Genomic DNA, 72089 nt, shown 5'->3' with positions numbered 1-72089 from the left:
CTGTGGCTTGTAGTGTTATGAGAAAGAAGGAGAACTACAATTCCCATCATCCCTGACCTTTGGCCACGCTGACTGGGCTGCTGTCAGTTGGAGTCCAATGTTATCTGGAAGGCCACAGGTTCCCTATCCCTGCTCTAGGAGAAATGCTCTATCTAGTAGGAACACCCATTGAGAACACATAGCTCCATGCTGCTAGCTAAGTAGTAGTTGTAGTAATTGTAGTCGTTACAGTGGCTATATTGATCCATCTAGACACCACACATGTTCTCCATTTCTAGGAAGGTTGTACCTGCCATTTACTGGGCAGACATGCTCAAGAAATGGCACTTTTCAGTGTATTGCCTTCTAGCTATTCTAAGACACTATGGTACCTCGTGCCAAACAGCTAAGATAAAATGTTCTCAGAGCAAGGTAGACACATGTTTTGGGATCAAATGCATACATCTGGAAACAGGTATAGTGGGAAGATTGTAGTGGCCTGGCAGGAAGCAGGGAGGATGGGATCATAAGGGCAGCCTGCCCTTTTTTTATGCAAAAGATGTCCCATTTTGTTCAAGACAGCTGCCTTCAGTTGAGCAATATTAGAAGTGGCTCCAGTTTTGAGTAGAAGATCAGCAGTGGTTGTAGTCCTTGTTGATGTCATCACCAACATCTTATGAAGTGTTTGGGAATGCAGGAAATTCTCAAGGTCAGCCCCATATCTAGTGTGAGACATCATCCGTATGATTAAATCAAGGCCTGTTGACTGTAGTTGATCTATAAACATGAATTACTGAAGGACTGACTTTGCTCCTTACACTGAAGCAGGAAATCTGGTGGAATTTCATGTGGAATTTCTTTGAACTGAGCAAGTGAATTTTTATGCTATGAACTCTTAAAACGTAGCTTATAAATCATTGCAGGAGCTTTGCTCACTTCAGGAAGCATGAGATCTGTCCATTGCTAACATAACTGCTCTCTAATCCTGTAAAATCATGCTTTGAGGGGCAGCTAATAAAACACTTGACCATAAGCTGCAAATTCTCATGTTGCAGAGCACCATTGAAATCAACAGTTACTAAGTAGACTGGGGACTGTGTGCTTGAGCTCAGTGGGACATATTTAGGTGTAATGAGGTGCAGAATTATAGCCTTGCTTTCAGGATAGTTTTCATATCCACTAATCATTCTTTTGCACATGTAATGAAAGTGACTAAGGATAGACAATTGTTTGGATTTTTACTCATTATTCAATATATCTAATCTATGTTGCTTATCCAAAGCACAGAAGCATTAGGTATTGATTATTCTATATTACTTAGTTCAGAATAAATTGTAGTAACGTACATATTTCAGGTACACCATACATTTAAAGCACACAACTTTCTCCAAAGAATCCTGGCAACTATAGTTTACTCTTGACAGAGCTGCAATTAAAATCATAGCATCATAGAGTTGGAAGGGAACCAGACGGTCATTAGCCCAACCCCCGCAGTGCAAGAATCTTGGCCACAGCTGTCCAGCACTCATAGCAAACCTCAGTTCCCAGGATTCTTAGAGGAAAGCCATGTGCTCTAAATGCAGGGTGCATCTATGAAGCATTAAAGAGTGCAGTCCACAAATCCTATACACATGTCACATGTCAACTCAGAATTCAATGGGACGTACTCCCAGGTAGGTGTATGTAGCGTTGTAGCTCAGTTAAGGCTATGATTCCCTAGCACGGCAGCAATGCATTACCTTTACCTTACTAGAAAACATGCATGCTTAAACACAAAGATCATGATGTAATTTTTATCAGTGTCTCATATGAAAACATAGTATTAGATTTGTCCCACAAAAGTGATTTGGTAACTGCTTTGCCCTGGTCATTCTCATTCTCTCTCTCTCTCTCTCTCTCTCTCTCTCTCTCTCTCACACACACACACACACACACACACACACAGTTCTTGCCTTTCTCTGGTCTTTATTCCTTTCCACTATATAATGCTTTTTCCTTCAGACTTTTATTCCAATCCACTACTCAGACCTAACTTTATCTCTCATCATTCTTTTACACTGGAAATGATTCTGATAAGAAGAAGAAAGTTGTCAAGAAAAAATGGAGAAAAGAAAATAATATAAGAAAGATCTGACTGTCCAAATGTAGTAATGAGAAGGATTTTCCTAACCTAAAGCAATGATGATGATGATGATGATGATGAAAATGTAGGGGAGAAAGTGGATTTGCCTATATTTATTCCTTTGGGATCTAGCCTCTTAGTATACCTTTTCTGGAATACCTGCACCTTCAACATTTTTTTTTAAAAATTGCCATCTAATTATTCATAAAGCCCTGTCTGCAGCTTCAGAACAACCACCTATCCTTCAGAAAAATCTATAGAGAACCATAGCATTATGAGGTAGGGGAGGTCAGCCTAGATCAGGCATCCCCAAACTCGGCCCTCCAGATGTTTTGGGACTACAGTTCCCATCATCCCTGACCACTGATCTTGTTAGCTAGGGATGATGGGAGTTGTAGTCCCAAAACATCTGGAGGGCCGAGTTTGGGGATGCCTGGCCTAGATGATACCCTATGCATAAGAATGCCTAAGAGCAAGCTTGCCAAACCAGTTCCTTTGTCTAGGTAATGGCTTTGGATAGCTAGTTAAGCACCACTATTAGCATATGCAAAGAAGTTGCTCTGTGCCACAGAAGTAAATGGGTGGACCTTCCCTGCCACCAACTGGTTGGTACCTAGGAGAACAATTGCCAGAGTAGGGTGTGTATGAGAGCTGGAAAGGGATGGATGCTGACAGCTGGAGAGGGGAGGGGGCAGGAACCTGTTTTGCTCTGGGATAGATCTAAAGTTGTGGATAATGGATGAGCAAGATATTTTGGGGTGCTAAAGCTATGTGAGCGCTTCCATCCTATGCTCAGATTGTACATATGTGTAAATAAAAGTCATATATCCTAAAGATACCACAGGGTGACCTTCATTCCAAGGAAACCATACCCTGGGAAAGCACAAGAACTGCTGGAGTCTCTCTTGGCATCTGGAGATTGGAGTGGTGTGTAACACTAGTAATTGAGTGTTTTAAAAGAAGAGAAGAAGAGTTTGCATTTGATATCCCGCTTTATCACTATCCTAAGGAGTCTCAAAGCGGCTAACAATCTCCTTTCCCTTCCTCCCCCACAACAAACACCATGTGAGGTGAGTGGGGCTGAGAGACTTCAGCGAAGTGTGACTGGCCCAAGGTCACTCAGCAGCTGCATGTGGAGGAGCAGGGAATCGAACCCGGTTCACCAGATTACGAGCCTACCGCTCTTAACCACTACACCACACTGTCTCTAGAGGAGACTGGAGGAGCGCTGTGTTTCCCCCGTAGGAAGCCCAGACTCAATCAGATGCCACCCTCCTAGTGCCCAGTAAAAATGCCAGCACAATACATTTTGCTACCTTAAAATAAATACCGTATTTTTCGTCCCATAGGACGCTCCGTCCCATAGGACGCACCTACTTTTTTGGGGGGGAAATAAAGGGGAAAAAAATTTCCTTTATTTTCTCCCCCAAAACCAGGTCGGGGAACAGTGGGATGGCGGTGCTGCGCCTCCCCGCTGTCCCCCAAGCTTGTGGGGCTGGCCCATGTCTGCCTGGCGCGAGGGGCGCTCTGCTTCAGGGCGCCCCGCGCGTCGGGCGGCAGGCTACAGTCCGCAGCATGGGGAACCCTCTGTTTCAGGGCGCCCCACGCGCCCCCGGGTGCGCAAGGCTTGCCAACACCAGCACGGAGCACGGGGCGTCCGCCGAAAGGCGCCCCGTGCTCCGCGCTGCCAGCTGCCGCCCGCAAGCCTTGCGCTCTCGGGGGGAGATCCCCCGGGTGCGCAAGGCTTGCTGACACCAGCGCAGAGCACGGGGCGTCCTCCGGAGGGCGCCCCGTGCTCCGCGCTGCCAGCTGCCGCCCGCAAGCCTTGCGCTCTCGGGGGGAGATCCCCCGGGTGCGCAAGGCTGGCCAACACCAGTGCAGAGCACGGGGCCGCCTCCGAAGGGCGCCCTGTGCTCCGTGCTGCCGGCTTCCACCCACAAGCCTTGCGCTCCCGGGGGGGAGATCCCCCGGGTGTGCAAGGCTGGCCAACACCAGCGCGGAGCACGGGGCGGCCTCCAAAGGGCACCCCGTGCTCCGTGCTGCCGCCCGCGAGCCTTCGGCTCCCGGGGGAGATCCCCCAGGTGCGCAAGGCTAGCGGACACCTGCGCGAAGCACTGGGCGTCCTCCGGAGGGCGCCCCGTGCTCCGCACTGCAGGCTGCCGCCCGCAAGCCTTGCGCGCCCGGGGGAACTCCCTCCGGGCGTGCAAGGCTTGCGGATAGCTTCCTGGAGCCTGGAGAGCGAGAGACGTCGGTGCGCACCGACGCCTCTCGCTCTCCAGGCTTCACCCAAAGCCTGCATTCGCCCCATAGGACGCACACACATTTCCCCTTCATTTTTGGAGGGGGAAAAGTGCGTCTTATAGGGTGAAAAATATGGTAACAGTATGCCGCCTTCACACACACACACACACACACACACACACTGTATATGAGATTGTAATAAGATTGGCAATCAAATCATCCTTCAGCATGGTCAGTGAGATAGTATCCTTCACCATCACCATGTGCAGCAAGCAAGCTGGTGGGATGCAGGACAAACCTATTGATGCACACAGCTCCATCCTCTGACATCTCACTGCCACTCCCCAGCACCTGAGCTGGCTGCCTCACTGTGTCTAATAATAGGATCAACCATAAACACAGGAAAACGTCGGCTGAACATTCTCATTAAAAGAAGTTTAATTATTTTCCAATTCTGGGAGGTGCAGCAACTGAAACCCTTGAATTGTGACTTGGCCTGCGACTCTTCTTTGACCCCCCAAAATTATTTTCCTGGAACTTTTTTTCTTGAATTAAAAATTCCGTAGAGAGGAGGTCCAGTCCCAGGTTCTTGACTGCTTCTAGTCTAGACAGACATTTTTACATTTTAAAACTTATGTTAATTCCTTTTCCAAGTGTATGTCAGATCCACCAGGGGAATCTGCTGAGTTTTGTCCAACTGCTGTGCATAAGAGAAAAATCCTAATCATTGCTGCAGATACAGTATATTTATTTGAGAAAGGACCATAGCTCAGTGGTGGAGCAGCCAGGTTCAATCCTGGGCTGGCATCTCCAGGCAGAGTTGGGAGATAACGCTGCCTGAAATCCTGGATAGCCATTGCCAGTTAATGTGGGCTGTACTGCATTAAATGAACCAGTGATGAGACTCGGTGACCCGGTTCACCCATAACACTCAGCCAAACCATGGCTACATGTGAACAAACAACTGTGTAGGTACACAAACTGAAAACTGTGGCTGCTTCAGTCCTCACCCAATTCTGCTGCTGCTGGGCTACCCACAACAAAGCCATGGTTTGACTTGGTGATAAGTACAAATATTGATAATTCAATAAATTGTGATGCCCACGCACAGAACTTCCAGGGCCACGCCTCCCAGGTAGCGTTACCAATTCATAAGCCTGTGTTCAGTATCCCATAGGAGCATCACAACTGAATGAGGTTTCTTTTCAGGTGTGATGCTGCCACCTGTGCATACATGGGCATCCTTTTCAAATGCTGCTGTTTTAAAAGCATAAAACATCTGTCCATTGAAAATATAGCAATTATACGAATTATCAATAGTATATGCACATCAAAGAACATGTGGATTTTTATTACTAGTAAATAAAAAAGGAATTCTGAAAAGTTGCTGAAGCACACTTCTGTTTTCATGGCCTGCAGAGCGAAACCTGCCTTTTATTGATATTTTGCCAAGAGTTGAACATTGGTTGGGAAGGATGGGTTTGGTTATTTTTTATTTTTTTTAAAAAAACCCACTATTTAATACTAGGTGCTTTATCAATGATAAAGCAACCACATGGAACTCAACTTCTTGCCCTGAAATTGTCCCATTGACCTCAGTGCTGCTGCTCTGGAGTAAATGTAAGGGAATTGCCTCCTAGAAAGGTCTGTTGGAATTGTTTAATTTTGATAGGGATGATATATAGCTTGGGAAGTAAGTAGAGTCAAACAATTATGCTGCCTTTGACAAGTAAGGTTACTTAAATATAGATTAACCAATGAAACTGAAGTAGTAGCTGTCAAATTATCAGGAAGCAATTAAACAAACAGAAATTCTCCCTTTCTACTGGCTGTTTCTGGAATGCATAGGGATTATGAAGAGAGACAAGAAAAATGACAGAGGAGGCTAAGCAGCCCATCAAATGCTCAGTGGATCAGTTTTCCTGCTCCAAAATAGCTAAGAGCCATTCTGCAGAAGTTTGTGGGTGGAAGTCTGAGAGCCCATGAGTAGATTTGGGATACAATAAAATGAAATCTGCATCTCCCTAAAGGATTGTCTCTTGTTCCTTTGCAGTATTTATTTGAACCTGGCCTGGTCGGCTGCCATCTGGCATTCTGCCTTCCATTTCAGGCATAAGACCTCCAATTGTTTCTACAGCTGTTGTCAGTGCTATGCACCACTCTGCAGACCCAGAACCCTATGATGGTCTTTGATTTGCTCACAAAATCCAGCTAGACCACTGAAACATAGCATAGCACAGTCCAGATTGTGGGCCAGTTCATAACAATCACTGTTGGGGCTCATTTCAGTACTATATACACATGGCGAGTTAGTTCTACGCATCAGCCTGTTCCAGGCACAAGACACTGGTGGGATCCCACACACCTCATTACAGACAGATTTTGTGACCAGACCAATGCACACAATCAAATACCACATGCCATTTAGTTCAATAAAGTAAGATTGCAATGATTAGAAAAAATATGCTTTAAATGAATTATAGCCTCCTGTAGGAAATAACCAGCACTTTGAACTGTCCTTGGAAACAAACTGATACAATAGATGCAGATTGAGCAATATTTTAGTGCCATGAGTTCTTCAGTGCATAGGTCTCCGATGTAATGCAAACTCTGGAATTCACAGAATCATAGAATTGTAGAGTCGGAAGGGACCCTAAGGATCATCTAGTCCAACCCCCTGTAATGCAGGAGTATGCAGCTTTCCCTTATGGGGATCGAACCTGTGACATCATCACCAGCACCATGCTCTACCTAACTGAGCTATCTAGTACTACTACTACTACTACTAATAATAATAATAATAATAATATTTCATAAAATTTAAACACCACTTGATGGTAAAAAAACTCAAAATGGTTTACGAAAAGATAAAACATACAAGAAGTTAAATTACTAAAACTGATTAAAATTCACACCAGCTTTTCTAAGCATTTAGGTAGGCTTGACTAACAAAGAATGCTTTTAGCAGGTGCTGAAAAGAAATCTGTGAGGATTGCCTTCTTTCTCAACATTAGTCTTAATCTGTCTCACACACAACCATGTTTTTCTTTGTCTCCTCACTCTGGCAGAAAAAGAAGATTAGAAGAGGAAAGAAAGAAAGAAAGAAAGAAAGAAAGAAAGAAAGAAAGAAAGAAAGAAAGAAAGAAAAGATCCCTCCAATAGGACGCTTCTTTCACTTGGAGGTTTTTATTTAGCAGAAGTTATTATGGCTCAGTGAACACATTCATTTCAAGCTGCAACAATATTTCAAGTAGCACCCACAATATTTCAAATCAATTTTATATAAAAAAGCTGAATGTTTGAGATTTCAAAAGTCTGAGAAAAGAGAAGGACTCTCACCTGGCGTCAAAAAGATCACCAATGACTGTAGTTCAGTATCTGCACTGCATGCAGAAGGTACCAGGTAAGGCTGAGAATGGCATTATGATATGGGCAGTTTTATTTTCAGTTCCTTTCCTAATTATCCCTAGCATGAAATTTGTCTTTTTCACAGCTGCTGCACACTGGGTCAACATCAACAGTTCCCAGGTTTCTATGGGAGAAGTCAAGTGTTTTAAATGTGTGTTGAATATGCTTTAAATGTCTAGTATGGATCTACCCTAAAAGACGAGTTGTACAGGACCTAGGAGAGCTCCCAGATAGCATAGACATTGCTTCTGCAAGAGCCAGAGTTCAGCTAAGACATCTGAGCTCCACAACAGGTCTAATCGGTGTCTGAATGTCTGTAAATACCCTCCAAAGTATTTGCTGCCTAATTCACAACACCAGAGAAGCTATAGGTGTATACTAATTGCCCCCACTGAACCCCACTTTGATTGTCTCAAAGCCAGAGTAAATAAATAACCTAGTGCAGTGCACTTTTTGAAATCACCTTTGAACCCTTTAAAATCCAGCTCAGCTCCTAAAATTGTCCATGGATCCCATATTCCCTGGCAGTAGAAAGAAGATGCTAAACTCTCAGTGGCAGGGAAACTGAAAGTGCACTGCTTGGGTATATCTCTGTGTGTCTCTGTGAATGGACTCATTGTGTGCCATGATATAGCTCCACAAAGAACCCCAGTGTCCTATAAACTAGCACTTACATTCAGAGAAAAGAAATTACTGTTCAAACTTGTCCACCGAGGCCAGAACAAGAACTGAGGGTAACGTTAAAAATCAGATCAACTTCCTGACTAGGAAAACAGTCAAGCAGTGGAACTGGCTTCCGAGGAAGTTAGGAAATCTCTTTCTCTGGATGTTTTCAAGGGAAAGTTGGGAAAGTATTTCCAGGGCTACTTTTGGGATCAGATCTTGGGCTAAATAAGAGGTGGGAAACCCTCTGGCTGGGTGCAATTTGATCAATATAGTCATTTCCCCTGCCCAAAACTAGACTGCTGGTTGAAGAGATAAAAGAAAACTTCAGGCTTATTATTCATGGCAGACAAATCCATTCTTAGTACAATCGCACCTCTGTTTACATAACCCTCTCATTACGCAAATTTCAGAATGTGCACATGGCAAACCCGGAAGTATTTTACCGGGTTTCGCTGTGCGGCGTGCACAGAAGTGGTCCTCAGGTTGCAGAAACCTCAGGATCTGACCAGACCTCCGGAATGGATCCCATCCACAATGGAGGTACCACTGTACAAGCTTTGCATGTGGGCAAGATGGAGCCAAGAAGTTAACACTAACACATGCTAACTCATAATGATACTGACTGAAACTGGAGTAAAAGCAGGAAGCCTGAGTGGAAGCGATCTACATTTCCAACCAATAGTTACTGGAATAATAGGTTGCCTTTCTGCCTGTTCTCCATCCCCATCTGCTTCAGGTAATTTACTGCAAGCCTTGTTGCATTACTCCTAAAAACAGAGGTGTGTGTGTATGCGCAAAAAACATATGTTGCTCTTCCCACTTTTGCCTCTGGCCTCACCCACCAGAAAGCTGCCCAGAAGAGAATGTGACCTAGAGCTGAACATCGTTCCTCATTTCTGATCTATGCACTAATCATCTAGATCCCCCATACCTGCCCTAGTATTTCTCAAAAGAGGACCCCTCCCCACAGATACCTCACTCGGCCATTGGGAAATCAATCCCGGGCATAACAGTACTGTCTGAACATACCCTCAAATGTCAAAATTTGGAAAAGCGTAAGCCAGCATCAGGATAATTATTCATGGTACCTCAGTCACTGACGGAAATGTTGTTGTGGCTTCTCTCATGACAGTGCTTCAATGTGTGAGGAAAAGCAGGGCTGGTTCCTTCCCTTTGAACAGGCCGAGTCCATCCCAGCTGGCCAAGCCAGCTTTCCAATGCGCCGCCCAGACATCCCATAGCTACACATGTGCCTACGGACCGCCAGTTGTCTCGTGTCATTGGGTTCTGTTTTTCCTCCGTCTGAAGCACTATTTATACAAACAGCTTTCTTCTTCCTTTCAATTAGGTACTGAAGATTTATTTACTTTTGTGGTTCTATCATCCACGCACAGCATTTTAAGCTGCAGCTCATGTCAGTCTGCGGTCATGTTTGTTATTTATTTTTATTTCTGATGAAGCAAGCTTTAAATCAAATGTCAGTGTCAGGACGCAGGGGCGCTCACCCTGCAGCCTAACCAGACAGTGCCAGAAGGGTGTCAGGCTGAACATGGGGGAACTTGGAGGACCTCTGCAAAGGGGTGAGTCTTTCCTTTTGAACCAAGCAAGCCACCAATGGCTCTACAGAAAAGTGATATCCTTATAATAGAATGGCTGGGGAAACCCAGCCAGATGGGCGATGTATAAATAATAAATTATAATATTGTTATTATTATTATTAGCCATGCTGTTGACTGCTAGGGTGTTTTTTTTTAATCAAATGCTTTCAAAGAGTATTACAAGTAAATGTCTAAGCAGTCATTATACTGCAGTTGCCTAGCAAATATATAAAGATGTTTTGAAAGAACTCTCTAGATCTCCGTACTGTCTATTAAGAGTCACATCAAAATGGATGGTTACAATGGACAGATCATCAGTGATCCCATTTACAATCTATGGTCTCCTAGCGTATCATAAGATTTAAGTCTACATTCTACCTTACCTGAGAGTAAACCACAAGAAGCTCAGTGGGACTTTCTCATCACTAAACAGTATTAGATTGCACTATTCATCCAGGAACTGTGAGCAGGACAGTCCCAGGCTAAGTTTTTCTTTTACCCATGAACTTTTCAAGTGGCCTCTGCACACTCCTTTCAGCCTCAGCCCCACCTCCAGCCATCTGCAGCAGGAAAAGATTGATACTGGCCTACCGTACAAGACTGTTGTGTAAGGATCACAGAGAGAGAGATATGCGGAGCACTTTCATAATCTGTAAAGGCACTATGCCAAGTATTACTATACTAGGCAATTAATTATGTTTATAATAATAAAATTCCCTGGGTCAGTCACAATACCTCATGAGTCTGTGAGGATAAAGAGGGGTTATCCCATGTTCACACACGTGGGTAAAGAGTGAAATGATGATGGTAATACAATGTCAAAGCATGTCATTTGTAAGTATACTGTAGATCTTTAGAGGGAGGTGTTTTATCTTGTAACCCCAACCACTGGTTTTTGTTTTTTTAGAATGGACATCAGAAATTATTATTAATTTTTTTAATAAAAAAAATCAAGGATTCTTTCCAAGTACATATTGCTTACAGCCTCAGCTAGTATCTGTGGGTGATGTTCTGGTATCATTCAGTGGTTGAGTTATTTTTGACTTGAAATAGTACAACATATCTGCTGTTTCCAAAAGGTATTAGAAAACTTTTCCTGATTCAAGGAACGTGAAGATTGTGAAGGAAGTGACCTGTTACCTAGACTGACCTGTCCATTCAAAGGGGTCACTTGGACTAAGAATCCACATATTGTCTGAAACTGGAAAAAATAATTACCTATCAACTGAAACCCTTGGCCATACAGAAAAGTACTCCATTGCTAAAGCATTTTAATGACCTGTATTCTTTTGGGCACAGCCTCCTCCCTTTCAGAAATTAAATTAAAGCTCTACCAGTTTAAAATATGTGACCAACCAGCAACTATATTCCTGATCAGTAACCATACACTTGATTAGTAACCTTAGCCTAGCATGGAAAGTCTAAAATCTCAATCCTTTGGGCACAAAAGAAAAGCTTAAAAGCACCACTTGTTTTCTTTGTCTATTATGGCATAGAAAAGGGGGCGTAACAGATTCAATTTAAGCTAAAGTTACTTGAATTTGTGACTAGATACCATTGAAACAGGCTAACAATCCGTTCTGCAGCCCGGTTCTAGCCTGATGCCTTGGAAAGCAAACGTGGCTTCCATCCTCATTGCCCTGCCCTTACAGTGGGTGTAAGTCCCATTGAGTTGGATGGGCTGCAATTCTATACCCAGTTAGAATTATTGAACTCAATGGGCTTTACTTCTCAACAGATGTGTATAAGACAGTGCTGTTGGTCACAACTAACTTGAACCAGGTCTTGGCGCTCTCTCTCTCTCTCTCTCTCTCTCTCTCTCTCTCTCTCTCTCTCTCTCCCCCCTTCTTTTGAGAGGGAAAAGTAATAACCTTAACTTGGTGCAGTCAAGAATCCTAGAAACTCTCGTTCAATCAGAATCAGTTCTACCCTCGATGAAATGGCTTGCTTGGCACTTGTTAAAGAGCTGCTTTCGAGCCCATTATTGCCCACAGCTTCAGAGAGTTTTTGTTTTTTGTTTTGCAGGCGGTGGGGGCTTGTTCCGCTTGTCTTTTCCTTCTTTTGCCTGACATGTATATTGGGCTGATCCCTTGCGTGAGATTGCCCTAATCCAAAGCAGCAAAGAGCCCTCTCTCCCCGCTGCAACACCAGCCTTCACATAAACCCAGTTTTAAGTGACTAACAAGGAAAGCATCCGGGTTCCGCAGCGTTGCAACTGGCATGATGTCATGGAGGCAGCCAGATCCAAACCTGACCGCCGCTTGTTGACGAGCTCGAGTTTTGATCTTCAGAAGGAGGAATGATTGCCAGACTCCGGAGTTGCTTGCGCTGCCGTGTTGATCTTGGCAACACATCCATACCCGCTCTCCCCATCGCTCAATAAAATAAAATAAAATAAAACTAAGGAGGGGGGGTGGTCAGCGTTCTTCTTCCACCCCATCGTTTCCCACTACCAAGCCACAAAACCCCCAAGGTGGCCAGAAGGAAGGCGTAGAATGAGGAGAGAAGGAGAAGAGAGGCAGTCAAGGAATGGGAGCTGGATTCCCCACCCCTGCAAACATCCTTTTGTTTGATCTTGGAGTTTTGGCAAGTGGACAGGGAGGAAAGGAATCCATTCATTCGCCCTGACGTTTACAAGCAGGGCTGTTTCTTTGTGCCACGAAGGAAGGCGAAGCTCTACCCTTGTTAATATAACCACGAACAGCAACCTGTCCCTCTTGACTGTGCAGCAGGGTCTTGAAAGCCAAGAGAGCTTAGTAAACCTAGACTTTCCGCGCGCTCCCCGCTGCGTCCTGGAGACCAGGGAAGGCCACGGTCGAAGCTGACACTCTCTTGACCTCCCGCCTCTCTTTTGCCAGCCAATGACCCGTTTGTTTGGATTAAGAACTCCAGGCCGGTCCATTTCCTTTCGCCCCACCTGCGATGAGAGCTGGATGGCCACCGATTGGCGCTATGCCAGCCATTATAACTCCATCGAGGCGGTGCCTCTCCAGAGGGAACAGCGCAGCAACGGAGGCTTGGGCAGAGGCAGCCTGCAGCTGCGCTGCGCGCTGACAAGTCGCTTCCCAGTTAAAGGCGCTCTCAAAGCGGCTTACAAAAAAGAATCTAAGTATCGTGGCCTAGTGGTTGGGGTATTGGTCTTCGAGGAGAAGACCGCGGTTCGAATTCCTGCCCGGCAACAAAAATGCACGTGGTGACGACTTTCTTTGTAATTCCGGTCTCCCCGCCTAGACTACTGCTTTTGAGTTTTGGCCATTGCAAAGAGAAAGATGTAGACCGCCCGGAGCGCTTTGGAAAGCGGGGCAGGATAAATTGGTGGGGGGGATTTGCTCAAGTCAAAAAAAAAGAACGCTATTGTCCTCGTAGAAAGGCACAGAAACGCTTTTGAGCAGCGGTCCTTTCCGCTGAACATGGTGGAACTAAGGTTGCACTTCAGGCGTTTATAATTGGGATGGAGAAAACGCAGTGCCCAAGGACGGTTTTTGACGTAAGGAGGTCGGTTTGGAGCCTGAGCGAGTGCTTAACTTGCGCACAAATGGTCCACTGGCATGGGCTGCTGAATACACCAAGCTTAGCTTTCTTCCTAAATGTCTCCATGGGATGGATGGATGGATGGATGGATGGATGAATGAGTGTTTATTATTACGGCTAAACAACCAGCATACAAAACCCAAAATTGTTACATAAACATTAAAACGGCCCATGTGGAATTTAACAATCAATACACCAATTAAATAGACTTAGGATATGTATTCAATGAAATATAAACACAATTAAAAGTTTTTTTTTAATGAAAGAATTTGACTGTGAGCTGTGTATGACTGCCCCCTCCCCCTACACCAATGATAAATTTAGCAGAGCAAAAGATTAGCGACAACCCAGTTAACTGCTGTTGTGAATGGTCACTGGCCATATCTCGTACACTTTTGAGCTGAAATATCACAGCCCTTTTTGCCCTCCTCGTTTCCGATTTTCCCGCTGAAGTTTTGAGTCCAAATTCATCCACCTGCCAACGAAGCTTTACAGCTCATAGAATGGTAGAGGTGGAAGGGATCGCCAGGGTCATCTAGTCCAACCTCTGCAATGCGAAAATCATTTTGCCCAACGTGGAGCTCGAACCACGACCCTGAGATTAAGAATCTCATGCTCAACCCACTGAGCAGCAGGCTCAGCTCTGCGGAGGCTGATGCCACAATTAACAGGCCGACCTCAGGAGTACTAACACGGAGCGCAACTCCGTGTCCGCATACTCAGAAGTCAGTCTTGCTGGGTTCAAAGGGAATCTACCCCCAGGGAAGGGTGGCAAACCTTCAATGTCAAATTCCGGTGCGTTCAATGGTAAAGCTTTTGCTACCTCCATCTAAAACAAGACGACCTTTTACTGTGTGCTTGCTGTCGCAGATTGACAGATTTAGCTCTCCAGCACGTACAGTGGTACCTCGGGTTACATACGCTTCAGGTTACATACGCTTCAGGTTACAGACTCCGCTAACCCAGAAATATTACCTCGGGTTAAGAACTTTGCTTCAGGATGAGAACAGAAATCGTGCTCCGGGGGCACGGCAGCAGCAGGAGGCCCATTAGCTAAAGTGGTGTTTCAGATTAAGTACAGTTTCAGGTTAAGTACGGACCTCCGGAACGAATTAAGTACTTAACCCGAGGTACCACTGTACAAGGTTGTGAGACAAAAAAGAGCGAAGCTGTTGATATATCAGACAATATCGCCCGCGAGAAATGGGGCCGTTTTTTTGTTTTCTAATGCTTAAAGGGCATCACTAACAGCGCAATGACATGCATGCCTACTCAGAAAAAAGCCTCACCGAGTTCAACAGAACCGACTCCCAAAAGATTGTAGCCTTACTTCTTTTATGAACTGAGGGACCCGCTAATACTCGAAAGAGCAGAATGAGCTTCTGTTCAATTTCCTAAGATTGGGGGTGGGTGAGAACTTGTCTGCAGGCCGGATTCTACGTATATTTACTCGAGAGTAAATTCAAATTTGTTTTGAGACGTTTACTTCTAAATAAGGAGCCTAAATTCCAAACACACGAATTATTAAAGAATGCCCCCTGCAGAAACAATACAACTGTAGCCTCCTGTTCAGAAATCAGCTCAGATGAAGATGGAATTAAACCTCGGAAGTTACGCCAGGATTTTTTTCGATAGCCTAAAGTTACCTTTTCTCTGACTTGCACAACGTTATACCGCTTCTTTCTCAGCTCGGTCCACAAACCATTCATAAGAAATCTTGGAATTAACAGAATCGTGTCAGGGTTTCACTCTTGTCAATTTCCACTCGAATGCTTCACACGGGTGTCAATCACTGCGGGATTTTATCCCGGGAGTGGTAGATTATTCCATTCACGCGAACGATGAAGCACAGAAGAATTTACCAAGCAAACCTAATTCGCTCTTCCCTCTGCCTTTTCACCTAAGAGGTATCAAAACAGATGAAAACAAACAAAAACCCTGCGTTTTAACTTTTGGATATACGGGGGATTTATTTTTAGGGGAAGGGGGTTTGATACTGGAAGAGTTTGTTTGTTTGTTTGTTTGCAAAGCGAGGGTGTAATTTTATTTTGAGACTGCTAAAAGCTCGCACGCACTTTGCACTCTCACGCACAAACTGTCAATCGTTTTCCAGACTTCACATTTATGTGCCCAGACTATTGCCGTAACGTGACCTTTCTGTTTTCAAGGGTGTCTTCCTGTAATCGTTTATTTGTCTCAGAGAACAATGCAGAAAGAGAGGAAAAACTGGAGGGGGGGAGATTTCCCCATAGACCGTTTATCATTATTTTTAATCCACTATCCCCACCCCTAACTGGAACAAAAAGAGTATGTTCGCTTTCCAACAACAGTAGCTAGTTCTCCGTGTTCCCAATCTCTCGTGCAAAGCAGTCCTTATTGTTAAAAAATACCTTTAGATTCGAACCGATTTAAAATAAAATTAAATCGCAGATCCCAGGCCCGTTTACAGCCCGATCCTAAGGAAATCTGCAGGCCCACTTATGTGCCGGTTAACTCCAATTGAACTCTATAGGACTTACTCCCGAGTAACCTGCGTAATCAAGCTGTTTGTTTTATCCGGAGTTTGGCTACGGAGTCAAGCTGTTTCACTTATCTTTGAAGTCTGAGTGATGGACTGCAGGTTTTTGTGTGTAAGCAAGGAGCAAGTCTTAACGGGAATGGTGAAGAGTAGTTTACAGTATGCATGTTTACTCGGAAGTAAGCCCCACTACAGTCTATATGGGTCTAACTCCCAGTCTTATCAATATGGGCATATGATAGTAGCCTGAGATACCAATCCTATGCATGCTTACTTAGGAGTGAGACCCATTGAACCTAGTAGAGTCTGCTTCTGCGTAAAGATACAACAGGGTTGCCCTGCGCGGGTAATGGATTTGCCGGGTACCATCCGTTTAAACAAAATTGGCAACAAATTGTTCAGAAGACTTCCAGCTATCTTGTTTCTCTAAGACTGTGAATACTTTGCTGCTTCCTCACTGTCGTGTGTCTGCAAAGATACTGATACATTTCAGAGAAAGAGAGAGAAAAGGTCTTGACTACATATTTGAAATATGGCTAGCTGGAAATTAATAGAACCTCTCTCCCCTTCCCCCAATTGGATGTGTAAATATTTATATCCTTATAATCCAAAATAATTCTTGAAATCCAAACCCTTAGTCAACTTCAAAGCAGTTAAGAATGTAGAATTATTCCTGGACAGGATACCCCCTCTGAAATGAGCATTTAATCTTCTGGTGTTTTGTTTTGAAATACTGAAACAGATTCATTTACTCAAGAGGTTGAAATGCTATAAAAGCTAACATGTTCTGCACACATGAGCTGAACTTAAAATCAGAGACAACAGCCTTTGTTTCAGCCACAGCAGAATCAGAACTTCCCTCCTAGTGATCATTCTTCATTATTTAATGGGGGTTAATAGGTACAAGAACAGATTCCAATCTACATTACAGTGTTGATTATATTGTGTGTAGGAGCAGAGAAGTATGGGGAGCGTTTTTGATTATTTGCTTTGGACTACCATGACTTAGGGGACGCAGGTGGCGCTGTGGGTTAAAGCCTCAGCGCCTAGGACTTGCCGATCGAAAGGTCGGCGGTTCGAATCCCTGTGGCGGGGTGCGCTCCCGCTGCTCGGTCCCAGCGCCTGCCAACCTAGCAGTTCGAAAGCACCTCCGGGTGCAAGTAGATAAATAGGGACCGCTTACCAGCGGGAAGGTAAACAGCGTTTCCATGTGCGGCTCTGGCTCGCCAGAGCAGCGATGTCACGCTGGCCACGTGACCCGGAAGTGTCTCCGGACAGCGCTGGCCCCCGGCCTCTTAAGTGAGATGGGCGCACAACCCCAGAGTCTGTCAAGACTGGCCCGTACGGGCAGGAGTACCTTTACCTTTACCTTTACCTTTACCTTTACCTTTACCTTTACCTTTACCTTTACCTTACCATGACTTAGGGGGATGTGGGTGGCGCTGTGGGTAAAACCTCAGCGCCTAGAACTTGCCGATCGCATGGTTGGCGGTTCAAATCCCCATGGCGGGGTGCGCTCCCATCGTTCGGTCCCAGCGCCTGCCAACCTAGCAGTTCGAAAGCACCCCCGGGTGCAAGTAGATAAATTGGGACCGCTCACCAGCGGGAAGGTAAACGGCATTCCGTGTGCTGCGCTGGCTCGCCAGAGCAGCGATGTCACGCTGGCCACGTGACCCGGAAGTGTCTGCGGACAGTGCTGGCTCCCGGCCTATAAAGTGAGATGAGCGCACAACCCTAGAGTCCGTCAAGACTGGCCCGTACGGGCAGGGGTACCTTTACCTTTACCTTACCATGACTTCAAGTTGACTGCAATGCAACTTGAACACAATTACTTAGGGAGAAAGCACCAGTGAGCAAAATGGGATTTTTATCTGAGTTAATATGGAGGCATCTGTATGGTAAGAGTATGTGGCACAAACCACCTAACAGCACAATCCTATACATGACTTCTTCAGAAGTAAGTTCCATTGAGTTCAGTGAGCTTACTCCCAAACAAGGGTATAGGGCTAAAGCCTAAATTGCACATATAAACAGGGATGGATCAGGTAGGGGAGTGGAGAATATGTTTTTGACTGCTATGAGGACATCATCCTGACAAAACAAAATTCAGAAGGCTTGATAAAGATACGTATGGCATGGATAGAAGATCCACTCTTCCCTCCTCCTGAATTCAACATTAATCAAAGGATTTGATTGGCAGTAGGTTAGTGAAAATAAAAGAAAGTATTCTTCCCTCCCCAAATAAGATGTAGAATTTGAACTGGGTAGCCTGTTTTGTTGTTGTTATTGTTGTTTAGTCATTTCCTATTCTTCATGACCCCATGGACCAGAGCCCACCAGGCACTCCTGTCTTCCACTGCCTCCCGCAGTTTGGTCAAACTCATGCTGGTAGCTTCGAGAACACTGTCCAACCCTCTTGTCCTCTGTCGTCCCCTTCTCCTTGTGCCCTCCATCTTTCCCGACATCAGGGTCTTTTCCAGGGAGTCTTCTCTTCTCATGAGGTGGCCAGGTGGCCAAAGTACTGGAGCCTCAGCTTCATGATCTGTCCTTCCAGTGAGCACTCAGGGCTGATTTCCTTAAGAATGGAGAGGTTTGATCTTCTTGCAGTCCATGGGACTCTCAAGAATCTCCTCCAGCACCAGCCTGTTTTAGTAAGAACATAAGAAGAGCCTGATGGATCAAGCCGATGGCTCATCTGGTCCAGCATCCTGTTCTCACAGTGGCAAGTAGTCAGATGCCTATGGGAAAGCCAAGAGCACAATTCAAGCACAAAAGCCCTCTCCCCTCCTATGGTTTTTAGCAACTGGTATTCAGAAGCACTGCTTCCTCCAACTATGGAGGAAGAGCATAGCCAAAATAGCTAGTAGCCATCAATAGCCCTTTCCTCCACGGGAAGCCTGTAGTAGCAGGAACAGCAAAGGGTTTAATGGTACCTTAAAGATTTGTGGGTATAACACAGTGTGAGCTTTTGCAGAGTCATTGGCTAGAGCCCACTTCATTAGATGCATGGAATATTATGTTGTTAACACAAATAAGGAGACAGCAGAGATGGATTTAGGTGGGCATGACACCTGGTGGGGAACCTCAGGGGTGCTGCTGCGGATGCAACAACTATTCTATAGACTGGAGTAGAAGAAGCAGGGGTGCTAATTTTGGTGTCACAGAGGGTGCTGCTGGAATTTGAGACCCCAGATTCTGCCACTGGAGACAGGGAGGGCCATGGAGAAGATCTCGCCACAAAGTGTCATTCTGGAGCATAAAAAAGCTACAATGTAAGATCCGAGTGGCCAGTCATCATGATAATACTGCCTTTCTAGCAATGTTTTGCTAACATAACATAGCTTTAATGAGACCCACGGTTCTGATTAAATCCAAACTGAATAGAATCAAATTTTGGTCAGCAAATCCGGTTCTACTCAACTCGGACTTAACGGGAACCTTAGGATTATTTCTCACTACAGATGCTGAATTAATATGGCATAGCCAGAAAAAATAGCATTATCAGCATGATTCCTGATGGGAATGGGTAATCTTGTTGCATAGAATTTGATATTCCAAGATGGTGATGACCACCTGCTCCAACGAGAACCAGTCTTTAGAGATTAGCTACCATTACAAATGGAAACCTGGTCACTAAATGGAATTCTCAGGATTATGGAGAGTATACCCAAATACCACGCATGAGGATAATTTTTTTATTATTATTGTGATCTGGCCACTGATGGAGACAGAATTCTGGCCTAGGGAGAACTTGCTCTGAGCCAATTGGGCAATTCTTAAACAGAACACTCTTTGTCCCAGTTTCTCAGACAATGCAAAAAACCTACAAGCATTCACTTTTTCACAAGGCCAAGCATAAATGTGCCTGCTACAGCACTTCACTCTGCACTGTTGTGTGGTTAACACCTTGAGTACCAAAGTACTCTGTTTAGCAAACCCTGCCTGATGCAACAGAACGTGGATGTCAGAGGCAAAGATTTATATGGAATGCTCTGTCAATAGAGATTCAACAGGCGCCTTCTGTTTTAACCTTTAAACGCCTGCTGAAAACTTTTCTTTGCTGCCAGGCTTATGCAGACTACTTAGGAGGACACCTTTCTGTAACAGTTAAGTTGATGATTTCTAATTTTATGTGGGGGTTTTTAAAATAAAAAAAAATGTATGTGGAAATCACTGTAAACTGCTTTAAAAAATAATAATATAGCAGCATATATATATTTAAAAATAAATGATTGCTAATCTGTGGAAATCTAAGGGTGTCTTTAAGGCTGTGTTATACCCTTCTCATAACAGGGAGATTATTTTAAATAAATCTTAATCAGATCATTATTGCCTACATCATAATGTTAAGCAACGCATAAAATCAGCAACACAAAAGGGCTGAATAACTGGTAATTGTTTCTTTTTCAAAAGTAGTTCTCATAAACTGAGACAATGGATGTGAAGTACTTTGAAACAGTTCCCACCATCAGAAATGGCAAACTGCCATTCCTAGAAATTGCACGATCAGTGGCAAAACAGCTCTTGTATCTATGCAAAGAAGAGGGAATTTCACAAGGTGCAACTTTTCTTATCACAACTATCACTTTACACAAACAACTGAACTTTACACAATGTCATCTTCTACACTAGAAGTGAGGTAGAAGGTAGATCAAGACCTACTGGTAGATATTTGTGTGATTTGCAGTAGATCACCATGGATTTCTAACTTTAACAACTACTCCCCTCCCCCACAAAAAGCAAGCTTGTTGAAAGAGAATGTTTTGTGGGAAACCAGAAGTGGATTTTTGTATCAATGGGTTTATGACCTTGGTTCAGATCCCAAAATTTATGGACTAAATACAAATACTTGTTAATTAGGATAGAAAGTGATTCAATGTAAATTCAAGCCAATGTATGCCTCATATCTGAATGACAAGGCAATGGAAATACAAAAACTAATTTAAGGCTGCAGTGTCATCCTTTTAGGAACAAGTCCCACTGAACCCAGTCATGTGACTTCAGGTTCATACCACCTTTTTGCAATTCCTGCACTTGAAAGGAGTAAACGTATTAATGATCTGACTGTGGCATGCAATGAAAAACCCCTCCGATTAGAATAATACACCATTACTTGGGATCCTGGTGATTGCTTGTAATAATTGCATGCATTGGGCTGGTACCTTCTGTAAATATTATTCTGTGAAGCACTATGTACACTGAAGGCACTATAAATAGTGAGCTGAACTTATGCACTTACTACCACTTTCATGTTCTGGAATCTCTTAGGATCTTATGCATTCTTTAAGTGTGGATCCTTATCTAGTCAAGATGGCACTATGCATGGTCCAGAGGGAGAGATATTAGCTGGTCCCAAGAGGGGGAGAACCCCTAAGGGAAGCATTTGCTCCCCGCTTCTCATTATTTTTCTCTTTGTGCTTCCTGGAACAAGCAAAGTAGCCATGCTACTACCATGGCTCCCTGAAAGTGAACTGAATTTCTCTAAAAAGATATTTTAAAGCCTGTACTTTTCCTAACCCAAATATTGCACAATCCTTTTTGAAAGGAAACCAAGTACTTTTCTTTTTATAAGTCATTAGGAACATTTTTTCATCTTTGTTTTACTGCCAACTGACGGAGACTTGTTTGCTGTAACTTGTGAAAACTCAGTGAGTAAAATATTCACTTATTTGTGACGCCAAGAGTGTGTGATTTATTCTAGCCTAAGTATTTTTATGGGGAATGTTTGTTTAAAGGTGGATGGGGGCAGATGCAAGTCAAACTCAGTTTTAATGTGCTTGGAGCAATCTCCATTCTGCTAACCCTGCTACTGGAGAGTAGGAATCTTTTTTCTAACCTTCTCTAACACAGCCCTCTATAATGCAACCTTTTGTTTCAGGGCCCACTTAATCTACCACCTGTGTGCAGACTGGTTCATGTATGCCACAGTCTGGGAGCCAATGCACCCAGCTCAGATTTCTTGTGGCTACAAAGTATGTGAAGGGTTGTGTGAATAATTCCTAATTGTGCTTAGGATCAGAATCTTAGGATCAAACTGGGCACTTTTAGACTGCAGCTAAAAAATGAAATGGACCTCTTCACCAGTGAGTTGCTTAACTGGAAAGGCCCTTCCCAGGCTCAGAGTCTAAGCAAGGACAGGATGATTAATTTTTCCCAGGGCAGAGTTGCAATCCCTGGAGGCTGCTTTGCTTAACCCTGCTTTATAGCAGCTGCTCATGCCCTTGATGCTACTACAGATAACCAGCAGGCGCTCTGCAAAGGGGAAGCAGACAGACCTCTCCCCTTGATTGGAGACGTCAGGGGGAAAGATTTGCTGTAATATCTCCAAATACCTTGCAAGAAGTCAAATGACAAGAGAAAGCGTAAGACAGAGAAAAAGGGGGCCAGAAAGCCAGAAAAAAACCTAGGACAGATAGTTTAATCACCACCCTCTGGCTAACCTTGGCAGATATAATAAAATGTCACAGAAAACAGATTTAGGTGTGTGTGTCTTTCACAACTGCCTAACATGAATAACTTCAACAAGTAAAGCCCTATGATGCTAGCTCTACACCAGAATCGCTCATTTTCCATTGTGGCAAAGCATCTGGGAGGTGAATAGGTGCATGCACACAAATTCAGGGGAGGGAAGGAACAACACAATTCAAGGAAGAAGGTTCTTTGTTGCCTGTGTAACAAAGAGGATGAAAAGAACGGAGAGTGCAAACCTGAGATGAAACACATAAAAAATACTCTTCTTCATGCATCCAGAATGACTGCAGTTTAACTAAGGCCAAAGGCATAATTTCTGTTTGAGCATGGATTTAAGCTTAGGTTTTCTTGTATTAATTTGACAAACTTATGATATTGTTTCTATAGTTTTGTCTTTCTCGACAGGGTCAGCTGTCGCTAAGTTACTGGGTACAATTGTAGCTGCATAATTAACAGTCAATAAAAGGATTAAAAATGTAATTATTTTTGAAGTGGAAAGCTGGAAATATTCTAGATGGCTAAAGGCTTTGTTTTAATATTCTTTGCCTGTACTGTAATCCTATACCTTGTGATGAAGTCCCACTGTCGTTAGTGAGGCTTACTTTGGAGAAGAATAGAATTGGAAGGGGTTCCAAGGGTCATCTGGTCCAACCCCCTGCTATGCAGGAATCTCAACACATTGTCCCCCATCCAATTTGAAACCATACTGGATCCTGCTTAGCTTTGCAAATGTGCTAGCTGTTCTATAACTGCACCACTAAGAGGACAAACACATACAGATTTGCACTGGTAGTTAAATAAGGCAGTACATACATATGTAGATGCATGTAGCTTAATAAATGTAATCCTCTACAACAGGGGCCAGCAAACTTTTACAGCCATGGGCTGGTCCACTGTCCCTCAGACCATGTGGTAGGCCAGATTATACATATATTTTTTTGGGGGGAGGATGAACAAATTCCTATGCTCCACAAATAACCCAGAGATGCATTTTAAATAAAAACACACATTCTACTCATGTAAAGACACCAGGCAGGCCCCACAAATAACCCAGAGATGCATTTTAAATAAAAGGACACATTTTACTCCTGTAAAAACATGCTAATTCCTGGACCGTCCGCGAGCAGGATTGAGAAGGCGAATGGGCTGCATCCGGCCCCCGGACCTTAGGTTGCCTACCCCTGCTCTACAAGTTTACTCAAGTAAGCCAAATGGAGCTCAGTGGGGCTTTCTCCCAGGAATAACAGAGTGAGATGGCAGCTAAGGCTTTAGTTACCTGTTTCCTCAGTCCCTTTGGAGTTCCACTCTCTGGACAATGACACAGAAGCAATCATCTGCAGGGTCTCATGCTGATTTATATTATATCTTACAATTGGATCACATTCACAGTTCTGCTGCAAAGGATCTGTATGAGATTCACCTCAAAATCAGGTTATTTCTTGCTTTCTTGTCCGCTATTCTAATCTGTGAGCAGGGAGAGCCTTATCTCTCTCAAAATCCAACAAGACTGTCATATGTTTGCTTATTGGGTGGGTCGGTGGAAAACAGACATGCAATTTAATTCCAGCATCACACATTATTTTTTAGAAAATAACAGAAACCGAATATTGATCTCTAGCATAAAAGAGAGAGAGACCTACTTAAGTAACTAACTAACTAATGTAGGTCCCTATATCCCAAACAGGTAAATATCTTAACTTGGCATTTAACTGTCAAGCAACCAAAAGACAATACCATTGACAAGTACCTGGTGCTGGCTACTCAGCTTTAATTTTTCCTGGAAAGCTGTTTGGGGCGACAGAGTGGCGTCCGTTTTCCCAGGTTGTTGTTCTGACATACTGCAGTGGCGGTAGAGGGCAGGAGTCTGACAAAATCTCATTAATCATTTTAAATTAAATACAACATTCCTCCTCGTTGCCAAGAAGGAGGCTAACTTTTACAAATGAAAATGCCTTCGGAAAAAGACCCAATATCCCAGCCTTGTAGCTCTCCAAATAAACAGATTTTGAAGGACACATACAGAGAGGAAATAACAGTTTCTAACCTGACTTAGTGATGGGCTGAATTTTCCGGCCCAGCTAGAACTCTTTTCCATTTCCTCACAAATTTTATTAGATTTTCAATCTGCTTCACCCCCTCAAGCACACAACAATATAAATTATGAAAACATGACAAACTGTAAAGTATTATTTCTGAAAGGGACTCATTGCTGCTGGATTCAAGCGTTGTATCTAGTTAAGTTTACCAAACTAGACCCACTGAATTTGGCTACTGGGATTTGTTTTCTGAAAAATGGCCTCATAATGACAGGGCTGGACTTTGGTCTGTTATGGTACCTGCAATGCAGGGCAAAATGCCCCCTCTGGTCCACCTACAGAAACTGACTAGATATGCTGGCCGCAAATGTTGTTCTCCATTGCATCCAAGGACAGCAAGCTATGTAGTTGTGGGAGGTGCAGGATGGCCATGTTGCACACAAAGAAACATTTGCCACCTGAGGTGATTGCCTCACTCTACCTAATGGTAGGGACAGCCATGCATTCAGATTTTGCTGAGCCTCCCATGGAAAGAGGTTTCACTGTCAGAACACACTCCATATTCTCTCATTCTATATAAACATGGTGAAGAGGAAGTGTTGGTTTCCTTAAAAAAAAAATACTGTGGTTGAACTTGCCGGCAGTTACTTGGTTGGCTGTCTCTGGTAAAAAAATGGAGCTATAGCCAACTGAAAGAGAGCTGGTTCATCTTGTTTTGGAAACCAAAAATGGCTAGCAGAAGCCAGAGGGATTGCAGAGGATTAGGGGGGTTAAAATCACTGTTACAGCCTTTTTCATTTCTCTTCTTCCAACAGAATAGGGCTTCCAGCTTATTTATGAAGAGACTCCTTAGCTTCAGAGGAGGAAGAAATCTACAGCTGAAATCAATCTCATCATTGTGTCTCCATTCTATGAAAAGCTGAGGGCAAAGTGAACATAGCACCATGGACAGACACTAGAATGCCAGTTTCTGTCCCACTTGTGTGCACCCTGTTCCAGCATGACCCAAACAATAAGTGGGTTGGCGGTGTCATTGAACACAGCAGAAAGAGGCAAGACAACAAACAAAGGTAGCAGCTTTAAACAAGCTGGCACGGCATAAGCTAAACCAGCCTTGCTACTTGCTGACATTCTTTGGACATTCTCACACCCACCCTTAAGGCGGCAGTATAGGTTAGGTTGATTGTTTCATGGCCAACTAAGTTTTTCCAAGCAAGCAAGCAAGCAACCTGGGGAGGTGCCACACTGTGGGAAACAGGTTTGGTTCTTTCTCTCTCTTTAACTTACTCTAAGAGCAGATGAGTTATGCCCCAAGTCACCTTTATGATGATAGATTACAGGCAACTCCCCATTTATGTGTTTCAATATGTGTGCACACACGCATCAACCCAAACCTGGAAGTGGCCCATTAATGTCCCAAAAAGGGGTGGGATGGAGTGTTTGCAGGCTTTTCCAAGGCTGTTTCAAATAGATGCGATTTCACAGATGTATGTGATGCCTCAGAACGTAACCCCCATGTAAAATGGGAGTTGCCTGGATTCCAAGATTTGCCCATGAGGGCTTTGAACCCCATGGGGCAGGGTAGGCAACCCTCTGGAAGCTTGTGTGGAACATACAGCTAAAGCTGCCATACTGATTAATTAAGGTGTGGCCAATGGGTTCCTTCCTTTTCATAGATATTGGAAGGATCTGCAGATTTCAGTTCTGCACAGCTGGAGCACCACTGCCAATCGCTTGTTTTAAATGTCAATGATGTTGCTGCTCTTTGTTAACCCTATTGTCTGTCTTCTGACTAAGGGTGCAAATGATTTTAATTTCATTGTAAAATTAAAAGTCCAATTTCACAACCAAACTGTGTTGAAAATGTGGCTCACAGAGCCACAGAATAGTTGGGTAACTATTTGATCACAAATATGCATTGGAGACAAACCCTTAACAAGAGTTCCTAAAAAAACAGCACCGTCAAAATAGTTAAAGTGCAAGCTTAGATTTATACCTAAACATGCATGCTATTTGAAGGACTCTTATTCATCAGTTTAATAATAATCTAGTTAAGGCTAACATCCCATTGAACTTTATACTTACATCTGCATAGCCATCCTTAGGACTGCACAATAGTAATATTAAAAGCCTTTTAGCACAGTGGGACAGATTTGCATGCAGATTGTGAAGTTTGTATCTTATTACACTTTAAATGAAAATGAAGCCAAAACATGCATGGCGAGGGAAACAGGAAATCCTTCAAGTCTGTCCTTTGTTCATTTTAATAATGCTTTGGAGATTAGAGGAGACGATTTTCTAAAAGCAGTAAAAAAAAAGAAGCTGGTAATCAAGCTTATTGAGTGAGATATTTATTTAAAATAACCATAAAAAGGGGCAACATATTCCTCAATTTGCATTTCATGCCTTCATTTGCAATTCACTAGGAAGCATGCCTGCCTTTCCCTTTTTTCTTTTTAAAGTAATCTGTAGTGTAATTTGGAGTTTCTTCTAAATGGTGTAGCTATGCACATATTTGCTGAAAAATAATACCAGTTTGTCAAGCTAAGAAACTACAAATGAGTAGTTCGCATAAATCATGAATCCTAGTAATTGGGAAAAATCAATTATAATGAATTAAATAGCATTATCAAGCACTGTCAACACCACATTACTTCAAGTGGTGTTTTAAATCTTTTCAAAACAGACACACGCAGCCGTTGTCAGTCGAGGACCTTTTAGTCAGTAGATTCTTCTTCAAATTTGTCCTTTATTTGAAGCTTTGAGAAATGTTTTAACTTATTGCATGTTTAAAGATATATTAAATGTATCCTTCCAAATGTAGGATAGGTTTAACTTGCTTTCCAAAAGATACAGAGTAGCCCTGAAAACAAGGAATAGTAGCTTTACAAGATTTTTTTAGTATCTAAAACCTTATCCTCCCTCACCCAAAAAAGAAAAAAGCCTATTTCCACACACTGGGATTGGTCAAAGGAAGAAAAAAAAAAGCAGGTTCAGTTATTTGTGCAGAAATGAAAGGAACCCAAGCTGCTTAATTTCCATAGCTTTTAAATATCTTCTTTAACATTTCATTATCATAATCAGGACCCCGAGTTTTCATACTGTGAAACTCCATGAGCATATATAGTTCTTGGGTGGGCTTTTCTACGAAAAAATGGACACAGGCTATAACTGAGGGGGAAATGGACGTTTTCCCGCTTGTGAGTTATGATTATTGTGTTTCACCTGTGCCAGCTCAAGTACTGCTTGTGCTGCTGTTGGTGAACAATACCGCTCAGATAATTCTCACAACCTATTCACAGGCAATGTAGTAGGTAGCAGCAGAAAGTAACTGAGAAAGGAGAATTTTCCATATGCAAGGCACACTTGGGATACTCCAGGCAGGAAATATTTATTTGTTAACATTGCATAAGTGGAACTTCACACATACAATGCGCTTTTCTCATTTCTCCCACCTCAAGAATTCCTGAGCATCATCGATCTCTCTGAATAGTTGGGTCAGGACTTGAACAGGAGGAATTGGTGGAAATTGGGTAAGAGGGAGCGTATGCAAACAGAAATGCCTTAGGCTTGTGCAAAGGATCCCAGCCACTAATTCTAGGTCAAATTTACCATGAATGTCTCTTGCTTAAGTGGAAGTGAAATGAATCAGCTGTAATGCAACTGTTTTTGCATAACCTCCATGATTTTCAGTGTTAATTATTTTATTATTACTATTTCTGGGCAGCCGCTATGAAGGCACCCAACCCTGAGGAGCCATAGCTACAAAAAATGTCCCATGTTTTAAGGCACTAAACACTGAGGCAGAAAGACAGCCAGCTACTACCCAATTATGCTAGGCTGGTAGCTGTAAATGGCAATTTAGAATCTAAAATGCTTTGTGTCTTTAAATTAGCTTTTGAAGAGTGTGCACACCAAATGCTATTAAACAAAGGCAACAGCAAAATGAACCAGAGCAGTCTCACAAAGTAAAGAAATAAATACAAAAAGACATAGTCTAGTCTAGAGAGAGACAGGAAATTTTTTAGTTAAAATATTTTACAATAAAATAATTATGGTTATAAATCTCTTTAAATATGTACACATTACATGGTATTTAAAAAAACCACAAAAGAACTGGTTAAAGTGTTCAAGCAATCTACTGCATAAGTCCACCATCTTGTCAGTTTAAAATCATAATGTCAGTTTAACATTCAGAAATTGTAACATGTCAAACTAATGGTAATTTTTGTGCAAACTGTAAGCAAAATTTTTAAAAAATCCAAAATTCTTCAGTTCTCATGGTAAATTGCTAAAAAAATGTTGTTCTCGTACATTTTTGATTGCAGACGGAGGTTAGAATGACCAGCACTAATATAACCCCCATATCTACCAACAAAACAAACAAAACCCAAATCTCATTGGAGATCCAATTCCTTTTAAACTATAAATTCTAAGTCCTAGCAAATTGTGCTTTTCAGGCAGCCACATGGCCTATAAGGTAGATATTGTCATAAAGGTGCCCAACGAAATCTTCACTAATGTTCTGAGCAGCGCGGCGTGTATTTCGGATAAATTCTCTCTTTGACATTTTATTTTTCACATGAGGACTAGTAAGATCAATGGAAAGCAGAATCAAAGAGTAGCATAGTACATAGACAGCATCTAAGGGGAAAGGGAAGAAAAAGTCATGACTTTGAACAGATAACATTTTAAGAAAACACAACAACTTTTTACAACAACAATTTTTTAAACAAATATTTTTTAGGGCATGGCCCTGCCAATGTTTTTCTTGGGTTGTTGTTTTTTTAAACAGTCAACATATCGTATTTTCCGTCCCATAGGACGCACCTAGTTTTTTTGGGGGGAAATAAAGGGGGGGAAATCCTTTATTTCCCCCCCAAAACCAGGTGGAGGAACAGCGGGATGGCAGCTCTGCGCCTCCCTGCTGTCCCCCGAGCTTGTGGGGCTGGCCGATGTCTGCCCGGCGCGAGGGCGCTCTGCTTCAGGGTGCCCTGCCCGCTGGGCGGCAGGCTGTTATTCGCAGCCTGGGAAGCCCTGCGAGGAACTCCTGCAGGGCTCCCCACGCTGCGGATGTCTGTCCGGCGCGCGGGATGTCTGTTTCAGGGCGCCTTGCCCGCCGGGCGGCAGGCTGCTATCCGCAGCATGGGGAGCCCTGCGGGGAACTCCCGCAGGGCTGCCTAGGCTGCGGATGTGTTCCCGAAGTGCCGGGCGCCCTGAAAGCAGAGCGCCCGACGCTCCGGGAAGCAGGCTACTATCCGCAGCCTAGGCAGCCCTGCGGGAACTCCCGCAGGGCTGCCTAGGCTGCGGATGTCTTCCTGAAGCCTGGAGAGCGAGAGGGGTCGGTGCGCACCAACCCCTCTCGCTCTCCAAGCTTCAGCGAAAGCCTGCATTCGCCCCATAGGACGCATCCAGATTTCCCCTTCATTTTTGGAGGGGAAAAAGTGCGTCCTATGGGGCGAAAAATACGGTAATTAAATTTTATGAAATAAAATAAATAAATCTACTCTAAGCATGACTGTCTGGATCAACTAAGAGTACTTAAAATGTTTTTTATTATCATAAGTGTTTTTCAAGGGCTGGGTGGGGTAAAAAAGAGGGCTTTGTCTGGTGGGTTGGTGGTTTTTTTTGCTACATGTATCTTCCTGGACAAGGTGTTCTATAACTGGGCTTCCAATTCCAAAATAGTCCTATCTCTTGCTCTAACAAGCTTCACCTATGATGCATCAATATTCTTGAGTTAAAGAAGAAACAATCACAGGTAAAGGAATGGAGCACAGAGAATATGACTATACCTGGAATGCTGTACACAATGCTTACTAGAGGTATCCATCTAACCTGAACAATCCACTGTGTAGTTACTGGTGCTCAAATCACTTTAAAACCAATCTGACCTTAAAAGGAAGATAAGCCTGTGTTGGGTTACAGTAAATATATTTACTGGGAAATAAACTCCATTAACGCACTACTAAGCCATAAGGATATGCAGATTCAGAGCTCTTAAATCATGCAAGACCTAAAAAGAAACATTTGCATATTTGTCAGGGCTTGATTAATACTACAAAACAACACTCCACATCATCTAAACTGCAAGCCATTTCTTCTTACCTGGGCTAAGGCCAAGTTCTCTCATCAAATCAGGGTTACAAGCACAAAATCTGTGTGAGAACTTTGTAATAAGAGTCTCAAGATATTCACCACGCTCCTCAGGGGCATGAATGTGCTTGAAAAACTCTCTTAGTGCATTTGGCAAGAACTGATTTCTGAAGTTGTGTAGTGTCACAAGGTCATCTAAAACATCTCGCCTAATTAAAAAAAAAGGAAAAGGAAAAGTCTTTTAAGACAAGTGACAATTATGCAAAACACATTTTTGAAACTTATCAGTGAAACCTATGCAAATCTACTCAAATGCAAGCCCCAGTGAATTCAATGGAACCTACCCCCAGGTGTGTATAGAACTGTAACCATAAGGACTTTGGGAGGAGGGTTACTTTTCCTTTCTAAATCCTTCATTTCATCAAGAGAAGATCTACAGGGATCTATAAGGGAAGATCCACAAACCGGAACAAACAGTATACAGTTCAACCTAACATATATTTAGCACGATAGGTATGATTTGTACTATAAAGAACACCAAAGTATTATGATTCCTGTCCATTGGTATAGCATGTTAAGGGGTGTTGCAATACGTATAGTTATTTATTTTCTATATATAGAATGGCAAAAATATATTGCATTGCAAGTCTATATGTATCAACAACATACTGTAAAAAAACCCAGACATCATAATTTATCAAGATATGCAAATAATGGAAAACAAAACTTCCCTCTGCTAGAAAAAGATATGGCAATAAGACTAACAGTTCTTTTAAAATATTGAAACAATGCATTGTAATGTAATCAGATATGCCACAGAAACATCTGATGAAGGTCATATATCATATATGCATGTAGTACAGTAGTCTGTAAGACTGGTTCATTGATAGCTACTAGAGCTGGAAAAAATAAGTAACAGTTCTGAGGCTGCTGTTTTCAATCACAAGATGGCTCTTTGAGTGGATCATACACAGGTGTTCAGCTCTTAATGCACCCAACCTTAAGAATCTGCATGGTATTGTTAATGAGACTATATATCCTGGACACTTCCTCAAACTTTTCAGGTTGCAACAGCTCTCAGTAAGTGCCAAACAAGATTACATTAACATTTTCAAAATATTTCTAATACAATTTACAACCTAATCCTACGTAGGCAATTTCCAAGGAGCTTACTTCCCAGGTACGTATGTACAGAACTGAAACCTTAATATTTCAAACACCTGAGTCATCAACTGACAAATAAACAAAGCCAACTACAGATAATATTAAACAATAATACATTTCATATGAACACAATTACAACGGAAAATGTCAGATAAAAGGAAGAGAACACATGATGGAAGAGGTATGGAGAGAGCAGGTCACAACAGGCTATACATTAGTTACAGCCTCCAATTACGGTCCAGGTTTTTACCAAAATGAGAGGTCTCTAAAACTCTAAAATTCATTTCATCCTCAGATCACTTTGATATCCTTTCTGACATTTGTCCATAGGTTTGTGTATATGGAACATTTTTGGGGTTTTTCTGTTGTACACTTCACTTTTTCTCTAAGGGCCTATTTACATGTTCCTACATCTGCTTGGCTCTTTTTAGCCTTTCATTACTTTACCCTTTGCTTCAGTTCAAAAGAAAACTCCCTGGTTAGATCAATAGTGTTGTGGTACCTTGACAGGAATAGATTTATTATGGCGTAAACATTTTGTAGAATACATGGACTTTCATGGACTGGATAAAAATGAGGGCTCTCACTTTTCCTCCCAAGATACGTTATAAACGGAATCACAACTTTGTTGTTGTTGTTGATCATCATCATCATCAGTGGAGACAATTCCAGACATACAGTACATAGTGAGCTGATAAAAACCAAAGTTAGCAGTCAAGAAAACAGCTCTGGGATTCCTTCTGCAAGCTAGATAGCTGTCCCAGGGCAGCAACCCAGAGATAGTCTTGAGCATGTAAACAAGTAATTATTCCTAGGAAATCCTCAATACCATATATGGATAGTATATTTTTTAAATAGTATCAAGAACATCTGAATTTGCTCAAGCACTATAGCAAGTGGTGCTTACTAGTTTAAACCTAACATGGTTAAAGAAATGATTCTATAACTGGGGCAAGTGGATGTCAGATGCAACCTGAATAAGATATTAACTGAGGAATTACTTTCCTTTCCAGAATTTGAAGTGTTTGATGAAGAGCAGAGGAGCATCATTCCAATTAATGCTAGATTTCTATTGCAAGAAACTTGCTATCAACACATTTTTCCACTACTGGGTAAAAGTAAAGTTCATTGGTAAAGTGCCAAAAAAAGAATAAAAAAAGTTCCTCAGCTTTGCCGTCATTAAATTGATGTATTTTATTATTAACTAATGCCCCATTCTTCCAGTGTTTCAAATGAAAATACAACTCTACTAAATAAAAGGGAATACAATGTTTCCCAGTTTATAATAAAGTTACCTTTCATCAAGATAGATTCTCAGTTTCTTCCAATTTAGTGTTCTTGTGCAGAAGATAAACTTAGCTATTTCCTTTGGTGAATCATCCAGTATTCCATTGGACATGAAGTAGTTGACTCCCTGGGACAAAGAGATGTTTTATATATGCAATATTAGGTTTTTGTGCTCAGCAGGGGAATTTGGAATGGAACAAATCCTAATAATGATGAAGAAATTCTATCTTCAGAACTACATTTCAATATATGCCATCCAATTCATATGCAAATAAAACATGCATTAGTGTAGTTATGAATGAGATTTTATATGTATTAAAGCAGCAGGAAACACTTCCTTCAACATGAACCTTCTCTCTTTTTTGATTGTGTGTGTCATACTAGGTTGAAATTTAAGACTGCTGTGGAACCGTACTTCATTTCCTAACTGGGTATCATGCTGAAAATTTAGTCAGCCTTTATTATTTAGCATTCATTTTACTTTAAAACAGTCATTTTCATGTCCCGCTGTGTACAAGATCACATTCAAATGAATGCATGGTTTTGAACTTATAAGATGTTAAAATGGAGGCATGTTTAGCTTCCACATGTCTTGAAACCACATAACATATTCTAAATGTTAAAAAATATATTTCAGGAAACTCACAGACCAGCATGTGCTGTAAAATATGTTATTTGTCTAGTTCTTATAACCAAATTACAGAAATATTGATTACATTTTCTAAACTATTCTTGCTCTAAACCAGGCATAGGCAAACTCAGCCCTCCAGATGTTTTGGGAGTACAACTCCCATCATTCCTAGCTAATAGGACCAGTGGCCAGGGATGATGGGAGTTGTAGTCCCAAAACATCTGGAGGGCCGAGTTTGCCTATGCCTGCAGGCTAAACACTATCCACATGAGGAAAAGAAGAGGAAGAGAAGAGGAAAACCGTTCACACACGTTTAATGAAAATTATAAAATATATGATGAAACATAACACTTGCACAAGGCACTTCTGGTATCCTCCCACTGGAAACTGCACCTACTCCCAACAGCAGCTTGTGCTCCTTCATCAGTGTTTGTCCTTGCTAAAAGGAGCAAGGAAGCCATAACTAGTTTGCTACTGACAAGAACAGATTAGCTGATGGTCCTATACGGCAAGTCTTTTGGGCCCAGCAGGCCAGATCTTTATCACCCCCAAGCCCATAGGTCAGCTTTGACAAGTGGATGGGAAACCCTCATTTGTCAATCACCTGATGTCATAATGAGGACTGACAGGTGGGTGGTTCACCCACCTAAGTTGGCTCAAGGGGGTGATTACCTAACATTTCTTTATTTCAACAAAATAGTTTTACAAGACAGAAAAAGCAAACAGAAAATTAGAAAATGAACATGATCAAAAAATTAAGGGCTCTAAACACACGCAGGATGCATAAATGTAACACATAACAGTATTTAATTTATTTGGAGTATTTCTAACCCACCTGCTAACCAAAGCTCTCAGTTATCAAACCCGCTACTTTAGATTTAAGGTTTGTTTCAGCATTACAAAGTGATCAGAGACAACTCCGTCCTTTGTTAAAGTAAGACAATCATTATGAGTCAAGCTTTCTTTGTTTCTTAATTCCATAACAAAGCTGAAGTTCCAATTAATGAACAGCTTTACTACACTGGATTGTGTTAGCGTTTTGTGCCACAACTGCATATATTTATTTTCTCATTTTTTTTCTACAAATGAGACATTTATTCATAAACCTGAAGTCAAAGGCGAAGTTAAAAATAATATACTTTCTGTTAAACCTTAATCCTAAAACATTTGCTTTAAGCAAATACAAATGGATTTCAACAAAATGTACATCCAAAAAGTATGCTTTTAATTAATTAATTATTATTATTTTTCAATTGTACATCTAGTGGGCACTTCTATGCTCCACTAACTTTAGATCTGCCCAGCAGTTTAGAAACCAACAAGAGCACCAGAACTATCACTAACACTTACTATTGTCATCAACATCAACTCACCTCTTCTGGATTGGCATTAAAGGTGAGGCTGCCTTCATCCAACTGCATATACAATTTTCTAAATGAAAATCCCAGAGGCGGACGTTTATTGTATATGGAACAGTGACCCCAAGTGGATTTGCACAATCTACAAAAATGGAAGAAGCATGTTCAATATGGAAATAGGTTATGCTCTAATTCATTTTCAGGTCCAAGATTTCAGGATTCTAAGAGCCCACCAGATATTACAGTAGTACTTGAAAAGTACCACTTAATGTTTCAGTTATATAACACAGACTTTAATAGGAGTTTTCTAAATAGTCTAAAACATACTTTTCATTATGTTTTATGAACATGAGTGAACCAATTAAATACCTACCAAAAAACTGACTTATTTTTTTGTACTGCATCATTGCCAACGCAAGTAGTATCAGTACAAAAATCTTCCAAACATATACATGTCTAAATTTCCACACAGAAATAGTCAAACAGATAACTGTAAGTACATGTAAGCCTCTGTAGCGTGGGGGGCTTAATGAATGGTGCTATCCAGTACTTGCCTTCTCATCCTAAAAGTCTCATTAATTAATATTTCAGAGACTAACCGGGTAAGTAAATGTAAACATCAGTTGACCCAAGCTTGAATCTTAAAAAAATAATAAACCTACCAGGCATTAGGAGAGAGAAGCTTTACTTTCAGATAATTTATCAATTCACAGAGAAGGAATGTCATCCAGTGTGTGACTGTGTGCTTCATGCAGGATTACAACCCAGTACTGCCTATCCTTTAGACAGTATATAATAAGTAAAGAACATCTAACTATATCTGGAACTTGGTGCTTTAGGGTGCAATTGAACTCTTAAATTTATTTTTATGAAAAAAATAAATCTCATGAAGAAATTCAAGACGTATTTCCAACTGCATGGGTCAACACATTCCCTTTACCCTTCCAAAGGCTTTTTAACTTTGCCCAGTACAAAATCTTATTAATGCACAGCCACATGTTGGGAAGTGGCACACACAAAGCTCATTTTCTCCACTGTCCATTTTTTGTGACCAGTTAGTCAAGCTGTAGCCAGGCAAGAAGTTGTTTTGAGCATTATGAAGAGAAGGCTAACTTTCTGCTTCCAGAAACATTACTGACTGGCCCCATTACACAAAAACAGGCCCTTTCCATTTAAGATAACCTAGTAGCCCAAAGTGCTGATCTTGAAAATATTTGCACTATCAAATTCAGCAAGCCATATGTAGACCAGGATAGGAACTGAATTTTCATGAGCAACTGAATGATACTTGCGATAGCTATGCTGAAGAATAGTTCTAGAAGCAGCCACAATGAGTTCAGTGTTATGTTTCATGCTCTCGCCAAACATGTAGTTCCACTTTAGAGTCTTTAGACCAGTGTTTCCCAACCTTGTGCCTCCAGATGTTTTTGGCCTACAACTCCCATCATCCCTGACCACTGGTCTTGCTAGCTAGGGATGATGGGAGTTGTAGGCCAAAAACATCTGGAGGCACAAGGTTGGGAAACACTGCTTTAGACCAGGCATAGGCAAACTTGGCCCTCCAGAAGTTTTGAGACTACAGTTCCCATCATCCCTGACCACTGGTCGTGTTAGCTAGGGATTATGGGAGTTGTAGTCCCAAAACATCTGGAGGGCCGAGTTTGCCTATGCCTGCTTTAGACACCATGTACCTAGTTTTTTATTAGAGCCATTACGGTTTCCACAAGAGTAAGAAGCACGTGCAAGAATGCTTACCATTTCTGAAATGCCTCCGCATGACCTGAGAGCACACTCTTTTTCTGAAGTACCATCACCTTTGAAATCTTAAGTTAATTGCTCCTGAAGTTCTATCACTCTGTACTCTCCTTATCGGATTTAAGTTGCAATTTGGAGGCTCAAAAAGCCTAGTTAATTAGCTACAATTACAATTACACAGTAGTTTTTCATTTCTGATGTTTTGTTTAAAGAAGCAAGTGGTTTGGACAAGAAATCCAGGATCTAAATTGACTGTTGTAACCTGTGCTCATGACCTCTCATTAACTTACCCTTGCCAAAGAAGCTCATCATTAGCAAGATCCTGCCAAACACATGAAGCCAGACAGAGGTCTGTTGCATTCAGGTATGACAAAATGGTAAAGCTAAGTTCAGGAGGCAACATTTCCAGGTTGATGAACCCTTCTTGTTCTTTTGATTTCCGAGTTTTCAACAGATGGTAAATGTCAATGCCTCCCTGGGCATGTTTCCGATGGTTTGCATTTGAAACGTTATTAGCAGCTATCCTTCTACCATGCTCTCTGGACAGATAGCTTTGTCCCGCGTATCCCTGGTGTTGCAGCTGCTGGTTCCTGGCCACTCTCCACAGCCCCTGACCCATCTGCAAGCCTGCAGGTTGTAAAGGGAGGAGGAACACAAGGATACACCCAGATTAGTTCATTAACCAACAGAAGCAACAGTTTCATAGTCATATTTGTAAGAACAAGCAAATAAAGTCTATGGTTCTACATGCAATTATGCTTAAACATTGCACAGCATTAAAGTGATTTTCACCCAAAGGATTACAAAATGAATGAAAGGCATGACAAACATAACCCATAACAGCCTTCTCCAACCTGGTGCCCTCCAAATGTTTTGGACTACAATTTTCATTCATCCTAACTACTGGCTTTTAAAAAATCAAACTGGTATCTTTACTTTGCCACTTCAGAAAACCATTAAAATTTCAGTGCAAACAACCACCACCAACAGAAGTCTTATAACTGTACTAGAAAGCATTCAGGTGAGTCTGCAGACACCAGGAACATTTTCACTGTGGTTTTGCAGGAAATCTCTCTTTTCCAAGTATCTTATGAGATTGTGGTGTTTAAAAACTTTGAGTCCCTAGTATATAAATATAACAACTAGATTTTATTTTATTTTATTGTGTTAAAACAAAGCACACATGCTTTTAAGCAGCTTATCAAGTGTTTGAGAAAACTGGAAAGGCATGACTGAAGCTATTTGATGGAAGATTTTACACTCCAAGAGCTATTTTTTCTGCTCAGGCTTAATGAAGTCCACTTTATTATGACTATCTATATCTCCAAATTTATACCCTTTGCCACTTCCTTTTATGGGCGAGATGAAAAATACAACATTTTTGGGAAGTAGGTCAGGTGGAGTAGCAACTCTTAAAAGCTGCAAGAGACAGCTCATCGAAAGATCAGCCCTTTCCCTATGTATATGTGTGAAAGGAATTTCTACTTTGGGAAGGGGGGGCTGAATTCTAGCAATTGTTCTCCACAATTATATGCCAAATAATATTTTACAAGTTCCAGCTTTGAAGGCAACTTCAGGACAGCTGTTTAGGACTTGGAAATTCTTTCACTTCTCTCTAGCGTTAAGGGAGCAATGACATTGCCTAGATAAACAAACTGCACTGGGAAAGGAGTCATGGCAATACATGTGAGGCTGCATTGTGTATACAGATGGAATACTTAAATCCTGTTGATTTCAATAGAATATAACAGCAGCTTAGAGTTGTGCAAAGGACTGTATCCTAAATATGTCCAACATATGTTTTAGACTGCAATTAAAAACATCCTCCCTGAAGTCTAGTTCAGTCACCTTGTAAATTAGGCACCTACATTACGTTTTTCAGTATTAGCTTGTATTTACTAAAAAACTGAAGGAAAGCTGTATAAGCTCATAGTTTCTCATCATAAAACCTGCTAATTTTAGTGGGGCTTGTGCAGGCAGAACAGGCTTTCCAAGGTCAATCCCCAAACTCAAAAGTAGTTATCCGTTCTTGACTTGCACATAGGCGCATGAACAGAATAAAAGCAACTTTTAGAGAAAGAATGCATGTTGTGACAATATAGAACTTGTCAAATCACTTAATGTAGAACAATTATATAAACTTTATTTACATGTTTTAAAAGAGATCAACAAAGAAAAGGTAAGAATCCCAACAACTTATCACAGGAGTAATCAGAAGATGGTTCACAAGCTACAAATCTGGACCAATCCCCACACCAAACAATTCAGTAACAGTAGTGTAGGCTGCTGAGTGAGCAGATTGCGAAGGCTTGATAAGGCTGAGAGCCTTATCTTGCCCATACATTATCATACATACAAATGAGCAAAGCCAGATTAAAACAACAACAACCATGAGTCTTGCACAATTCTTAAAAGGTCAACAAATCAAAGGTCTCCTGAATTAGGCCATAAATGCGAACTCACGATGGAAGAAACATAGCCCAGAATCTCAACACTGCTCTAGTAATTTGCATAAACATGTCCAATCTGCAGCAGCAAAGACATTTAAAGGTACACAGATCCTAAATCATTTTGGCTTTATAGATGAAATGTTCATTGCAGCTCATTGCTAACAGCAGAGCACGGTATACATCATTTAACCCTGAATATAAAAATTCAAAATTAGGCAAAACTTAATTCAGGGAGGGCTTTCAGGGATATGGCACTTGGGGGTGGGGGTGTCGTCTCCTATTCCCTATGCAACGTCGTTACATCCAAAACAGTTTTCTATCACTTCAGTATAGTGCACAGCACGTGACTGGCATTAAATAAGCATTGAATGGTATTGAAGAATTAAACTGTATTTCAGCTGATGGTAATATTAATTACTATTAATCTTGCTTTTTACAACTGATGATAACTCAAATAAGCATTTTAACTTATTTTTGTAACACAGTGTTCTGATCTGCAGCAGATCACAAGCTGTGTACTGTAGTCTAGGAACAACAGATACACTTGTAATAACTATGAGCGGAACAAAAGCTTCCGCTTTTCAGAATAATTATGCCAGTTGTTTTGCATTCCAACAATCAGTAGTATTCAGTACAATTTTATAACATGCTTCTCATCTTTGAAGAATACAGTAAAAATTCATTTTTATTTATAAATTAACCTGTTCTTAGATGGACAATAAGAACATAGGCAATAAGAAGCAAAAACATACAAAACTTAAATACCACATACACTTCCCCTATTAATACAAGCCTGCTTAAATAAAGATGTTGCATTGCTGTGGTGAAGTGTTTAGAGGCTAGGCTTTGGTGAAATCCAAACTGTAAAGCAGCTATCCAAACGGAAAACAGCCTATATTGCCATATATACTGTCTGCAAGGGCAACTAATGGTATAAGACTGCAAACTGTGCATACTTATCTAGGAGACACTCTCAGTGAAAATGCATTAGGACCAGACTGTAAAATGGGTAACAGATTAAAAATTAACTGAAAATTAAGATTTCATACACAACATGGGAGTATTTCACAAGAGAGGCTCTAATAAAACTTTATTTGTAACTACTGAAACCTGTCAACAATATTTATAAAAAATAGGTTGTGCTCTCCTTTATACTAAGTACTAACTGAACAGGCTGAAGAGATAAACCAGATTGACATATATAACTACTAGGCAACAAATGACTTCTGTGAAACCAAGAGCTTAAGGCTCTCTGTGGCTTTTCCAAGGATTTATCTCTGCTTTTTTCCTACAAAGCAATTATTTTTAGCAATAATCCTGAGATGGACATTCCAGAAGCTGACTACTGGAACATCTAGGATAAAACCTCATATCCTGTAATGAACAATGCCCATTGGAAGAAACATATAGCAAAAAAGAGCATGATGTAAATAACAAAAAGCACATGCTTTTGTGCAATTTGTCTTTCAGCACTCCCCCCTCCCCACATTAATAAAGCCAGTATCACCTTTCCCCTTCAGCTGCCAGGGTGGGCAGCCAATGGGCTATAGAATGCCATAGCCTTCCCCTCCATGGCTGGGGAGAGTCAGAGAAGGATGTTTTCTACTGCCAGAGGCTTCTTTACCACCACACCCTTCCTATCAGTGGGGGATGAAAAGGAAAAATATGAGGGTGGGGGCTTGGATCCATAAGATCTAAAGTCCTTCCATTCCCCCTAACTGGCCACAAAATTATGCCTACCCTTGAACTACCGTAGTTTTTTCCTTTTCCCAAACAGGCAATTGCAGCAAAAGAAAAGAAAACCCTTGATCACGGCAGAATTTCTTTTAATTGCCCTGCCACCAACTTTCACTCTAGTCAGCAGGGCATAAGAAGCAGCAGTTCCTCTGCCATGGACTCTCTGCCCCACCTCATCTCCACATGATTCCTCTGCCCATCTCTAATAACAACATTATGGATTATTCTGAAGTTTGCATAGGGAAAGCAGGAACACCTTTCAGACACAACCTGTACACAGTAGGTAACTTCAGCAGAAGACATTTCAAAATTTGCTTCACCAGCACTGCAATCCTATGTATGTCTGCTCAGAAGTACCGTATTTTTCACTCTATAGGACACACTTTTTCCCCTCCAAAAATTAAGGGGAAATGTGTGTGCGTCCTATGGAGCGAATGCAGGCTCCTTGGCTTCAGCGATAGCAACGCAAAGCCTCCGAAGTGCAGAGGGAGTGCTCCCTCTGTGTTCCGGAGGTTTCACGTTGCTTTCGCTGAAGCCTGGAGAGCAAGAGGGGTCGGGATAGCCGCCTGAAGCCTGCGGAGCGCAGCGCAAGTTCCTGCTCTGCTCCGCAGGCTTCAGGTTCCTTTCGCTGAAGCCAGGAGAGCAGGATTCTGAGAGAGGGAGAGCTACGCAGCACCCCTTCAGCCAAGTGGGAGGAGAAATGGAAGGGGCTCAGTTTCTCCTGCCACTTCACTGAAGGGGTTCTGAGCAGAGAAGGGGAGATTTTTTTTTCTTGTTCTCCCCCTCTAAAACAAGGTGCGTCCTATAGAGCGAAAAATACGGTAATCCCCACTGAGCACATTAAGAGTTTACTCCTAGGTTAGCATTGAAAAGCTTCAGAGAGCCTTAAGCTCTTTGTTTCACAGCAGTCATTGGTTGGCTAGTAGTTATATATGTCAATCTGTTTTACTTTTCAGCCTGAAATGCAAGAATACATACCACAATAAATTCAGTTTCGCTAAGGAAGATTCTAATCCTTATCTATAACATACCGTATTTTTCGCTCTATAACACGCACCTGACCATAACACGCACATCGTTTTTAGAGGAGGAAAACAAGGGAAAAAACATTCTGAATGAAACAGTGGATGTATCATTTTTGTGCTTCATGCTGTGGCCACAGACATGTGATCTGATGGTGAATTTGGGCTGACCCAATGCAAAAATCCTGAGAATCCCTGTGCATCCATGGTTTGTAACCACGTTTTTGCACCATTACAGCCCCAGGCAACAGTGGGTGCGTGATTTTTGGGGGGCAGGCTGTAGCCATGGACATGCTATGTGCTCTGATGGTGAATTTGGGCTGACCCAATGCAAAGACCCTGAGGATCCATGTGGATCCATGGTTTGTAACCACGTTTTTGCACCATTGCAGCCCCAGGCAACAGTGGGTATGTGATTTGGGGGGGGGGGCAGGCTGTAGCCATGGACATGCTATGTGCTCTGATGGTGAATTTGGGGTGACCCAATGCCAAAATCCTGAGAATTCCTGTGGATCCATGCTTTTTAACCACATTTTTGCACCATTGCAGCCCCAGGCAACAGTGGGTGCGTGATTTTTGGGGGGGCAGGCTGTAGCCATGGACATGCTATGTGATCTGATGGTGAATTTGGGGTGACCCAATGCCAAAATCCTGAGAATCCCTGTGGATCCATGCTTTTTAACCACATTTTTGCACCATTGCAGCCCCAGGCAACAGTGGGTGCGTGATTTTGGGGGGGCAGGCTGTAGCCATGGACATGCTATGTGATCTGATGGTGAATTTGGGGTGACCCAATGCAAAGATCCTGAGAATCCCTGTGGATCCATGCTTTGTAACCACATTTTTGCACCATTGCAGCCCCAGGCAACAGTGGGTGCGTGATTTTTTTGGTGCAGGCTGTAGCCATGGACATGCTATGTGGTCTGATGGTGAATTTGGGGTGACCCAATGCAAGGATCCTGAGAATCCCTGTGGATCCATGCTTTTTAACCACATTTTTGCACCATTGCAGCCCCAGGCAACAGTGGGTGCGTGATTTTTTTGGTGCAGGCTGTAGCCATGGACATGCTATGTTATCTGATGGTGAATTTGGGGTGACCCAATGCAAAGATCCTGAGGATCCATGCTTTGTAACCACATTTTAAGTGGGGAGCGAAGGAAAAACAAAGAAGGGGCATTAGAGGGGTGTGCAGAGAAGCAGCTGGCTAAGAATGCAGGAGAGGGATTTAACGGGAGGGAGGAAAGAAAGGCAAAAGTTTCCCCCCACCCAAGCCAGCCATATCTCTCTCTCTCTCTCTCTCTCTCTCTCTCTCTCTCTCTCTCTCTCTCTCCCTCCCTCCCCCTCCCTCCCTCCCTCCCCCTCTCTCTCTCCCTCCCCCCTCTCTCTCTCCCTCCCCCTTCCCCCCTCTCTCTCCCTCTCCCGCAGCAGCACCGGAGCTTGCCTGGAGGGGAGGGGCTTTCCCTGCTCTTTGTTCCGTTTCAGCAAACACAGCAACGAAACAGAGGGGGGTGGGCAGTAAGACCCTGAGGCAGAATGCAGGAAAGCAGCCGCTTCCTCTTTTCAGGTTTCGCTTTTCCGTGCAGCGTGCAGCGCCGCGATTTGATTTTTGCATGATTTTTCGGCTCCAGGGACCACACATTCGCTCTATAACACGCACAGACATTTCCCCTTCCTTTTTAGAAGAAAAAATCTGCGTGTTATAGAAGGAAAAATACGGTACATTTTTATGCTGCTACTCTATTTCTATGCATTAAAACATATCTACTGTATTTGTAATTTCTTAATAGTGTATCTGATTCTGATTTTATTGATGTTTAGCTTAGCTAATTTTTAAAATGCTTAATTTCGGTATCTCACCCTGAGTAAATATGAGAAGCAGCTAAATAAATGCTAAAACTATATAACTAACTGAACAATATCCGACCAAAGCCCAAATGACATTTCTCAAGGTAAAAACGTGAACAGGTGCCTAATCACCACACTTCAGACTGATGACAGCTACCACAGAAGGTGAAATCCACAAAGCATAAATAATGAACACCCTAATTTTATGCAAAACTATGCATATTAAGCAGGCTACAGATCTAAATTACAACAAAGCACATAAAGTGCCACATTCTATCCACTGTCAAATTCTGTGGGAGCTGGAAAGGAGAGTGTCTTAAGTTCTCCTATCAAGTGCAACTCATTAGCTGCCAGCTTGCACTGATGGAACTGCACAGTTCCAGCACCACACGTACACAGGAGACATTGACCGGACATCAGTTCAACTGCACTGCAGATGTCACAGATGTGAGCAGAAAAAGTGATGAAAGATCAGGACTGAAAGCTACTCCCCCCTTCCATGGACAAATGTGACTATAATCCTATCTGATGAAAGATTAACGCTGCATACAGAAAGTATGGATGTTAGAATATTATAATTAATCCACGCCCAAACAGGGCAGGTAGTTCACATTCTCCACACCAAACAAGTGCCGGTGACATGCCATGCTCACCCTCCACAAAAGTGTAAGGAAAGAAAACCAACATTCAAGTAATGTGTGTAATGTAGGGTTCTATCTATAAAATCCAGAAGTAACAACAGAATCATTGCCTTTGCAATGAAACAAAACTTTGCTTCAAGACATTGGTATCTCTGACCATTCTGACTGGCAAAATAGCAATCCAGGATCTCATCTTCAACACCTAAAAAGTTAAATACAGCAATGCCAGGACTTAAATTGAGGACTTTAGGCACACAAAGCATGTGCTGTACCAATGAGTTGCATCCGCTCTAAACCCTCACCATAGCAGGGCACCATAGCAGAATCTGCCCAAGACATATTGCTGTCTAAGGCAAAGGTCAAGATGGTGCTGTCCATACCATACTCAGAAGTTGGCTCAACTGGCAGTTAAACCATACTTCAACATTGGCAACAGGCAAAGTTTAGGGGGTGTATGAAAGCCTTTGTGGCACCAGCAGCAGTGATCTCTGACAGGGAAGTGTCAAAGGGCTGATGACTAGACAGGCACACCACCACACCAATAATGGTATCTGCTGCCTCAAGCAATTGTCTCATCCAGCCTAAGCACACGGTCAGTCCTGAAGCCAAAGAGGTAGAGGCAATAAATAAATAAATAAATAAATGGCATGTCATAGGCCAAGCCAACAATTCATTGTACAGTGGTACCTCGCAAGACGAATGCCTCGTAAGACGAAAAACTCGCAAGACGAAAGAGTTTTTCGTTTTTTAAGTTGCTTCACAAGACGAATTTCCCTATGGGCTTGCTTCGCAAGACAAAAATGTCTTGCAAGTTTGTTTCCTTTTTCTTAAAACCGTTAATACCCAGGGAATCCGTGCTTTGCAAGACGAAAAATTTGCAAGACGAAAAAACCCGCAGAACGAATTAATTTCGTCTTGCGAGGTACCACTGTACTGGTTATTTAGAGACCTAGATTTAAAGCAGAAATGGCAAACATCTCTCCAATTAGGATTTTGCTTGTTTTGGCATGCACAAGCTTGTATGCAGAGAAACAGTAGTCAGACCATCTATAAACTTCCCTTTATTGATAATTTCAAGGTGAACTGCAAAAATTTAAAATGAGTAGAACTGCAGGAAGGAAGACAGCATTCAACCTTCCCTTTTTTTTTACGGGAAATCCCTTATTCCAGTGCCATTTCCTGCTGCTATCCCGGATTGTTAGATATCCTGTAGAGTGTAGACTGTCCCTGGGACAGGTGAGACTGCTGATCCCTTATTTTCGAAGCTGCTGATCCCTTATTTTCAAATCTGAAAGTTGACAGCTATGCTAGAGGCACATATCCAATGGCAAAATTGCATTAACGTCTATTGAGAAACTGCTACTGAATCCAGTGCCACTTTTTCCAACCTAAGTATGCAATAGGACTGTAGCTCAAGTTAACCTAACCAGAAGTTACCTGTTATGCAATCACTTTTCTCGGTTCCTAAATACCCAAATTATTAAACAAGTTTGGTGGCTTTAAAAAAAAATTATTAATTTCCTCCATGCACATGCACCGGAAGGGCTGCCGGCTGGGGGGTGAGGAGAGATTACACCACATCTGAACTATTCCCATGGCGATTTCAGGCGTGTGACACTCTGATGTGAAGAGCCAGACTGTGCAAGGAAGGGATGCGTGGAGGAACTTAACCCTATGAAGGACACAGGCAGCTGGGGCAACTTCCCAGCCATGAAAACCCGCTCAAAGAGAGATGCTGCCCAACCGCATCCCAACCCGGGGGTGGATGAGAGACTGCAAAGTCCGCTCCCCACTCCCCGATTAGCCTCAGATGGCAGCGCCACTCCCTCCCCCCCGGTGTCGCGCTCAAGGCTCCCCTTACCTGTGCTAGCTCCAGTCCCAACCGCCGCCGCGACGAGCCGTGTTCAAATCGGGTGCGCGAGCCTTATAAGCAGCGGGGGGGAGGGACCGTCGTCAGGCGGCCTCGTGCAGCCGGCGGAGGAAACGGGCTTCCGGGTCCCTACGCAAAAACATGAGTCGTCACCTCTTCCACACACACCCCAGAGCGTCTAAAGGGTTGTTGTTGTTGTTGCTGCTGCTGCTGCAGCTGCCGCCGCCGCATATGTTGTTACCGGAAGTGACGTCGGCCCCTTCTGGCCCAGAGAGACCGACGCGGGGTTCGCAGCGGCAGATTCGGTTCCACGGGGGTCGGAAATAAAACATACATTATTATTTATTTATTTGTTGCGAAAGATTGGCGCTTTCCCTCCCCCTTGCAGGACACAGCGCTGTCTGAGAAGAAATTCTCGGGGCCAGCCAATAGGGCTAGCAGCCTCGGACGGGGGAAGGTGTGAGGAATCTACCGGAACGGAGCGAAAGGCTGCCTCGAGTTCCCGCGGGAGCGCTCAAACTGCCGCCAACAGGGGAAGTGAAGGAAGAAAGAAAGGGCGGGGGCGGCGCGAGGAGCGCGAGGAGGTGGGCGGGGCTCTGACCATCCTTCAGTCCAAAGGTGGGCCGGGGCCGGTAGGCTGACTGCGACCTTATGCACGCGTAACCGAAATAACCGCCTATACTTCTCCCCTGTCCCTGTGCTTCTCTTTCCCTCTTCCTTTTTCTTGTTGTACCGAGTCTGTTTTTGACTATGAGGAACCTGTCATACCTGTTCGTTATAAGGCGCCGTTGACATTGCTCTTTATTAATGACAATAGTCATGTGTCAGCTGCAGAAATAAGCCTTGCCGGGTTCAGTAGGTGCTTGCTAAACAGCAAGTAAATTAATTGTGTGTAGGATTGCAGTCTGATCCTACACCTGATTTTTGTGGAAATAAGCTCAGTGGGAAGCAGACTCCTAACCATGTCTGCTCGGAAGTAGTCCTATAGAATTTAACGAGGCTTACTTCCAGGTAAGGGCGGTTGGATTGCAAGCAGAATAAGTGTGCGCAGAGCTGTAACCTTCCCAGTGCAATCCTATTTTATGATCCTGAAGCTAGTCCTGCTGGGTTTAATGGGTGTACAGTTGTAGCCTGGGTTTCGAAGGTTGAAAGTGTGGTATTTGCAAAACAATTCTTCTTTGTTTTGTTTTTGCGACCCTAAAAATGCCACTTAAGATGAAATGTGTCCTTCCCATGTGCAAGGTTGAAAGTGGATAGTTGTTTTCATACAATGAAGCTTGAGTCCAATTTGGCTTTGAGCTAGTTCTATAATGTGAGCGTATAATATGACTAACCAAAACATTTGAATTCTAAAATGCAACTATTCTGTGTTATAGTCTACTGAGCACTTCCTATGATCTGAACGAAATAAGAATTGTAACGTGATAACATGGCCACAGGAGATTTAAAAGGAAACTTGCGTAAAATAGAGCAAGGACTTCGACTTTTAAATTATCCCAGAGATGTCGATTATGCTGGGTAAGTGCAGGTATATCTTTATTTTTTATAATATTCATTGGTTCTATCAAACACGATTTGCTGGGAAAGGTATCTACAGTTCTCATATCAGAATCATGTTATTTTAATGTTGCTTCTGCTTGGACTGTGGACCAGTTAAAAAAAATATACAGCATAATAAACTGACTTGTTAAAGAAGAGGCAAGAATTTTGCATGTACTGTATTCCTGTTTGGATAATAGATGAACACTGGTAGGCAGCTAAAACCAACTATCTGCAGCTTATTAATCCATATAGTCTGATGTTGGATGGGGAAAGGGTCATTCCAGGCATTCTTTTAATTGTGCATTCATGATGCTTTGGGCTCATAATTATATGAGGGTATTGTATCATCACTGCAGAAAATCTAATAAAGTTGAATGATGTGTGGATGCTGCAGTTTAAATTCACCACAAATGCAGAATAGACATGCAGAAAACAGTGGTCTGAAGGGACCCTTTTTTATATGTTACCCTGCCTCCCCTTCCTGTGTCTTTAAATGGAAAGCAAAGATGCTTATAAAGTAGAAACTTTCTTAAAAAATGTTGGTTTCAGTTAACAAGAAAAAGGACTTGAGATATGCTTGGAAATTTGAAAGCACCCAAAATGTGAGTACACTGTAAAATAGTTACAACTCTGATTTTAATATAGTGTTTCTAGAGGAACAGAAATAGAACAGCTGCACTTCCACTGGTGCAGTGGAATACAATATTATCTTACTGTCTAGCTTTTCTCTCTATTACAGGTTGGCAAAGGGGGATCCATCTGCATTTTTGCCCATCATCAGCTATTGCTTCACATCCTTCTCAACGTATATTGCAGAACTTCTAGTGGAATCGGATGTGAAACTCATGGCAAAGAATGACTTGCGTTTTATTGATGCCGTTTATAAGGTATTTATATAGTTCAAGAGTCCTTTGTGACACTACCACTTGTTGAGAATAACGGAAAAGTAAAAGTTTGTTTTAAACTTTATTTTCACCACATGTCTCAAAGCCCCTTACAAAAAGAAAAAAAAGGAAAATCTACTTTAAAATGTATGTTAAAACCTCCAAGAGTAGAACATTAAAGCAACATTCATGGGGTAAAGGTCTTCTGAAAAGGTTGTGTGCCATTATGGAGGCTACAAACAGGTTTAAATTGTTATAGCACTCACATGATCGTGTGATCTCAGCATGTATTATGTTGTGACATTTTATAGGCAGTGTGCTAGCTTGTATGATATATTAAGTGAGAGATAAGATGGGGTTTGTTCACACGTGAGATCAGGGATCTATGGTTTTAGGGCTGATCTTACTAGCTAAGCTAAAACCTGTTACCAGGACCTTGTCCATACTATTTTCACTGATCTCACACTATGCAGGAACAATCCCCCAACCCTGGCTTAACTCTACTAAAGAAGCTTCTTCTAGCATCAAACATTGAGAGTTTGGTGGAAGTCCTGCAGCAACACACTTCACAATGCAGTAGCAAATGACTTCTTGGCCTTAGTCTCAGCCTTTGAGCTGGGGAGCAGGCAGGAATCTGCCCTCCTCTGTATGTCCAAGAGTCGAAGGAAGGCTGGTGCTCATTACACTTGCCAGATAATGTAACGAGTGATCTGTACAAACTGATGCATAATAGAGCATGACTCACTGTATTTTTAAAATTACTTACTCCTGCTTATCATAAATTAACTAGGTGTCTCACTACCATTAAATGCAATATCGCAACAGTAAAAGCTATCCACAGACCTGTGTATTACAAGCCAAACTGGCATAGGGAAATTGGGATAAATTATATCTCTAAACTCTTGTCCAGATAAAAAGTATAGACTTAAGCACACTTAGGTATCTAATAGGAATCCTAATGAACAGAAGTTTTTTCCCTCTCTCTTACTTTTTTGATATGGTTTCAACTGCTGGACAGGGCTAGAAATTACAGGAATGCAAAAAAGCACTTCCTGGGTTTTCATGCACTAGTTGTAACCCGTATCTGAAGAAGTGTGCATGCACACAAAAGCTCAAACCAATAACAAACCTAGTTGGTCTCTAAGGTGCTACTGGAAGGATTTTTTTTTTATTATTTTGTTTCAACTACGGCAGACCAACACGGCTGCCTACCTGTAACCACAGTTATAGTGACTGTGAAAGCAATTTCTTTTTTCTCTGTTCCCTGCAGGTTCTCCGAGATCAATTTCAGTATAAGCCAGTCCTATCAAAACAGCAGTTCCTCCAATATGGCTTTGCAGAGAGAAAAATACAGATTGTTTGTGACATTATTAATTCAGTCTATAAAAGGCATAAAGAATTAAGTAATATGAATAAGGTATTTATCAAATTATTAATTAGTTCATACTTCTGAGAAATAAAAATGTTAATATATTTTAAGGTCTAAGTAAAATAACCAGCACATTTTTGTTGTTACATTTCTTGGATGTGTGAAAACTTTGTGTTTGCTCCATTTATCAGTTTATTATTTTAATTAACAACATTTATGAATGGCTCTCAGGGTGTCTTACTGAACTGGCTCTGGTTTTGGGTGTGGACCAGACTCCCCTTTTCTGTTGTCTATGGGTATTGGGGAAATCAGATAATTCTCATTTCCCCCCTAATTTTTCTTCTTCTTCCTGCACATCAGTGTATAGGCCGGTTAAAATGACATAGTGCCATACTTTGACTTAATTTCAGTTATAACTTGCAAAGTTGTTTAATATTATGTTTGGATTTGATTGCTACAATTTGCTCTTCAAAATCACTCTTGAGAGGATACAGTGTATGTGTTTCTATCTTTCCCTTAGAGCTCATATACCTGCATAATTACGTCAACAAATGTTTTGTTACAACATACTTCATATTGTAAAAACAGGAAAATATATGCATCATTAACTATTTGGATGAGACTCCTGTGTGTTTTTATAGGTCAAATCCCAAACAAGAAAGAGAACCCATCCAGTTAGACCTCAGCTACAAGCAAACAGTCCTAGTGTGCCCGATTCTGCAATGTTCTGTGCTACAAATCTTTTTCCTACTCTTCCGGATTCTGCAACAATCTCTACTATGGATTTTCAGCAGGCAAGAGCACTCAAAATTATTTTAGAAGAAGAATTAAAATACACAATTATTTTAGACAAAAAACTGAAAGACTGTAGATATGTTTCCAGCAACAATAGCTTTTTTACTGAGCAAGTTGTCTAAAAAATGCTCACCAGAAACTGAACTGTGTTCAGATATCTGGCTGATTCTTTGTGCCACTGCCTTCTAGGCTTGTCATCCTGGCACTGTAAGATTACCTTTCAGGTAATTGGAATATGTAATATGGAGTTATGAATCCTGACCCTCTGCTCCTGAAGCAGTTTGACTGGGGAGGATTCCCCAGTAATTTGGTGTGTCTGTAGGAACATACTTTTAAAAAAGAAATTTATGAAACAAAATTCAAACAACATAAAGACATATCATTGCAGCAGGTTGAAAGCAGCATAAACTTGGATATTATCACTGAACATGTTTCAAAACATTACGAAAAAAACCCAATTTTCCCATAAACCTCTTAGGCTGGTAGTAGTCTTTTATCATAAGTTAGCATAATCATAGCTACTATGGACCACAGCTTTTCAGTCCATACAGATATTTTTAGCTGTTATAATCTTAGCAGCAGTAATAAAGTTGAACATTATTTCTTGATCATTTTCTAGAATAAACTCTTTTAGATAACCAAGCCGAAATTCTTTAGGTTCCAATGGTATACTAACATATCACAGATATTAGTCGAATGGATTTCCAGAATATTTCTGTTTGAGAACAATTCCAGAAAATGTGTATGTGATCTGTTTTGTTTAATCCACATTTACAACATTTATCAGACTCTATTTGTATATTAATAAGACATCAAATACCATTGATAGAGGGTTACTAAAACAGTCCTCTTTAAAACAGTCCTTTAGAACAGTTTGTAGAAGTTATATTAGAAACTCAGTTCCTGGTTCTCACAACTTATTAAAAATAGGGCTAATGCTGAACCAATATGAGGATGGGGCCTTTAGAGAGATTCCTTGTCTATACAATACTGGGAGTGGTTTTTTATTTTGTTCTTATCTTTTCAAAATCACTTCTAAGTTTTTGTATTTTATGCCTCAGGTATTTTATCCCGCACATACATGTGTTTTATAGCCAGGTTCAATTAAAAAGTGTTCTGCTGTTGACTTATATGGCCTTTATTAATACTCTCTGCATCACTTTGTGTGTGGGGTCTTTTACATGGCAAAGAATCCTCAAATAGAACATCATAAAAGTATGCTGAGTGCAAGACTCCCACAAGACATAATCAATGAAGCACTGGAGGAAGAAGAGGAGCAGGAAGAAGCTGTCTGTATTGCTGATGATCCAGTCAGTGTACGTGAACAGGTAGGACCATTTAAATTTTCTTTACTCACCTGCCTGTTGAAATAATCATAATTTTTCAGCTAATATGTCTTGTGCATTGTTATGGGCTGGATTCGGCTAAAGAGGTGTGCTAGTGGGAGCCAGCAAGAGTCCCGCTAGCACATCAGGGCTTTCCTCCCCCTGTGCACCCCCAATCTGCTCTGGTGGGGGGTTGAAAGAACCCCTAGAACAGAGGGGGGGGAGAGAAGAGGAAAGATTTTTCCAATGGTACAGGAAATAGTAATAAATTTGACACATGATTAAATAGCAAAAGCAGCTAGTGGGAAAACAATCGACATAATGCTGCCAGTAACCCCTTGAGGCATTCATCATAACAGTAGGCCCCAAAGTGTGGCTGTACCCACCCTTTAAGAACATAAGAGCCTGTGAATAAGGCCAAAAGCCTGTCTAGTCTTAGCACTCCAGTGCCCAGAAAGATACCTGTGGTAAGCTTGCAAGCAGAATCTGTCAAGTGGTATCAGACGCATAAAGCCTCTTGCAGTGGAGGTGGAACTTAAAGGCTATCAATGGCCACTAGCCATGATGGCTATCTTCCATTCATTTCTTTAACCCTCAATCCACTTTAAAGCAGTTCAGGTTGGTGGCCGTCACTGCCTCTTGTCAGAGAGAATTAAGGCACAAAGGGGGCTAAAGAGTAAAATTATCTAAAACTTTGGATGAATAAAATATTATTTACAGGTTTTGGAGGAAACTACTAATGACATGCAAGAATTAAAGAGCCAACTTGATGAACTGCAGGAGAAGCTTAATAAACTGGACTGGGTAGAAGAAAAGTTACAGGCGTTAGAAGATAAACTACAGGGAAAGGTTATTATAGATGAAAAGGAGTGGAATAATTTACTGAGCCGGGTGTTACTACTTGAAACACAACTGTTACTGCAGTCCAAAAAGGTATGCTTTTACCACCTACAGCTATATTGATGTATTTGCCACTTTGAGCTCCTGAATAATAATAATAATAATAACAACAACAACAACAACAACAACAACAAAATTCCTTCCAGTAGCACCTTAAAGACCAACTAAGTCAGTTCTTGGTATGAGGTTTCGTGTGCATGCACACTTCTTCAGATACACACATTTTTTTGTTTGTTTGTTTGTTTTGACTATGGCAGACCAACATGGCTACCTATCTGTAATAATAATAATAATAGTAATAATGTTTTGGTTTATCTTACCAGCTGTGTATCCTTTGGGTTGCTTCTAGTAAAGATGTTGCTCAACTGTGGCCTTTTTTTCTTATGAGCTAACTTAACTTATTTTACTCTATTTATTTTTTATTTATTCTTACCTCCAGCACCTTGAATTTTATTCTGTTGAATGTCAATTGTGTAGGGTATAAATTTCCAGTTGTGAGGTATAATTAGAGAATAACAGTTGGTTACTTTAGCAAGAAATAAACTTGCTTCATTCAATATACACTGTGTGTATAGAATCATAGAGTCATAGAATTGTAGAGTTGGAAGGGAGCACATGGATCATCTAGTCCAACCCCCTGCAATGCAGGAATATTTTGCCTAATATGGGGCTAGAACCCATGATGCTTAGATGAAGAGTCCCATGCTCTACCAATTGAGCTAGTTCCACTGACGCAATGGGACTTCTGTTTCCTCTCTCATCTTCCTCCTGAATGGTCCCCAGTCCTTTAGAGCTGATTTTGAAGCTGCAAGGGAGTGCTGGAAGGGACAGGAGAGGGAGAGGGAGCTCTGTTGGTAGACATGAAAGGCCGCTGCATCACCATAATTTCAGCATTGGATTGAGCCCAATGTGATGTGCAAGAAACATTGGTGGCTTGGTTTAGACCATAGTTTGCCAAATTTGGATGATTGTGATTGGAGGAAACCAAGGCTAGAACTGGCATACATGAACCCATGGTATCTTCCTGATTAAAAGGTAGTGTCTGAAAAGGGATGTTGTCTCTATGCTGCTGATACTGTTGTTTTAGGGAGTGTATTATAATCAATTCACTGAAAGGTACTGAAGGAGATCATTAACCAGATCTAGGAAATGCTAGCTATTTTGCTGAAGAGCACTGTTATAAAGGCGGAAATGTTTTATAATTTCAGGCTGATTTATCTGCAGATTTTAATAACATGAGTGAAGAAAATACCTCTAGCAGAAATATGACTCCAGTTTCTCCTGGTGAGTATTTGATGTAGCTTTCTCCAGTCCACTTTTAAAACTACGCAGTGATATTGTCAGTTTAAATGTGTTGTTGCAAACTGAAATTCAGTCTATTTAAATTTCATTTTCTGTTGAATAGGGGTTGGAAACCTCTGGCCACCAGTTTGGCCCATGCAGCCATTTGTTGGCCAACCACACTCACATGTCACCTGCTGTCTGGAACAAATCCTGATTGTTCCATTGCAGCAGGGCTTGCATTCTACGCTATTTAAATTTGGGCCCAAATGGAACCAATCCCAGTGGGGCTTATATTCTGCACCAAATTTAAATAACACCAAATGCAAGCCCTGGTGCTTTTTGGTGGACATAGAGCCACCTGATGTCCTATGATATCAGGTGATTGACAGGTAGGCAGATCTTCCCACTGTCAAAAGTAGCCCTCAGAGAGATGCCCAGTTTGGAATCCAGACCAAAGTGGATAGTCACTTTTGGGAATGTTGCCTTGTCTTCTCTTTGTACATGTACAGCATCGGCCCCCCAACTAAGAAACTAAATCCTGCTTGAAGTTAGGCAGGCTCCATCCCTCAGGACCTTTAAATGAGCCTTCAAGGCCTATCTTTTTACTGATCCTTTTAAATGGCTAGTTTTGGGTTGTGAATGTTTTATCTTTTGTTTTGTATGGTCATGTTCATGCTAGTTTTAATAATATTTTGTAGTGTTTTGAAATGTACATTTTTAGACTTGTCTTAAAATTGTATTATAGTTTATTTGTATGTTTATGTTTCTGTAAACTGTTTTGGGAAACATCTTGTTTTGAAAAATTATAGACCATAATTGCAAGAGACACATTTAAAACTTCACCATGCCTTAGAACTGCAGAACAGACAGAAAATTTTCCACATCCGTTCTCATTTTATCTAAAATGTATATTAACTATATGGTTGGTTTGCTGTATGAATACTTGTCAATCAACTCATTGTCGTCTCTGTAAGTTGGAACTGATTTATTGTATGATAAAGTACAGCTGCTCTCTGTTGGCTCTGAGATCTGCCAACAGGATATTTTATACAATGTGATGTTTTCTCACTGCAGAGAGGTTTTGGTTGGCCTATAAAAACACTTTAGGGTAATGCCAAGATCCTACTGACATGAACAGTGTGGCATTTAAGAAGGGCTTGGAAGAACCCTGATGCCATTTGTGTTGCTTGTAGAGTTGTTAAACTTTTGGGTCCCCCCCCCCCCCCCGGATAAGCATTAGCTCTCAGGAAAGAGTTTATTCTCAAGTAATGACCTTTTTGAGTAATGGCATCTGCAACAGCTTACATTGCTAGGAATCATAGCATACCTGGTTAATCGTCGCAGGTAGTTTCTATGTTATAATTGCAATATATGGTTGTGAAATAACGTGAGAGAAAGACCTTGGAGCTTTGCAAATTCATCTCCCTCAATTTCCTTTGTCAATATATTCTGTAAATCAAACTGTGTGAAGGCTGACCTGATGTGAGAGAGCAAAAAGGCAAAGGTGATGTTTAAAATGAATATTTCTTTGCAGATAGGGAGAAGGCGGAGCTGCCAGAGACTCTTCATCAGTCGTCTGGATACAGTTCACAGTTATCTGCAGACCCATCTCCCAAAGCCACGGCCGTTAATAATCATGGTCTGTCAGAGGTTTCAAAGGTATTTTAAAAACCAGCAAATGCTAGCTGATTTGCTTTGGAAGAGCTTGTAGATGTTGGTTGATTTTTATTATTATTTGGGGGGTGGGTAACAGCAAACTTTTTCAAAGCACTTTTGATAAAATTAAGTGCTTGTATAAAGTTACTCTGTTCATGCCTTTAAACTTAGAAAAATGCGGACTTCAAAGAATTAATTTAGCCTGTTTTGAAATTGCAGGAGACAACAGTACAAAGAATGGAGAGAATAAGCAAAATGTAAGTAATAGGGGGGGGGGGGAGACAAATTTATTTCTCTGCAGGGAATTGTTTTGGCTTAAAACATATCTAGAAAGTACATGTGTTTTCCAAACCTCAAAGGCCTTTGCATCAGGTGTGGCATTTCCTTAAGGCTGTACTGGATAATAAATCGAGCTACAGTTCCATGTTTGTGGGATGAGTCACTATTTTTGTTTCTGAAATACAACGTTAAGTGAATTTACTGGTGGCTGCTAGAGATTAGAGTGCTAAATATGTTTATTAGTGATTAGATTTCTCCCCCGGTAATGTTTTATTGAAGGAGTTTCTCTTTTTTAAAAACAAAATGAAAACCATGATCATTTTCGCACCCAAGAGCATTGTACTTTGATGTAGTAATGCCTGATTGTGAAACTTTACATTATCATTGTTTGTTTGTTTTTTCCTTCGGTATAATTCTATTTCAACAGGTTTCATTTTTAACACTCACCCCAACTTGTATTGTTCTAAAATAATTTCCTACTGAGAAATAAGATGTGCAAAATTTTGAGTTAAGTTGGAAAATTAAGAATATGTGTTTGATATTTTGGAATGTGTGTTTTCTATAATCCATATTTCCATATTGTCTTTTAGTCTGATTCCCTCCCCCACCCCCCGCTTCAAGATAGTTGGGAAAATGCAGTTGGTACTTATTCAATGTTACCATTCTGCAAGTAGACAATTTTGTTTGGCATATCTAACCTCTTTGTATAATATCTTCAGGATTGAAGAAACTTCCGAGTTGTTGAAGACCTCAAGAAACACCTCTTGAGAGCATTCTGTCCTATACAGCCAGATATCTGCAAGCAATTATGTATGCCTTTAAATGTTTAGAGCTATCTGAATCTCTTTGTGATATTTTGTAACTCAAATTTTTTAAAGCTATTTATTTTTATGAAAATAAATATTTTGTAATATCTTTGTCACTGATGCAATTTTCACCTAACTGCACTTAATTACTTTCTGCACAAAAAACTCTCTGTGCATGTGGCAGAGTTGTTCCAGTACTTGCACTCTGTTTTCGTATTGACATTTGCTAGCACTGGCCTAAGTAATATGTTTTTGAAAGGGCAGCTAAAGGACCATGGTTTACATCCTGTTGGAAATGCTCCAGCTGGGACTTTCATATTGCACCCAAGAGAATTGCATGCCTTCCATCTGTGAAGCTGTAGAAGCCTTAACGAAAACTCCAAGTACACCATATTGTAAACGTGTACTTTCTAAAGCCTTTTCGAAAAAATATACATTTTCATGCTTGGTCAGAAAACACCAACACTTTGTAGTATCCATTAAGACTGACAAAGTGAAGGCCATTTGGATCTGAAACACTAAAATATGTAAGTAGGTCTACAGGCTTGGACTGGGAAATGTGTTGAGCGTTTGAGTGCTGTATTACCTGACACATTTTAAGACTTGGCACAGCTGGAGGCCATCCAGTCAGTATACAGAGATACACAACAGTTTTATGATTTTGAAGCCATATAAAATGTCTCTTTGAAGAGGAAAGTTCATGTAAAGCAGACATAAATATGATGTACTTGGGTGAAAAGTAGATGGTGGGGGACAGGAAGGAACTGGAGATATTTGGATCTCAGAATTGCCACATACTTTTCTGTCCTGCACAGGGACCTATTTAATCAGAAAGTATTAACCTTAATTCCACCACTTCCTATGATAAGATCTTGCAGTGATATCGCAACAGCATTCGACATCACAGGTTTTTAATGGGGTGGCTAGCGGATGATGAGAAAACAGTTTTTCTCTTTTGTTGTAAAGCATGGCTAATTTCATAAGCTTTCTTGTCTTTCTCCAAAGCATATGTGAGCTACACCAAATTAGCTGGGAAAGGAATTTAAAAAGCAGATTTGAATTAAATTTAAATGAAAATGTCTCAACTGGTGTAGCAGATTTCCATTCCATAAACTTAAAAAAAATCCTAATATAAAAATTACTAAACTATGCTAGGGAGGTCATCTTTCTACCTCCAGTTATTCATTCTCTATTGGGCCAATATTGCCCCAGCACCTTGCATTTTTAAGGTTTTAGATGTTTCAGTGTTTTTCATGAGGAAGATGTCAATAACTAAAGCTGGATTGTCTTCAGTACCTTTTCTATCTGTACTACACACCTTTTCCATTTGCCACCTTTGCCTATTGTTTGGGATTAGAACTGTGCACAACATGAAGTGGCATGAAGACAGTTGCATCTTTTAACATTTCACCCCTTTTTTAAAAAAAGGAACATTTGGTTTGCCTGGACCTGTATTTCATGGAATGTGAGTTTGGGATGAACAACCTTTGAAAAGAATAAGCCCAAATGATTCTCTTATTTAGTTAAAGGGAAGCTGCTTTGGGTCCCAGGAATTTGGACTGAAGAAAGAGTGGAGCATTGCTTGGAGGAGAAAAAGGTAGGAGATGTTTACTGGAAATTAACTAGCCAGGTATCTGAATTGCTCCTATTTTAGCTAAATCATTTCCCCTGTAGCCTTTGCAAAAAAGTAACTAAGTGGGCTGTCACCCCACCATTAGGGAAGTGTTGCTTAACACTATCTGTCCAAAGGTGTCTTTGCTCTGGATTTCTGTCTTACATGCACACACTCCTACGCAGTTCAAAATGTGTGTTTTGAAGAGCAGACATTTGTGGGTAATCTGGAGCAGAAAGGTTGCAGGCAGGGAAACTGCAAGAAGCTTAGGCCTTGAGGCTATTTTATGTTCATTTGCATAAGCAATGTGGTTAGCTTCTCTTCTCATTTTTAAATAGGCTTCTTAGTGCTCAAGGAAACTGCATCCTGGGGAATTTTCATTTTAAAAAGTCTCTAGTTTGGTTCTCATTGTGCTATATGGGACAACCATGCACTTTATAAACAGTTGTCATGAGCTGAGTTGACATCCACTCAAGTGACTGACAGTAAAAGTCACCTGTTCATATTATTAATATTAATATATTAAAATGGTATTCTTTAGTTCTGAGTCCTTTTGCCTCTAAAAATATATTTGGAAACTTGTTGCATTAAGGACACTTACTTTTTTATTCCACCCCCCCCTCCACAGCATTTTCACTAATAAGAATCCTATGAGTAAACATTTTGTGCTTATTTAAAGTAGAACTTTTGATTTCTTTCAAATATTTCTGTGCCCCTGTATCATGGAAATGTGTGACAGTTATTTTCCAGCAATATGAAAACATAAAGCCAAATAATAACAACTTAAAATTTGAAAACAAGTTAAAAGCAAAAAAAGAAATTAAAAACAAATTTATACATGTAAATAATTCCTAAAATTGTACATGTTTGTATAGAATACCCTTTTTGCAACAGCTGCTGTATGGCCTTGGATACAAAGAACCCTAAGCAATATTCATGCATGGGTATCTGACAGATAATTGCTTCCCACACAAGCCTACCTAATAGGTTTATTTGGAAACCCCCATTGAGTCCCCCTGTTGAGGTTAGGCAGAGTACCTGGAGAGAGGTACTTTCTCAATTGTGTTAACAATTATGGCTTGCCTGCTGATAAGTATCTTATGCCATGTACTCACAGTAAAGACCTTTTCACACCAGCATGCCACTAAACTGGTTTTAATCTGGTGGTGATTTGCTGTTTGTTTGTTTTTTGAATGAACCTGTGGGCTACTCTCTTTTTAAAAAATGAATGGTGTGCAAGCAGAAAGTGCTTCTGGACTGCACAGGATGCAGGGTGGGACTTAAGGAAGACAGTTATTTTTTCTACTCCCAGCTGCATCTTCTCAATAATAACAGGTTAAATCTCACTCTGCAGATTCCCATATTTTTCAGGTATCTTGAGGAGGGAATGTGATAGGCTGCAATGAAAGGGGGAGTTCTTGAAAAGTAAATGATCTTTTAGCTATAACTAATTTCTTCTGGAAAAGAGCATCTTATTGAAAACCTGTGAGATCTAGTAGATTTTTGGCACCACCTTGTGGTACAAGAAAAATTCCTATAATTTTTGTTGTGGAATAGCAGTAATTCCCAAACCTTTTAAATGTGGTGTCTGAAAATAATTTTTGTCTCTCATCCAAATGCAATTTTAGTAATGTTGGGTCACCAAAGTAATCTGCCAGCAACTCTTTCAGTTCTTTCTCATAACTTGCCCAGGCATAGGCAAACTCGGCCCTCCAAATGTTTTGAGACTACAATTCCCATCATCCCTGACCACTGGTCCTGTTAGCTAGGGATGATGCGAGTTGTAGTCCCAAAACATTGAGAGGACCGATTTTGGGGATGCCTGGCACAGCCCTTTGACCTCTTCAGCTCTGAACTGACATTCATAGGATTGTATTGCATTTAAACTTTCTAAGCAAAAGTGTTCTTAGGCTCTAGGGCAGAGATGGGGAACTTGTGGCCCTTCAGAAGTTGTTGGACTCCCAACAGTCTCAGCCATCATGGCATATAGTTGGGAATAATAATAATAATAATAATAATAATAATAATAATAATAATAATAATATGCCAACCATCTGACCGGGGTATCCCAGCCGCTATGTGTGGCTTCCAACAAATTAAAACACCAAACATTAAAAGCTTCCCTGATCTAAGGAGTTCCTAAGGGAAAAAATAACTCAGGAAATTCTAGTATTTGACTGAGAAAAATAGATTCTTGATAAACCACATTGGAGGGCGTACTGTCAATGAACTGATTTAGCACAGTGCATAAGAATGAACTGCATATGAGGAAATCAATGGGTCATATCTCTTTTTTTTGTTTTTTCATGGCAGTAAGCCACAGTTCCTATTACAGTTTGAGTAATAGAAGCCTATTTTGGCCTTCATTGGTATATCAATAAATAATAGTAATCAATGAGGCAGCTGCATACAGAACTCTACCTGTACTGTCCTGCCAAGCTCAGAGTAAACAGCTGAAGGGAATGTTGTGAATTCAATAAGGATACAATGAAAAAGTCTTTCATCAGTCCAGTTTCATCTGTATTGATCTCATTTTGATCTGTATTGATCTCATTTTGATCTGTATTGATCTCCCACGCAACGGCCTTGGTGCTGCTCCAGAGTGTACCTAACGTCCCTGAGTGAGTTTGAATTCAAATCATCCCAACCACTGAAATAAAATTAATAAAATAAAATAGGAATTTAGATAATTAAATAAAATTGGAACTCATTCACCAATATTTAACTTTATTTTAGTACCTTGCATAAGGTAAAGGTACCCCTGCCCGTACGGGCCAGTCGTGTCTGACTCTAGGGTTGTGCGCCCATCTCACTTAAGAGGCCGGGAGCCAGCGCTGTCCGGAGACACTTCCGGCTCACGTGGCCAGCGTGACGAAGCTGCTCTGGCGAGCCAGCACCAGCACAGCACACGGAAACACCGTTTACCTTCCCGCTATAAAGCTGTACCTATTTATCTACTTGCACTTAGGGTGCTTTCGAACTGCTAGGTGGGCAGGAGCTGGGACCGAAAGACGGGAGCTCACCCCGCTGCGGGGATTCGAACCGCTGACCATACGATCGGCAAGTCCTAGGCACTGAGGTTTTACCCACAGCGCCACCCGCGTCCCTAGTACCTTGCATAGCTGTGGTCTAAAATATTGGAAAGAATGTTGACACTCTAGTGATCATTTTATAGCACTCACAGTGGGGTGGGAATAAATGTCAAGTAACTGGTATCACTTAAGTGAGTCTACTGAAATACAGTTCTGGGTTTAAAGCAGAAAATACAAGACCGGTGAGAGAATTTTCTCAATAAACATGGAGGCACCAAAAGTTTCCCTTTAGACTTTCAGCACTTGGAGTTGAAATATTCTGATCGTACTTTATGACTAAAGTGACAATCTGGAAAATGTATTCCTGAAGAAGAATACCAGCATAGCTGTAAGGCAGTATGTTAACATCAAATTAACTACAGAACCTTATAAATCAGGCTGGGGAGAGGGAGAGGAAGTGCCAAGGAATAAATACTCTCGCGGTGAAGTGCTCATGCCTTGAAAATAATGTAGCTTTACACAATAAGTATATTCATGTCAGTCAGTTTTTAAATGTGTGTTTATATACTTATGGTGAGTCTGAAAGCATTAATAAATTAGTCAGTGCAGTTAGTTGATTTAAGTAATTTATCAAAGGGAAAATGTGGCCTTTTTCTTTTTCTTTATTAAAAGGAAGCTGTTCCTAATGAAAATGCATGGCCACATGAATCTATGCTCTAACAAGATTCTGAAGCACTAGAATCAACATAAAGGTGCTGTGTTAGCAAGGCTTTCCCTTCATTATTGGTCAAACCTGGGAGGGTGTGACAGCACTATATGCAAAGAGCTGTCTTTGTGCATTGAACAGGGTAAAAAGGCTCTTGTGAACTGGAGCTCCCAGGAAAGCAAAAGTAGGATTATGTTGCAGCATTTGTGTGATGCCTGATGCCAGATAAGACAAGATGTATGGTGCCCTTAAGCATTCAGTGGGCTGGGCTACACAAATGCTATCCATGTTGCAGACACAAGTTTCCCCACGCTGGATGTGTAATTTACTGAATGTTCCTGAGTAAACTACTAGAGCCAAAGTTCTAATATGTCATCTCATCGGTTCACATTAAAACCTATTGATTCACATACAACAGTTGTTTACAAATATTCTTTCTTTTTTGATGACCCTTTTGGGTCAAACAGCTCCTGGCCCTGCAAGAGTGCCAAGTGACTGCTGGAAACTGCAAATGATTATGGGGGACATTCTAGAACAGATGCTTGTTGGCCTTTTTGGTTGCCCCTCCCCATAAATTGAACCGTGTAGGCAAGATGCTGCTTTGTGGCAGACCCTGGGTGCTTCCAGACTCACTGTTTTCAGGTGAAGTTCAATCAAGTTGCACAGTTATGATTGATGTGGAGCTCTTGTGTAACAACCCTGCTTCCCTGAAAGATTTGCGACAAGGAAAATGTGAAATGGAAACTGGAAAGTGTGAGAGAACACTTTTTTGAATGCAGGAACATCAAACGTATCCAAACAACTGCTCAAGAAACAGGATGTCAGGAAGCTCCATTTGTGTCCTGTGTTTTGAAAGTGAACTTTTAACTGAATTTTCTAGTAACTTGCTATGGTACCAAATTTCAGCTTCTATTTTACATAAACACCCCAGCAATTTTGGGAGTCCTAGCCAATGAATAGAAGGGACCTAGGATTTTAATATAACCATTCTCAAATCAATAGTTCTCCCCAGATTTTGAAATGGATTCTTCCAGATTTTATTTTTATTTTTAAAAACTCTGTCCTCCCATATTTTAGTTATCTAATGCAGTTCAACCTGTTCATCCAAGTGTATTCAAGGTGGCAAACACAGTGCTACATTTTAGTCTCATTACAACCTTGTGAGGTTGGTTAGGCTGACTCATGACTAGCCCAAGTTAATCCACAGAGCTTCATGGCTGGATAGGATTTGAACCGGGATTTCCTCGACCCTAGTCCAGTACTCTAACTACTACACCACACTGGTTTGTCTTATTTTGAGTACAAGTGACTCTCAACTTACATGGGGCTTACGTTCTGGGGATAGCACATGAAGCCAAAATCGTGAATGACCAAAACACATTGGGTTCAATAGCAGGTGGGATTGCCAGATTCTTTTTTCTTGAATGCCCACCTCCTCCCCCCTTTTTTGCCAAGTATGTAAAGCTGAATGTGCATAAGTTGTGAGTTGCCTGTATAATGTAGTTGCTCCAAAGTAACTGGTACAAATATTGGCTCCGCTGTAACTCCATCAAGCCTCCTCTTCCCTCAGCTGTCTCCAGGGAGCAGCCGTTCCATGAGACGGCCTCAGTGGGAGAGAGAGGAAGCAGGGCTCATTCCATCAGCTTTGCTGTTTAGAAATGGGTATCTGAATGTAGATTTTTATTTTCATCTTCCCTCCCTGTCCTCCCCCCCCCCCTTTAAAGACAGTAAACTAAGCCTAAAGGCAAGGAGTGTCTTGTTTTAATTGATCATATGCAAGATGCTCTGGAGGCACTTTGTCTGAAGCGTGGGCTACAAATGCTCTAAATCAAGTAATAATAGCAGACAATAAAATCAATAATGAGGACAACAAATTGCTCCCCTGTGTAGCATAGAGCGTGCTGTCCAACTTACGCCAACACAGACTTCTAATCTTTGCAACCCTGTCACAGTAAAATACTTTTTAGCTAATTATTTTAACAGAACTCTTTGTGCTGGGAAAGTTAAGCCTGTGTATAAATCGTAGTGGCCTTAGTGTGCTAATTGTAATGTTTCTTCTCATTTTTGTCCCAGTCGTTGGCCTATTGCCATCCACACAACTTAAATTCTTCGCCCTTTCCAGTGGAAAGCTCCATTAATCATCAGCACTTATTCTGGAATAAATATACAAAGTAAACAAAGCTATAGTCATTGAAAACATAGAGGTGTGCAGATAGTACGTGGAGATTATTCAGCCAAATACTTACAAGCTGGCCCTGCACGTGTGTTCTTGGAGCATTTAGCGTTAATTTCCCTCCTAATTGGATGGATCTGAAGCATATCATTGAACCTTTTGCATTCCTGGGAATGAAGCCTAGAACATTAGGCCTTGCTTGGTTGGTAATTGAAGTAATCAGTCAGAGTAATGAGGGAAGGTTTTCCTATGGCAGCAGAGAAATGCGTGGAACCATATGAAAACTGAATACAGGGCTTGCAGGAGGAATGAATGAGTTTTGGCCTCTTGGCAGCTTCTTGCAGTTTCCCTGCTTGCTTTTCAGAAGCAGTTCTTTTTAAAAAACAAAAACAACCCTCACAGTTTACATTCACAATGTGAGAGGTGGCTTGAAACTTAAAAAGCAACCCAACCCAGCTCAAACCATCGTCAATGCTGACATAACTTGGAAGACGTTTGGTAGGTCATAAATTAAGAGGAATGCTACTTGAAGTAGGCAATCACGTCCCTACTGTATTTTGTCCAGCTTAGTTTGTGGTGTTTTACCTTTCATTTATCACTCTTGCATACCTTTCCACGGCTGGCTTTTCAAATCTGATTTTCAAGGGCATTTGACATTCTTTCCCCAAAGGTGAAATCTGTCAGTGTGCCTTTTGTTTTGCTTTACATATTCATTCTTAAGCGGGTTACGTTTAATACTAACATGTGCAACAGTCATATTTGGCTTGAGCTGAGAAAGTCTAGTATCATTTGCAGATTACAGAAAATGATATAGAAACACCTGGCTTTGAGATTTATAACTGTGCTTAAATCCTGAAAGCTCTGAGTTTTATAGCTCTTTAGAGAAAAGGCAGGATCTACATTAGCACTTGTTAGTGTAAGAGTTAATGTATTGCTGAACAAAACTTCAACAAAAAAGGCTTAAAATAAAATGTCAGAAATGCCTTAATGATTCATTAACATTTTTAAAATAGAAAAAATAATGATTACATTAGGCTTGCACTCACTTTTGGAGAAAAATAAACATGAAGTCATCCTTTGGTATGCTTTATTCATTTTTAGTATGCTATTTACATTTATTTCAGTAATGGTTCGAACTAAAAATAATCAAATTTATTTTTCATTCTTTCATTGTGTGTATTTCACTCTGAATAATGGGAAGATTTTCTTCTAAGCCTGTTCCCATCAACAGGTATCCTACTGTGCACACATTTCTTGATTTCTTCTGTTGTAGAACCAGACTCAATGTCTGACTTTTGGCCTGTGACAACCAAGAAAACCTGTAAACTGAAGCACTACTGTTATGTTCAAGCCGTCCAAGCATGCGCATTCTTCTTTGTAACATAAGTGCTCATTGATTGATTTCCATGGTATCCCTCCCATTTGTTTGCAGTGTTGGGGTCAATTCTGAAATAAATGTTTAGGTAAAGGTAAAAGGTAAATTACTTCTGGATGGTTAAGTTCAGTCAAAGGTGGCTATGGGGTTGCAGCACTCATCTCACTTTTAGGCCAAGGGAGCTGGCGTTTGTCTACAGACAGCTTTCCAGGTCATGTGGCCAGTATGACTAAACTGCTTCTCGTGCAACGGAACACCGTTGGAAATGCCATTTACCTTCCTGCTACGGTGGTACCTATTTATCTACTTGCACTGCTGTGCTTTTGAACTGCTAGGTTGGCAGGAGCTGGGACAGAGCAACGGGAGCTCACCCCATCGCAGAGATTCGAACTGCCGACCTTCTGATCGGCAAGCCCAAGAGGCTCAGTGGTTTAGACCACAGCACCACCCCCATGTTTGCAGTGTTGGGGTCAATTCTGAAATTAATGCTTAAGCAAATACTTAAATAAGCATTACAAATATGGCTATATTTCCGTGACAGTAGTGGTCTAAACATTCATTGCATGACAAAGTCATGTAGTAGATTAAATGCAACTATGAGTGACATTTTGGAGAGGGCATACATGTCCAGGAAGGCACTTCAGTTGTATTCAACAAGACCTACTCAGAGTAAACACACTGAAATTAACAAACCTAAATTGGTCATGCCCATCAACTTCAATGGATCTACTCTGGATAGTATTAGCATTTAATGCCACCCAGATTCTGTATATTGCAATCTTTGGGGCTGGCTCTCAAAGAGGCAATGCAATTTGCCTTGACCAGGTGATACTAAACTAAAGTTGGGCAGGATGTGGGTCAGCAAAGACATTTTTCCTTACTGTTACTGGTCTTCTTCACACCTTGGTGTTATGAATTTTGGCCTGTCATTCTTCTATTAGGCAGACTGCTGGTTAACAGTAGTCTAGAGTGGTTAGTTGATGACATTTCTACCTTGGGAGCTCTTGGTTAGGAGATAGTCAGGAATTAGATACCTATCAGAACTTGAGGATGGTAACACTCCCTTCTTCCCCACACACAGCTAAAGCAACTGGACTGATAAGTCAGAGAGAGAGAGAAAGAGAGAGGCAGCAATAGAGCTAGAAGCCTGGGAATCTAGAATCCAGTATTGCGGACTTCCGGGTTGGCGCGACTGGCTAATGGCGGATTCCCCCCGAGCTCCGGAAGGAATCGGCTCTGTAGGGGGTTGGGTCTTGCCGTGCCGGCGACATGGAGACCCTTAAAAACCACGGGCACGGAGCCCGTGGACATGGTGACTCGGCGGGCACCATAAGCGCCCCCCGACTCGTGAAGGAGCCTTTTTAAAGGCTACGGATCGGGTGCCAGGGAGCGGCGTGGTGCTGTGAGTCCTCCGCTTCCCCTGCCGAGCGAAGCCGCATGCCATTCTTCGGTCAGCGCCGACTTCTTCCTATTAAATTTGGACTTAAAAGCAAGAACAACAACCCGTGAGTAATTTGAAAATTGGATTACAATATATTTGGCTTTGGATTTGGCACGAGCGGGGGAGTTGAAAAAAAGGAAGTCCGTCTCCCCCCTATTGTAAACAGCTCAAAGCAAGGACCTGTCAACTAAGGTTGCGGGAAGAACCGCCGGGATTGGATAAAGATACAAATTCCACGGATTTAAAAGGACTAAGCTAACGTGCTGGAGGACTAGAGTTTATTTTGTTTGAATTAAGTACCATTCTTCTCAAACCCGGGAGTATCCCGTAGTTAAGAGCCTGCTGAGGACTTATAGAAACATTTGACAGCTGTCAAACTAGCTGTCAAAGTCGGAAGAATTGAAAGTTGAAACTTTAACCGGCTACACCGTTACAAAATATTGGAAACAAAGAAAGATTGCTACAAACAAATTTGATTTTTGGGTCGGAGGGGAAAAGATCATTAAGTAACCAGAATCCCTCTAGAGGGGATTCTTGGACATTACAAGAATGGAACTAAAACAGGGAATACAGGAAATACGTGCTGGCTTGGAAAAGCTGACCTCTCTCGTGGGAAAGTTGTTAGAGATGAATGAGAAACGCCTTGTTTTGTCTACGAGCGCCTCAAACTCGAAGTTATCTGAAGATATACCAACTGAATTGGAAAAGGACTCGTTGTTCAAAACACAGGCAGCTGGACAAGAAAAAGAACCAAAGATTGAGGAAGAGAAGACATCTGCCAAGCAGGAGGAGCTGAAAGAAGGGATGGCTGAGATGATACAGAAGAGAAAAGAGAACTGGAGACCTGCTAAGAAGAATTTTAAATCGACCAAGGTGAAAGTTGGACTAGTTGGGACATATAGATTTTGGAAACAGTGTTGGAGCACCACCTGTAAACAAGTAGGTCTCATTGGAAGAATCACGGTCAGCATCAAGAAAATACATCTTCGACCCTGGGCGCTAAGCAAGAGAGACTTTCGAAGAAATCGGCTGAAAGGGACTGAGAGAGACTTGCGTGCCTTGGACGAAAGATCACCAGGCTAAAAAGATGGACCAAATGGATTTTGGTTAGGGATGGAAACCGGGGAGGGAAGGGTGGGACTTAACAGTCTGAAGGGGGTCTGTTCTTTCTTTGCTTTAGGAGTATAAAAATTATAGGCTTTTTTATTACTATAAAAATGGGGAATCCGTGGAGGGGAAATAGTGGCAACCTTAGGAAGGGTATATCTAATTTTTTAATATTTTCTGGGGGGTTTTCCCTCTATATATAGGGTTAAGGTATATATTTGAATAAATGGCTAAAGTATAATAATGAATTAAAGCTTAATTCTATTATGAAAAATTATCTTAACTAAATTAGGGTTAAATGATTTTAAACAAACTATGTTTTAGGATATTAAGTGGAAAACTTGCTCGAATAAACAACTGAAGATGGAATACAATAGGAGGAGATGTGGGGAAGTCTTGAAAAGAAGCTAAGGAAAATGAGTTTAAAAGGTGGAAATCTTTTTTTGTTGTTGTTGTTGTTGTTTCCTGTTCTTTCTTCTCTGGTCTTCTTACTTTTTTCTTATTTTTCTTTCTTTCTTTTCTTTTTCTCTTGCTCTGCTATTTATAACCTTTTGAATATTTAATAAAGATCATTTTTTTTAAAAAAATAGAATGCAGTATTGCATCAGTGTGTGTTTTTTTGTCTTCAAAGCTGGACAAATAGTCTGACCCAGATCAAGGTGTCTGTCTATGCATCCTTTGCACATAAGAGTTTCATGCCTTGGCCCTTTGCAGCATATCAAATAGCAGGGCCAATTTGGGTCTAAGGTACCACCCATCTAAAGGTTATTAGACACAGGACAAAGAACTCCAGAGGAAAAGAGAAGACCTGTAACTGGGGTGCCAACTTCAACAAAGTATTGAGGGAGCAGGTATGCCCCGCCCTGCTTAATTGATCACAAGGCGCGGCACACACACATCATTTGAATGGCAATGCCCATTAATTTGGGTGAGCAGCTTCTGTTCTCACCCCTCCAAATGCTGCCTAAATATGCACAGCTGAATCTCCAGTATTATGTTGCATTATTCTTACGTTGCGAACAAGCTGAGAGTCAATTTAGACAGGAAGGGTAAAATATTTTGAAAACTTTGAAGATTAATAACTCTTCCTTTAAACTCTGACTGATCTAAATCAATCCAGTGTGATTTGTCTATCAAGTACTAAGTGTTTTCTCCTGTTTGTTCTGTTACAGAAGTTAAATCCAGGGGGAACCAAAATTGTGCATATAATACTGAAAGCTGCTTATAGTTTATATGCAAATGACTCACAGCTCCGGGTAATGTGACAGCACTGATGCTCTCCATTTATAAAGTGAACAATTATCTGAGCTCTAGCAAAAAACATACAGCGCAGACCGAATGACAATTATTAATGAATCTGTATCGCAGAAAGATTTCTCAGCTTCTCTTTACAAATTAGGATAAATTATATATATATAAAAGACCTACAATGCATTTGCAATTGAAAGAGGTTGAGCCCTGTCCTGCCGCCTCCTCTGGGGCTTATTCCTCTCCTTCATCCACCCCACCCCCAAACTGCTATAGGAAATATGAAGGAGAATGTCTGCATTTTAACTGAAAATGTGTTTTAGTTCTTGGAGGGTTCCCCTCCCGCTACAGTGAAGTGTAAAGGGAGGGGGAGCAAAGTGTAAAGCCAAGGGGAGGGGGGTTGGCCAAGAGGGTGGAGTGGCTTTGGGGGGCAAACTGTAAAGGAGGGAAGTTTTTTGGGGAGCTAGGTGTAAAGTTGGGGTTGGCCAGGTGTATAGAGACAGGGAGTTGGCAAACAGCGGGTGTGTGGGGTTGGTGGAAGAAGTGAGAAGGGTAGTTGCCCCTACTAATAAAAAAATATTTATAATATTACAGCAGGTGAAAATTTCTCCACCATCACATCCTTATTCTGGGCAGTGGGGGGGGGGGGGCTTTTGCGATATACAATATCTTTATTGTCATTGTTTCATGCAGAACAATGAAATTCGGTCAATCATATTGTTACAGATCTCAGGTAACAATGTTTGGGGGTGTAAGGGCTGGTAGAGTTAGAGGATATTAGAAATTAATAAATGGTAGCATTTAGACAATATTTGGAGTATTAAAGCGAAGATTCTTAGATGTAAAATTCAGGCTAAACCAGGAAATCCCTGGGGAGAAGGGCTATCAAGGTGTACTTACATATGGTCACCAGACGTCCCCATTTCCTGGGGACAGTCCCTGGATTTACAAATCTCTCCTCAGACAAAATCCATCACCGGAATGTCCCCGGATTTCATTTAATGTCCCTGGATTTCATTTAACGTCCCCGGATTTATATTTGAAGAAGAAGAAGAAGAAGAAGAAGAAGAGGAGGAGTAGTAGTTTGGATTTGATATCCCGCCTTTCACTCCCTTTAAGGAGTCTCAAAGCGGCTAACATTCTCCTTTCCCTTCCTCCCCCACAACTAAGTGTTGTAGATTTATTAGTAGGAAATCAATGTTGCGTGATTGGCTCAACAGCACAAGACACACCATATTGGGACTTCCAGTGAGGCAAAATGGTGGGCGCCATAAAAGTGAGCAGCTCCTGAAGCCAGCCAGAGCCAACTGTGCTACTAGGCTGGCTCCAGGCTCCTGAGACTGCCACTGCCACTGCTTAGGGGGAACCGGGGATGCCCGATGCATCAACTGGGGGAACCGCTGACCCCCCCGACCCAAATCAAGCTGGGAGTGAGAGCACCCAGCCACCCGGCCAACTGCCCAGCAGCACTCCGGGGCCAGTAAAAACCCTGGAGCTGACGCAGGAAGAAGGAGGAGAGGAGAAGGAGAAGGAAGAGAGAGAAAGAGGAAGGAGAAAAAATAGGGTAGCCCCTATTTTTTTAAAGTGTCCCTGGATTTTTTTAAAAAAAATCTGGTAACCTGACCTTACCAGGCAATGGCCAGTCATTGACCCTCTGCCTGAGCTCTAGGTGAATAGCTGAGTTGGGGGAAGAAGGTTCCAGGAGGGGTGATGTCACATAGGAAAAATGTATCCTGTTGAAATTTAGAGGTTGGGGAACAATGGAGAGAACTCAATGAGCTGCTGTGCAAGGCCAGGACCATACTGGCAGGCTGGCTGAAGCTAGCAGGCTGGGAGAGAAGGACAGAGATGTATGGGAATCCAATGCTGGGCTGCTGTGGAGGACAGGCTGCTTCTGAGATGTGAATGCTGTGAAATCTCTCTCCTTTGAAAGTTTCTGGTGTAAATAAATCATATTCCAAAGACACTGTATACCACACTGAGCCTCATTTTCCCCAAAGGATCACAGACACTTGTTACTTTGCCTCTCTGCTTATCAGATAGTACTGGGAATTTCACATCTGCATTAAGAACTGAAATGCAAAATATGAGTTCTTGAATGATAAGAAACTCTTTAATAAAAAGTTTG

At 41.5% G+C, this 72089-nt stretch overlaps 2 protein-coding genes and 1 long non-coding RNA gene across 5 annotated transcripts; 1 reads left to right on the top strand and 2 right to left on the bottom strand.

The window, feature by feature from the left end:
• Positions 1-16929: 16929 nt before the first annotated feature.
• Positions 16930-18326, bottom strand: LOC310852041. The gene is made up of 2 exons (XR_014567960.1): positions 17843-18326; positions 16930-17051 (listed from the first exon to the last, which is right to left on the bottom strand). It is a non-coding gene; the product is annotated as an uncharacterized lncRNA (long non-coding RNA).
• Positions 18327-27299: 8973 nt separating this feature from the next.
• On the bottom strand, positions 27300-46683 carry FBXO8 (F-box protein 8). Of its 2 annotated transcripts, none has more exons than XM_083755985.1 (6): positions 46419-46683; positions 37152-37488; positions 35122-35248; positions 33126-33244; positions 30679-30875; positions 27300-29214 (listed from the first exon to the last, which is right to left on the bottom strand). In XM_083755985.1, the coding sequence occupies exons 2-6, from the start codon at positions 37478-37480 to the stop codon at positions 29027-29029; spliced, it is 960 nt and encodes a 319-aa protein (XP_083612111.1). In that variant the 5' UTR covers positions 37481-37488; positions 46419-46683; the 3' UTR covers positions 27300-29026. The 2 variants fall into 2 exon arrangements, with proteins under 2 accessions (XP_083612111.1, XP_083612112.1); XM_083755986.1 differs by lacking the exon at positions 46419-46683 and adding an exon at positions 40819-40957 and having other exon boundaries at positions 28574-29214.
• A 649-nt stretch (positions 46684-47332) lies between these two features.
• On the top strand, positions 47333-57383 carry CEP44 (centrosomal protein 44). 2 transcript variants are annotated; one of them, XM_083755890.1, is made up of 10 exons: positions 47333-47955; positions 48709-48856; positions 50124-50270; positions 50864-51016; positions 52208-52345; positions 53063-53275; positions 54451-54526; positions 56061-56185; positions 56402-56439; positions 57181-57383. In XM_083755890.1, exons 1-10 carry the CDS (start codon positions 47930-47932, stop codon positions 57227-57229), a joined length of 1113 nt encoding a protein of 370 aa, XP_083612016.1. In that variant the 5' UTR covers positions 47333-47929; the 3' UTR covers positions 57230-57383. The 2 variants fall into 2 exon arrangements, with proteins under 2 accessions (XP_083612016.1, XP_083612015.1); XM_083755889.1 differs by having other exon boundaries at positions 47335-47945.
• The last annotated feature ends 14706 nt before the right edge of the window (positions 57384-72089 follow it).

Source organism: Podarcis gaigeae (assembly GCF_964106915.1).
Source record: "Podarcis gaigeae genome assembly, chromosome: 9".
NCBI classification, from domain to species: Eukaryota; Metazoa; Chordata; class Lepidosauria; order Squamata; family Lacertidae; genus Podarcis; species Podarcis gaigeae.
Note: the sequence above shows the minus strand (reverse complement) of the source record. Positions and strands in the feature narration are given on the sequence as shown.

Coding starts and splice junctions, on each gene's coding strand:
- CEP44 (XM_083755889.1), top strand. CDS start 47,857: ATGGCCACAGGAGATTTAAAAGGAAACTTGCGTAAAATAGAGCAAGGA. Junction 52,346..53,062: donor CAGTCAGTGTACGTGAACAG/GTAGGACCATTT, acceptor TATTATTTACAG/GTTTTGGAGGAAACTACTAA. Junction 54,527..56,060: donor TATGACTCCAGTTTCTCCTG/GTGAGTATTTGA, acceptor ATTTCTTTGCAG/ATAGGGAGAAGGCGGAGCTG.
- FBXO8 (XM_083755985.1), bottom strand. CDS start 37,480: ATGGGTCAGGGGCTGTGGAGAGTGGCCAGGAACCAGCAGCTGCAACAC. Junction 30,876..33,125: donor AGAATCTATCTTGATGAAAG/GTAACTTTATTA, acceptor TTTTTTAATTAG/GCGAGATGTTTTAGATGACC. Junction 29,215..30,678: donor AGAACTTGGCCTTAGCCCAG/GTAAGAAGAAAT, acceptor CTTTCCCCTTAG/ATGCTGTCTATGTACTATGC.